The sequence below is a fragment of the Myotis nattereri genome, assembly GCF_964212035.1.
Source record: "Myotis nattereri genome assembly, chromosome: 12".
NCBI classification, from domain to species: domain Eukaryota; kingdom Metazoa; phylum Chordata; class Mammalia; order Chiroptera; family Vespertilionidae; genus Myotis; species Myotis nattereri.
The window spans coordinates 29101405-29173493 of NC_138087.1; the positions used below are offsets into that span (position 1 = coordinate 29101405).

At 40.9% G+C, this 72089-nt stretch overlaps 1 protein-coding gene across 1 annotated transcript; it reads left to right on the plus strand.

The window, feature by feature from the left end:
- Nucleotides 1-20240: 20240 nt before the first annotated feature.
- Nucleotides 20241-23908, plus strand: LOC308528456 (spermatogenesis-associated protein 31D1-like; the record flags this gene model as incomplete). The annotated part of the gene is given in 2 exon segments (XM_081104039.1): nt 20241-23835; nt 23838-23908. Coding segments are annotated over 2 exon segments (3666 nt in total).
- Between the last annotated feature and the right edge of the window lie 48181 nt (nt 23909-72089).

Genomic DNA, 72089 nt, shown 5'->3' on the forward strand with positions numbered 1-72089 from the left:
TAAGTAATAGCTCCCCACTCTTGTATCCCATGAGATCTGTGGCAGTAACATTTGCAGCTTCTTGCACAAATGGAAATACATTGCCAGCAGCGCTTGCAAATGATCTGGTGACTAAGTGACATAGTCAAGCATGAATGTTACTTTGTACTTAGAATCCTTTTTCCAGTCATCCAATTTCAATTTCTAGGTTTTCCCTATGTTCTCCTTTATACAATGAGCAGGAACTCTTGAATTTAGAGGTAAATTGTACAATTGACTGCCTCTTAAGATGAACTTCGTCATACAGTTGTGGAAACTGATTCAAAGTGATTTCCTCAAATGCATTATGTTGGCTAGACATTGAACTCATGTTAATAATAGAGATATTCTTATTCACATTACGTTAGTCTTTTAGGATTCTCTAATGCTTTCCACTACTATAGACGACCCATGACATTTATTCTGGGTTTCTGACATAAATTTGGAAACTAGTACTGATATCTTTGATGCCTCATAAAAATAATAGGAAAACTTCTAATATCATTGTTAATTTATCTGATCAACAAACAAATGTTCAAATGTCATATCTACCAACTTTCAAGTATAAATATAATGATATTAAACCTCTTAGAGCTTACCCAAATGCTATATTCTGTCACAGTTTAATTTCCATTCATTCCTATTCATTAAAGTGGCATTTCATTTAAGTTCCAAACACATTGTTCTTTATTATATGACTTGCCAGTGTCAGCAGTAATTTATAAAAAAATTCTTATGCTTGGATAAAGAACTACACTTCTATATTACATAAAAACTGTAATGCTTAATGACAAGTGTGTTAAATTTTCTATCTTGCTCTATAAAAATGAATGAAACACTATATTTTTCAAAGGAGTATTCTTATTTTTCTTCTAATAAAGAAAAGCAGGGGACACAAAAAGTATTGCTGCTAAGTTAAAATAAGTAAATGACCAGAAATTGGGGAGCTTTTCTTTTGAAGATGCTTCTTTAAAAGAGAGATCAAAAAAAGCCTGAGTACCAAAGATATTAAAAATGAAGCCGTGGGTATATTGAATTCTATCACATAGATACTTTTTTAAGTTGTTAGAGAAAAAAATACATTTAGCTCTTACATTGCATTTTTAAATTGGCAATGTGTTTCAAAAATTAACCAATTTGATTACATCCCTTTGAGGTGGGTGAGTGTGACTAAACACTGTAGGTCAGAAATGCATTAGCTCTAGTGATAATAGTTATTGCCATAGCAACATGGCCACCACAGGCCCAATACCAAAATCCTTACTCATGCAAAATGTTCAGTGGTTTTAATGAGCATTCTCTGTGAATCCAGATCCAAATTGTGCCCCATGTGCTCACTTCTTTGGGAAATGTTTCAACTAAGTATTGCTTTATTCTTGTTAACTCTGTAGAGTACAGCACATGTGAGTCACCCATAATAGCATGGGGTAATTTAGGCTGATATTGCAATTACATTTAGACTCCGCCATCTGGGTCAAGCAATGAATTACAAATAAACCTGGTCCCTTGTGAGGAGTGGCTTTGTCTAACAAAAAATAAAGGCGTGAAAGTCAATCTTGAGCTTGCGCTTTTGGTGGCTACTATTCAGTGAGTGCCCCACTGGTTTATTTGCAATATTAGAAAGTACTATTCTGTAATGGCTGAATGAGTGCTTTAAATTTCAGTTAGACCTTCCATACTTGGACATAGGTGTGGGAGTATATTCAAGTTATCTTCCTAAGTAAATTCAAGTGCAGAATTAGTTAACTTAGAATTTTTTCAATATCTTCATAAGAAATGCAACACTGACTATCAGAATAACAATATATGATAAGACACATATGAAATTTCACATGGTTTTATTATTGTACACTAGGGACCCAGTGCACAAATTCGTGCACCTTGAAAGGAACTGTGGGCCTCAAGGTTGTGGTGGGCACAGGGGCAGGTCTCGGCCCATCCTCCATGCCCCAGATGGCCCCTCCTGAGGTAGCCCCCAGTACCCTGTCTTCTGGCAGCCCCACTCCCCTGCACTGATGGCGCTGGCCCCGCTAGCACCCATGGAGTGATTGAGGCTGGTGCCAGCAGTGGGTGAGAACGGGGCCAGCGCCATCAGCAGGTGTGAGCAGCGGATGCTGCCCCAATCACCCCTCAGGAGCAGGGAGAGGTGGAGAAGCCCTCAGGGATGATCGGCTGTGGGTGTGTGCGGGACTATCACAGGAAGCGGGTGCGAGAGAAAGCTGCAGGCCCCGATCGTCCCTCAGGAGCAGAGGGAGATGGAGAAGCCCTGAAGGGCAATCGGGGCTGGAAGCAGGTGTGAGTGGCGGCTCCCACACCAACAGTGGGTGCAAGCAGGGCCGGCGCTGGCAGTGGGTGTGAGTGCCTGGCAGGACCATGGTACACAGGAGCAAAGAATTTTCAGTAACCACCAGAGTCTTGCCCTGATGACAGCAACCAGCGCCCCGCCTTGGTCTGGTGCCCCTGCTCACCTGCTCCACCATCCCACCACAGCCGATGCCCACCATGTTACACACGTGCCCCCGGTGGTCATTGCACGTCATAAGTGACCGGTTGTTTGGTTGTTCTGCCATTCAGTCTATTTGCATATTAGGGTTTTATATGTATATAATATATATATATATATATATATATATATATATATAGATTTAGTTTATTTCTATACCAAAGTGTGAAGTAGACAGCTCAGCTATTATTTTTACCAGCAGTCGTGAAAGTATCACTAAAATGCAATGCCTGGGAAGTAAAACATGTAAACCGCGTGCACACATGCACACAAACACATACACACACACACACACACACACACACACTAGAAAAAATTATATACTCAGGAATTAAAATAAATTTGGCCTCAAACTCTCTCTCTGCCATCTACAAACTGCGTGCAAGTCACTGAAACTCTTTCAACATAATCTTCTTTACCTGCATAATAGAAATGGTAACAGCTATTTTTAACATCTGTGTATTTTGTAGGGAAGCTATTTAAAGATATATTAATTCATTTTTTAAAATATATTTTCATTGATTTCAGAGAGGGAGAGAGTGATAGATACATCAATGATGAGAGAGAATCATCGATCGGCTGCCTCCTGCAGGTCCCCTACTGGGGATCGAGCCCCCAACCTGGGCATGTGCCCTTGACCAGAATCAAACCTGGGACCCTTTAGTCCTCAGACCAATGCTCTATCCACGGAGCCAAACCAGCTAGGGCTATTAATTCATTTTAATTAAAATTAAGTATATAGGTTAGATTATTGGGGATAACATCTCAGAGCATATTCAACTTTCAAATCAGGAACAGGATATGGAATGAAAAAGCAAACAAACATTTTAATCAATACAAAAGATAAGACAGATTTTTAAAAGTATGACAAAAGCGTGGCAAAAAGAATGATAGGAAAGAGGATGATAGAAATAATCCAAATATGTCAATATAAAATATATATAAGTACTTGAATTTGGTTGTTTCTCTTGTTAATCTCACATGTGGATTTAATTATTAGACCAGCCAAAGAACCGTGCAGGTTAGAGAAGTTTCCTCCTCCCGCCAGAGGTTACGGTGAATTTCCTTACTCCTGTTCATATCCCCTTTGCACTGTGTGTTCACATTGTTCAAATAGTTATAAAAGCAAGGTGTCAAGTATTTTATACACATTCATCCAATTATGTGCATGCCAGGGAATATAGCTGAAATAACTTCTGCATTGTTTTGTTTCTTTTACTTTTGTGTTATTTTTTATCTTTTTCAATGCACGTGAACATGCAATACTTCATTTGGTATATTTACAGTATAACTCCTTTCGTAGTGGGTGTTTATGGTATTCCACAAAGTAATCAAAATATCTCTGCCTACGTCAATTTTCTATTGCTGCCACAAAAGTTGCCACAAACTTAGAGGATTAAAACAATACCCATTTATTAGCTTATCGTTTACATGGGTTAAGAGTCTCAGCACAATAAGACTCAGCTTGTTTGTTTGCTCTGGTTTTCACAAGAATAAAACCAAACTGTTGGCTGGGCTGCGTTCCTTTCTTTAAGATTTGGGAGAAAAAGTGCTTCTGAGAGCTTTCAGGTTTTTGACAGAACTCAGGTCTCGGAAGGTGAAGGACAGAGATCCTCGTTTTCTGTCTGGCTGTTAGCCAGGGGGCGACCTTAACTCAGAGAACCCACCCCAGGCCCTGGATATGGCCCTTCCTTTCTCAAACCAGCAATGACACCTGGAGCCGTCTCATGTGTGGACTCTCCTTGATGTCCCTGGTTTCTGCATTTCCCCAGACTCCTCTTCTGCTGCATTTTACTGATTTCCTCCATTTCCAGCTGCTTTTATAAAAATTGACAGACAATTTACAGTCAAAATGCTATTAGTTTCAGGTGTAGATCACAGTGATTTGATATTTATATATATAACCAAATGATCTCCACCGTAAGTCTACTTACCATCTGTCACCATACAAAGTTATTACAAAGTTATTGACTGTATTTCCTATGCTGTACATTGCATCCTCAGGATTCATTTAGTTTACAACTGGAAGTTTGTACCTCTTAATATCCTTCAGTTATTTTTGCCTGCCCCCCAAAACCTCCCCTCTCTGGCAACCACTACTTTGTTTTCCTTTGCTTCCTTTATCTATGAGTCTATTTCTATTGTGTTTTTGTTGTTTTGTTTTAATACTCCATACAGAAGCGAAATCACATGGCATTTGTATCTCTCTCTCTCTCATTCATTTCACTTAGCGTAATATCCTCTAGGTCTATCCATGCTGTCACAAATGGCAAGATTTCCTCCTTTTTATGGCTGAGTAATGTTCCCTTATGTATATGTACCATCTCTTATTTATTCGATCATCCATCAAAGGGCATTGAGGCTGTTTCCATGTATTGGCTACAGTATATAATGCTGTCATGAACACAAAATTGCACTTATCTCTTCCAAATAGTGTTTTCATTTTCTTTGGATAAATACCCTGATTTGGAATTGCTGGATTCTATGGATGTTCTACTTTTAATATTTTGAGGAAACTCCATATTGTTATCCCCAGTGGCTGCCCGGTGTTATATTCCAACCAACAGCGTACAAGTATTCCCTTTTCTCCACATCCTTGCTATGTTTGTCTTTTTGATAAATAGCCATAAAGGGTTTATGTTATTAGACTGGGCTCCTTATCTAATCCAGGACATTCTTCCTGTTCTAAGGTCATTTACCCAAATTGCATCTGCCACGTCTCTGCCATGTAAAATATCATATTCACAACTTCCTGGCAGTTTATTACTTATCTACTCTTAAGTACTTAAATTCACGAACCACGTTAAGCTACTTAATTGCACCAAGATTTCTGAAGGACATTGAAACACCTAGGTTTTCTTTTCCTCCCTGAGATAAAATTCCTATAAAATGGTGGCCATTATACTATACTAGGGACCCGGTGCATGAAATTCATGCACTGGGGGGTGGGGGAGTGTCCCTCAGCCCAGCCTGCCCCCTCTCACATACTGGTAGCCCTCAGGCGTTGACCCCCATCACCCTCTAATCGCAGGATCGGCCCCTTGCCCAGGACTGACGCCTCTGACAGAGGCATCAGGCCTGGGCAGGGGACACCCAGACCCCTCCGATTTCTGGCTCTGCCCCTTGCCCAGGCCTGATGCCTCGGCTAGAGGCGTAGACCCCAATCACCCACCGATCGCCTGATCGGCCCCTTGCCCAGGCCTGACGCCTCCGCCAGAGGTGTTAGGCTTGGACAGGGGACCCCCAACTCCCCCCGATCACTGGCTCTGACCCCCGCCCAGGCCTGAGGCCTCTGGCCCAGGAATCATGCCTGGGCAGGGGACCCCCATCTCCCTCTGATCGCTTGCTCCACCCCCCGCCCAAGCCTGACGCCTCTGACCCAGGCTTCAGGCCTGGGCAAGGGGACCATCATATCCCCCCAATCCCCGGCCCCGCCCCCCCACCCAGGCCTGATGCCTCGGCCAGAGGAGTTGACCCTCATCACCCTCCGATCACCAATCACCGGATCGGCCCCTTGACCAGGCCTGAGGCCTCCGGCAGAGGTGTCAGTCCTAGGCAGGGGACCCCCAGCTCCCCGCGGTTGCAGGCTCCGCCCCTGCCCAGGCCTAACACCTCTGGCTGAGGCGTCCGGCTGGGGCAGCGGGGACCCGCAGCTGCAGCGGCCCCACAATCGTGGGCTCCGCTTTAGGCCCAGGCAAGGGACCCCTAGCTCCTGGGACTGCCAGCTTCGACCGTGCCCAGCTCCCATCGCTGGCTCCACCCCTACTTCCTGCTATCACTGGCCAGGGCGGCAAAAGTGCCTGATTCTTCGATCATGGCTTGGGGGCAGGGCAAAGGCGGCCCCAGGGCCGCCTTTGCCCTGCCCCCCAGCTCTTAGCTCCCCCCTGGGTTTCCGATCACTGTCAGTGGCAGGGGGCTTCTCCCTGCTTTCCCTTTCGCCTCCCTGCATTGTGCCTACATATGCAAATTAGCCGCCATCTTGTTGGCAGTTAACTGCCAATCTTAGTTGGCAGTTAATTTGCATATAGCCCTGATTAGCCAATGAAAAGGGTATCGCCGTACGCCAATTACCATTTTTCTCTTTTATTAGTGTAGATACTTGCTTTTAGATAGCAAAATACCATTGACAAATCAAAATGTGTATGCAATTGTATTTATTTCATAGTTTCATTATGAAACATGTTTCATGAGTTGATACTTGGTATAGTTTCCCGGAGAAGGAATGGGTGAAATATGTGTTCCTGCTCCTGCTGTTACTGCCTTTCACTGTTTTCTGATTAATGAGAAATTCCAAACTCAAGAAAATTCTAAATCCATACGTCACCTTGTCCCAAGGCCTACAGATTTTGATATTTAGCTATACTACCACAAGGCATTTATTTAAAGTAAGCCATTTCCCAATTTGCCCATGTTCAAATTCTTAGCACTTGGTTACTTCACAGGTAATCCTGAGGAAAAAAAAACATTCTGCAGCCCTGTTTTTAAATTATGTAATTCATATAACATACAACTAATCAAAACTGCAAAATACTTCATTAAAAGGTATGCATTTTCATATCGATAATAACACACCCCAGTGAAGATAACAATTAGATATTTATTCTATTGTTTATCTATATACAGTATGTAAAAGGCTAAGCAACCGTCCGACCATCCAACCAGTAGCTATGACAAGCAATGACCCCCAGAGGGCAGGTGTTCTGACCAGTAGCTATGACGAGCACTGACCACTAGGGGGCAGACGCTCAATGCAGGAGCTGCTGAGCGGCAGTGACTTGGCAGCGGCAGTTCTCAGATGATGCACCCCGTAACCATAGAGGAGAGAGACCGCATCTGGGGTGCATCACCCGAGAACCACCAACTCGCAATCTGGGACCCCTCAGCAAATGTCGAAGAACCAGTTTTAGCAGAATCCCCTCAGGCTAGGCCGAGGGACCATCACCTGCCCTAGGGACCCTGTTCACTCCGCAGATGCCTTTTGAGCATGGCGCTGCCCCAGGTGCAGCTGGCAGGGGAGGAACACAGGAGGTTGACTCCAAGGTGTGTCCGGCCCATCTCATCCTGTCCTGCCCAGCCAGCTACCTTCTAATTAATTTCCTCTAAATGTGCACAAAGCCGTGCACCAGGGCACTAGTCTATATATAAAAGCCTAAGTGACTGTTAGGACTGGACAACCAGATGACCAGATGACCAGCTGGTAGCTATAATGTGCACTGACCACCAGGGAGCAGACACTCAATGCAGGAGCTGCCCCCTGGTGGTCAGTGTGTGCCCACAGCCAACCTCCTGCAGCTAGCCAACCTCCCACAGTCCCTTCCCCCAGCCAGCTGGCCCCAATCAGGACTGGACAAGATGGCTCCAATTGGCTCTGATCGCCAGCCAGGCCAAGGGACCCCACCCATGCATGAATTCATGCACTGGGCCTTTAGTATAAAATAAACAGAGTTAACCATGAAAATTGTGCATTTTTTGTTTTGTTTTACTTGTTTTTTGTTGCTGTGTAAGAAGATACAGAAGATTTAGTAGAAAACTCCTTATGGAAGTAATTTGAGACAGTTCAATTGGAATAGCGCATATATTATGACTAATGAAAGATTAAGTTAGCTGATGAAAGGAAAGCTAGGATGCACAGAAAGTCTGGTTAGCAAAAAGACCATTAACAAGGGACAATTTTTGAGAGAATGTAGAATTTACCCCAGATTAAATATATATGTATATTTGTTTTCCTCATCTAAATTCTTAGAATATTAGTAAATATCTGAGCTCTAAGAAAAATTCTGAAGGTGCTTAACCTTTTATCACCATGAAATGTTTAAAGAGGGTTTCCAGTGTGGAATTTGCAATACTCTTTAGCCTAATCAATTTTCCCACTGGCTTCAAGTAGAGTTTGTCACACTATAGTCTGTTTCAATCACTGGCCAATAAGAAGACTCATATTTAGGCTCAGATAAGAGAAAATAAAATAATGATTCCTGAGATGCTTTGACTTTTTGCTGTAATTCCATATTTTTATTTCAGAATTTTGAGAACCAAAAACACAACATTTCAACTTGTCTGATCGTCTATCAGACTAATAAATAATTATAAGTATTATATTACTTTTGTATGATGTGTTAATATCTATACTTTGAGAAATGCATATAGTTTCCCCAAAAAGAGTATTACTTCTGTTATATCATTGGAGCCTAATGCATTGGAGAAAAAATAAGTGAAGGTATATAGATAATCAGTGCTTCCTTGAACCAGCCTAGGCTATTTCATTATATGCTCCAGTTTTTATTGTCCTCTAATCCCAATTTGTAATCAATTGGAATTTGCAAGACAGAAAGTAAAACTTAATTTTCCTGACTGACAGGAGTGCCTGATGCCTTTTGGGGGGAAAATTAAAAAACAAAACAAAACAACAACAACAAAAAAATAATGCTGTGTTTTGCATCCTTTTGATCTCAATATCTGTTAGCATTTGGAACTAATTCTTACTATCACTTCCTTTGTTATGCTGTCAGCCCTATGGTTGCAGTGTATAGATCAAGGTAGATGTCTGAGAGGAAGGGGGAAGTCAAGATTACATTCTGGTAAACAGCAGTTATGGGCAATCTACAAAAATGGGAAAGAGAAGATAGCTCCTTGCAATTCCAATCTCTGCTGCTCAACCAAGCAGACCCAAGGTAAGAGCTGGCTGTGAATGCAGCCTGTGGCCATGAGAGGGAATCATCCTTTTGAAAAAACAAATAGGAAATAATGGAAATGCTTTGAGGGGATAGCAGGAGAAATAATAATACAAGTATCCATTGCTATATATATAAAAAAGAATTATTGTAGAATAGCTTTTAAAGAGACCAGAGTTAGCCATAATGTTTTTGAAACTGACTTTATTTTTGTTAAATTAAAATTTAATAATAAAATAAATATGCCCAAAATACAAAAATATAAATTACCATTTCTACATAATTTTATAGGATATGAATGAGATGTTGTATAAAATAATAAAAGCGCTAATGAATGAATATTATTTCCTCTCTTTCTCTCTCTGCACCAATTCTAGCAAATCCTTTGTTATGCATTTTTTTTATTTTCTAATATTATTCATTACCTTTTCTATGTTAGTTTTTCTAACCCTAATAGGCAAATTTCCAATAGACCTTGGCAGTTTTTCACTTTCACTTAAGGGGGATAAATGCGCTAGCATGCACACTGATGGAAATTAATTTCATCTAAATGCTCTTAGGCTAGCTATCTGGAAATGTAAATAATCCTTCTGTAAATTTTGTTGCCAAAAGTTTCTCATTGCTAGCGGGAGCCCTGACCAGATTGTGAAAAAGCAGCAAAGTCCTAATGAAAATTTTAAAAAAAGTAATCTGCTTTCATTATCAAATTCTCCATGCGTATCAGGTGCATCATTGTATTAACAGGGAAATCTCTCCACTTTCCACAAAGGTTTACTCTGTAGATTTGCACTAATGTCAAGTGACAGAAAGATGATCACTTTTGATGAGTAAGATTAAGCCCCAGAATGAGGCCTATGAATGATGATGAGTACTGCTTCCCGCAGGGAATTCACAATGGCCAAGTTAAACTTGAGGGATCTTTGAAGTCCCTTGCCAAAAAACAAACAAGACCTACAGATTTTTAATATGTAAGCTTTTATGACTAACTTCATATGATCTATATTGACTTCTAGTCTATATCATGTTTAGCACTTATTTTTTAATTTTTATGTCTATTTTGTTGTCATATAGATGACATAAATAAAACACACCAGTTTCCTTGTGCATTTTGGTGGTTTTTGCCAAGTACATACAACATTCATGTAGCCACCACCTTAATTATTCTATAGAACATGTTCATAAGCCCAGAAGTTTCCATTGTGCCAGAATCCAACTCCCACCACACAGGCACTTACTAGTCAGGGTTCTGCCACTCTTGATTTATTTTCCCTTTGTCTGATACATAGGTGCATATGGAAGCATACCGCACAACCTCTTTTATGTCTGGCTTCTTACCCTCAATACAATAAAGGAGAACTAGGGACAAGGGTCTACACAGATGCAAATTTGGATTTGGTTCACTTTACCCAGGTGGCACTGCTGGACCCATGGGAACTAGAAACAAATGGTGTCTAGAGAATTTTTTGTAAGGCACTCCATAGTATGGGCCTACTGAGGCATGGAGTTGCTTGCCCAGGATAAGGATAGTATTGGTAACGCAAATCCCTATTAAAATACAAAACATTATTACCCAAAGAAATTTCACTTTAGGCCTTCACAAGGGTCCCTTACTGTACCCAAGAGAAGCAATTGTTGTTACAATTTTTGTTTCACAAAGGCTTAATTTTGTTTGCTCTCTACTTAATATAAATGGAATCATATGATACCTGCTCTTTTGTATAGGTCTTCTTACATGGAGCGTAATATTTCAGAAATTAATCCCAGATGTTGCATGCATGAGTGTATGAAAAAATCACATTGTTCATACATTCTTCTTTCAATGGGAACCTGGTATAGTTACAGTTTCTAGAAATAATAAATAAAAATGTTGTGAGTATTCTTGTATGAGACTTTTTATAAACCTATGTGTTTATTTTGCTTGAATAAATGCTGAGGAGAGGAATTTCTGGGTAACATAGCTCATATTTGGTTTTATAAGAAATAGACTAAACTCTCACCAAAGTTCTTGAACCAGTTTATAACCTCAACAATAGACAGTGAGAATTCCAGTTGTTCCACACCCTCATCAACATTGGGTGTTGTCATTCCTTTTGAATTTTATTCTCCCTGAAACTTCTTAGAAAATTCTATTTGGTTCATTTTTCACAGGGTTTTCCTTTTGGTCCTTTTAATGTTATTTTACATTTTTTATTTAAATTTTCATTATATCCAGGCTTTCTTTAAGCCTTGAACATATTTTGTAGTATGTTTTTATTGATTTCAGAAAGACAGGAGAGCGAGGGAGAAGGAGATAGAAACATCAATGATGATGTCTTTTTTTTTTTTTTTCTAATATTAAATTGATCTGCTGCCTCCTGAAGGCCCCCTACTGGGGGTCAAGCCCAAAACCCAGGCATGTGCCCTGACCAGGAATCAAACTGTGACTTCCTGGTCTAGGGGTTGATGCTCAACCATTGAGCCATACTGACCATGCCCTTGAATATATTTTAATAGCTGTTTTAAATCCTTTTGTGCAGTGCTACCAATTCTGCCATTCTGTCTCTGTTTCTTTTGATTAATATTTCTCCTGGTCATGAAATATAATTAGTGTTTACATGTCTACTTACATTTGATTGGAAGATGGGTAAAGGAAATGTATATTTTTTGGTATCTAGATTGTGTTACCCTCCTTTACAGAGTGATGGGACTTCCTTGAGCAGGCAGATAAATTACTTGCAGATCATCTTGATCTTTTTGGATCTATTATTATTTTTGTTTTATTCAGTTTTTTAAGCCCTGGCTAGATAGAGTTACCTTTATGAAATAAAAATAAAATAAAACAACAGCTATCTAATTAATTGGATTCAATATAGTTCTGAGAAAGAGTTTTATGGCAATTATAAAATTACTAGAGGCCTGATGCATGAAATTTGTGCAAGAGTAGGCCTTCCTTCCCCCGGCTGCCGGCACCGGCTTCCCTCTGGCACCCAGGACCTGGGCTTCCCTCCGGCCGCCAGCACCTGGGACCTGTGCTCCCCTCTGGCCGCCAGCAGGCACCCAGGACCTGGGCTTCCCTCACAGCCCTGGCTTTGTCAGGAAGGACATTCAGTCTAATTAGTGTATTATGCTTTTATTATTATAGATTACCTTTCACATGCTCTGTTTTTGGTTTTGTTTTATAGAATATTTCTTTTTAAAAAATTAACTATGAAGTTCAAACATTTAGAGAATGAAAACATTCTAAACCGGCAGTCGGACCTCCCTCTCGCAATCCAGGACCACTGGCTCTTAACCGCTCACCTGCCTGACTGCCCGATCATCCCTAACCACTCTGCCTGCCTGACTGATCTCCCCTAACCACCTCTGACTACCTGCCTGATCGTCCCTAACTGCTCTCCCCTGCAGACCTGATTGTCCCGAACTGCTCTCCCCTGCTGGCCTGATAGCCCCTAACCACTCTGCCTGCCTGATTGCCCCTAACTGCTTCTGCCCCTACCACTGTGGCTTTGTCCAGAAGGACATCTGGAAGGATGTCTGGAAGACGTCCGGTCTATCTGGTCTAATTAGTATATTACCCTTTTATTAGTATAGATTTTATTCTCTGAAACTATGAGCAAGAAAGAAAAGACCACTGTACATACCTGTACAAGGGTGGGCTAAAGCAGATTTTTAATAGTTTGTATGGACAAAGACATGCTCAGAGGAAACAACCAACCCTCAATTTACCACACAGTCATTTGATGACTGTTATGTCTGATACAACTGAAGAAAGTAGTCTACTTTCATTTTTTATTATATACATTTCTCATGACAACAAACCTTTGCAAAAGTTAATAAAGTTCATGATGTTTAAGTTTTAAATGAAAATTAATCTAGACTCCATTAACTACTAACTTAGGTAATTTTTTAAAAAATTGTTTTGCTTTTTTTTTGTTTGAACTTCATAGTTAAATGTTTGAACTTCAAAGTTAAAAAAAATTTCTGCCAACTCATTTTACAACATATAGTGTTCTTAAAAAAATATTTGTATTTCTTTTTTTAAATTTTTTTAAAACTCTTTATCAGTTAAGGTATTACAAATGTGTCCTAACAATGAAGTAATTGCTCTAAAGAATATACATTGTAGCCATATTTATTGAATTAAAATTTAGTAACAATTATTATTTTTATTGAGGTCAGGTGTTGTCTAACTTTATGAATCAATATCAGCATTATGAAGAGCACATTATATTATGGAACAAAATGTGGAAATGGTATTAGTATCTTTAGGATATGCCACATAGGAAGTTGCTTGCCTATGTGACCGATTTCCAAATAGAAAAGGCAAGCTAAAGATACAAATAGTGCCATTTCAGTACCTCTTTGAAACATAGAGAGACAACTAGAAAAATTAGTTTTTGGGTTGCTTTATTTCTCTGTATATGTAACTGTATCAGTGCACAAACACATGCAAGTATTTTATGCATAAGGTTGACAAAATATTTGTGATATGTTTTTCAGGTTTGGGCAAGATTCTGATTGAATACAAAAAGAGTGTGACTAGAGGATATATACCACTCATTATTTTATTGAAAGAAGTGAATCTTATTAGGGTAGATTTTCCACTGTAAATATAGAACAGGGGGTATGCTCATAATTATTTGCAAAATATGTGACCTTAATGATGTGAAAATCAGCCACAATTTTTAAGTACAAAGAATTATTAATATAAAAAGTATACAACTTACTTTAGCATAAAATAAATTATAGGTGCTTTAGAGAGTTATCATTGAAACGAGTATAACAACCTTGTAACAAAGGATGTAACAAAATTATAGAAATTCCTATTATTTAAAAATCACTTTCTTACCAATCATTCCTTTTTAAAAAAATACTTTTATTGATTTCAGAGAGGAAGGGAGAGGGAGAGAAAGAAGAAACATCAATGATGAGATAAATCATTGATTGGCTGCCTCCTACACGTCACCCCCCACCCCCACGCCCAACTGGGGATCAAGCCTGAAACCCAGGCCTGTGCCCTTGACCAGAATCGAACCTGGGACCCTTCAGTCCGCAGGCTGATGCTCTATCCACTGAGCCAAACCAGCTAGGGCACCAATCATTCTTTAATATAAAATCATTATGACTTTAACATTTTATTCAACTATCTATACTTTAGCAAAAATAAAATCATATGGTTTATCATTATACTTTAGATACATTCATATATACATACATACATATAATTTTGGTGTGGAAATATATATATATATATATATATATATATATATATATATATATATATATATCTTTTGGTGAAGTAGTCTGTAGAATGTATCTCATTTGGGATGTGGCTGTTTTTCTTATGATTGGACTGGATCTATGAGATTTTTGGAGGAAGATCACAGAAGAAAGTAAGCTGCTGTACTCATGACATAATATCAAATATATATAATCAACATGGCTTCGTTAATGTTAGCCTCAATCACCTGGCTGAGCTGGTGACTGTCAGGTGTCTTTATCTCCACTTGCAGATGAGAACTACTCATGAAAGATAAGTTTTTGCTCAGATAAGACAACACTCCCATCTTCCCAAAACTTTGCAGGATGCTTTCGTTCTTCTATGACAGTGGTTCTCAACCTTCTGGCCCTTTAAATACAATTCCTCATGTTGTGACCCAACCATAAAATTATTTTCGTTGCTACTTCATAACTGTAATGTTGCTACTGTTATGAATCGTAATGTAAATATCTGATATGCAGGATGGTCTTAGGAGATCCCAGTGAAAGGGTCATTCCACCGCCAAAGGGGTTACGACCCACAAGTTGAGAACCACTGTTCTAAGAGGTATTTTTTCTGAGGAAAAGAAACTACTTAATATCATGTGTGGAATCAAGAATGAGTGTTCATTGTATGCAGGCTAAGCAAGGTAGCCCAGGATATCACACACGAAGCAAACATCTCAAAATCTGTGCTTTTTGAAATATATATTTTATCATTGACAGTATCACAGATGCCTCCTTTATCCCCCTCCACCCAACACCTACCCCGCTCCCCGGGTCTTCACCACCCAACCGTTTCCACTGAAACCTCCACCTCTGGCGTGAGAAATGTCTCAGTATTTCAAGACAAATCTGTGCTGTCACAGCATTGCTGCTGGGACACTGTAGGAGGTGAAGGGACATAGCTGCGTGGCCAGTAGAAGGCACCCATTTGTGAGCCCTGCACCCCAGGACAATGGCAATGCTGCCAAGATACTCCTCCCTAGCAGACAGCACTCTTGGCTGCACCACAGTGGGAAGCACCTTCTTAGGGAAGCAAATGTGTGTTCTCTGTCCTGTTTGTAGTTTTAACTGTTATATTGCTTCTCATGAAAATAAGTGACAGTTTCCCAGTATGTCACTGAGCATCACAAATGAACAAGTAGGGAGAGCACTGGGGATTAGCAAGTTTATTTTGTCTATTTTCATTTGGATATAACTTTTAATTCATAAAGCTATTCACCATTATAACAACTTTAAGTAATCCATTACATTGTCCTGGGCACCGCCGTCACTGAAATATTTTTTAATGTAATTTTATTAATGTGAAACATTAAATTGCATTGGTAGCACTTTGATCATTCACTCCACTCAACACACTTTTCTAACTGAGATGTCCTTCAACAAGTGCACCTTGTCAAGGTTATCTGTTTTTTGCCCTACTCCTATATGTTTGATGTTAAAATACAGTAACGTTTGTTAAAAGAAACTGCAATGAGGCTATTAAACCTCCAGGTTTACCTTGCAATGCATCTACTCCTAAAAAGTTGCACTTACATGTTATATTTGGTGACTTTTTTTGTACTTTATATTCTTTTAGAAAATAAGAACCAACACTAAACTCTTTTTTATACATACATTAAGATTCCCCATGCCAAGTTAGCTTGACCTGAAGTAGACCTATAAGGATTGTTTTTAAAATTAGGTAAACACAGAACAGACACATTTTTGTTTATGAGTTCATTCAGCAAATATGGCTTGAGTGCCTGTTCTGTGCCTAGCACTGCTGAAAGGAGCTGGGAATTCAGTAGTAAACAAGCCCGAGTCCCTTCCCTTGTGGAGATTATAATCCAGGGGGGACAGTCAGACTAAACAAGGAAATAACTGCATAATATAACTTCAGGTGGCAAAATGCTCTGAAGGAAAATAATACAGGAAAGAGGAATAGAGAATGCTGCTAGAGAGTGTGTTTTGGACTTATCAGTTTTCTATTGCTGATAGCAAATCACCCCACACTAGTGGCTTACAGTGACACACGAACATCATCTCACATTATCCAAGGTGAGGTATCAGCACCTAGGGTTCACTGGGTTCTTTGCTGAAGCCTCACAAGGTTGTATTCAAAGAATCAGCCAGGGCTGGGTTCATCGAAGACTCATATCTGTTGGCAGATTTCAGTTCCTGCAACTTTAGAACTGGTGGAGGCAGAAGGAAAATGACTGTAACTGCTTCTTCCTCTTCTAAGGGCTACTCTGATTAGGTCAGACCCACACAGGGTAATCTCCATTCAGCGTCAAGTATTAGTAACATGATCATGGGAACTGGATCCCATTGAATCATAGATTCCACCTGCTTAAGGACAGTACACCTGGGGGAGGAGATCATGGGGGCCACTTTGGAATGTTCCAGATGAGCGACAGGATAGTCAGGGAAAGGCTTTACATGTTGGTCACTTTTGAGCAAAGACTTAGGAAAAAAAACAGAATGAGCTCTACAGAGGTGACTGGTAACAAGATTCAAAGTACATATGGGACTGGCTTTCTTGACTCACATTATATTTCTGTTGGCCAATCCTATGATACACAGAACAAATGCTTTACACCAAAGCTGAAAATAAGCACTCTGTGCATTCCTATCTTACCAATGAGAAAGCTGAGGTTCCAAGGTTTACTAACACCCTCAAGTTCACACAGTGGAATGTGGTAAGATCAGGGTGTGAATCAAGGCGAGGAAAGAAGCTACACATAAGGTCACAGGAATACAACCTGTGCTGTCACTCAGGGGACACTGAGGAGCACTCAGCGCTGAGTTTAATGCTCCACTGTCACCATTTTGTGATTCTTAAGAATTTTACCTTAAAACTCAGGTTTGTAAGTAAAGTTTATGGAGACAATGGAGCATGCGCATGAGGGGATGTGGGCAATATGAGTACCTGCTTTTCCCTTCACAAACAGCATTTGGGAAGCCCCACGGCACAGGATTTCCATGGACCCATGATGGCGGGAGTTCAGTGAGACTCAACACGAGTACAAGTAAGCTTGCTCTGTCTCCCACTAAGTAAGGGGGGTGCTGACAGCCCTGAGAGGCTACATCCTTTTCATTTGAACCAGTTGCCTTTTGGGGACCCTGAAAACAGCTGTCCGCATGCGGCTCCGCCCAGGGATAGTAATAGGGACGGAGTGAGAGAGCACCGAGGATGGTCCCTGGGAAACTGAAAACTTATGAGAGTCCTGAACGAATGACTTATAGCCAATGGTCCTCCTCAAATAGCAGCACGTTATTCTAGTCAAGATTCTGGAAAACACTCCTCCTTGTAGACAGTATAACCAAGTGCAGTCTGATACGTGGACCCGGACTGCTGTGTGGGGATGTACCTCAGCTGAGAACTTGTCATGGGTTGTATGGGGATCACACTCTGTCACACACCAACTCGGCCACCTCCATGTCTGCTTGAAATGTCCTGCGGAGAGCTTTATTACAGAATTTAGGGGTTGGATATATGTAACATATGTGAGATGTATTCCTGGGGGGTGGGGGAGGGATGATATTTTAGACTTTATTATTCAATTATAACTTACTAAAAAATAAATTTCTATTTCACATTCACAAAACTATGGAAGTCGAAAAGACCTTCAAGTTCTTTACCCACATTTATGTAAGTTGGATTTGAGGACATATATGATCCTCATTGTAAACGTCTGGGCACAAGCAAAATTTCCAGGGAGTATTTCAGACTTGTAAGGTTGTGGACCTGGTGAGACCAAAGTCAAAGTGACCAACGTGAAAGGAGATACAGCTAATATCTGGGTTACAGATGAAACACGCAGAGCATTCATTACGGTAAATAAATATGTGATATGTTAAAAGGCAAAATGGTAAACAGGCTAGGAGAGTAGGGCAGAAGGACCTAGAGGCCCAAAAGAGATGGAGGGAATCTGCTCAGCTGGTTGGGAGAAGGGGCTGTGGACACACCCTCTTGAAGGTGTACCGGACCCCACTCTCAGAAGCCCCTTGTGACTCCACAATGCTCTGTGATGCAGGCCTGGCTATAAAGGCAAGAGTCTGCACTCTCAGAGCTCAGTTACTTCAAGCAGCATTGTGATTTGGAAAATGGGACTCAGCCTGCTTCTGAAAAGCCTACAAGAGTTTTATCTAAGCTTCTGCCCAGAATGTTTATATAGTGAACTCAACATAATTTCCATCTTGCTGTTGAGCTTATTCCTCCTTTTCATTTACTTCGTGGGAATTCCATCCATCCCAACCTTCTGGAAAAAAGAACATACACAGAAGGTAAGGAAAGCTGAGCAAACCCCAACAGAGTTCTTTATTGTTATTTCAATTCCCACATTTCTAAATGAGATTGGTTGAGACAGAGAGACACTGAACATGGGACATCTGAGGAGAGAACAGAACCACACTCTTCTAGGGGAAGAGACCAGGAAGGGCTAGGGTTTCAGGAAGGACTCAGATTTCCATATGAAGCTCACAGGCCATCTGGGTGTGGTGGCAGGTTTCTGGCTCCAAACATGGTTATTCCCTAGTTCTGGGTGCAGCTATTTAGAGACTTTTGAGTCTCTGTAGGACATCAGAGTTAACCAGCACTTCGTCCTGAGTCATGCAGCCCTGGTAGGCATCCTGTGGCCAAGCCTTTGTGTTGGGCTGATCAGTGCTGAGCCTCTGAGAGCCTCTGAGCACCATGACAGGTTTACTGGGTCCTATCGGAGGGAACAGAGAAGCAACCATAGGTCTCAGATTATATGCCCTCTTTGAGCAGAGGACCACTGAGAAAACCAAGTGTGGGCCTCAAAGACAAAATCCTCCTTGGAGTTTTTCAAAGAAGGAAAAATTTAAAACTTTAAAAATTGGTAAAAGGAGCACAAAGTTCTATTAATTAAAATGAGTTTGGTTGGTCAGAGAGACATTATTTTTACATTAAAAATGTCTGAGTTTCCTAGAGCGAGGAGGAGAGAAATGAGGCCTAATCACCCATTCATTCCTTTTTGTTCTCAGCATCGGGTCAGAGCCAAGAGGAGAAGGAAAGGTGGGACACAGAAAGGTAAGGTTCTGCCTATTCCACCTGAGCTCCCCAAGGGTGACCCTTCTCTCTCCTTCCCCTGAGGTACCAGTTCCACGGTCTATGTCAGTTGGTAGATACAGCCCCTCTCATGGCACAGAGCCCTCAGAGGAGAGGCTCATGGAAAGACTGGACCTGAGATATTGCTCAGATTCCCTGCTCTGCTGTCCCTGGGTAAGAAGCAGTGAGGGACCTGGGCCATGTGTGTTGCGCAGTAAATGTCGAGAGTCAGAAGGTCTATCTCCTGACTTTGAGAAAGTACTCTGGCTTCAGGATGATCAAAATCTTCTTTGTTTTGACCATTGGCCCCTCTGCTTCACAGAGTTGATTTGAGCATCAAATTAGATAATGTGTATAAAATTACTTTATCAATTAAGCACCGCACACATAGGAACCTTATTACTATATCATTGCCCTTTTGACTTCACTTAATAATTCTTGGGGCTTTCAGAGTCTAATATTCCAATGGTCTCCCAACAAAGGACCCTTGTGTATTGCCTATGTGTCTACCTTCATTACATGTAACTCTCTCTCCTGGTTTCCCAGATTCGAGAAATTACCACAGCCAAGTGGAGGAGGAAAGGGAGCTGATTTCTTTCCTAAAAAGGTGAATAGTCGTCTCCCCTTTTTCCTGAGCTCTCTTGTGCCTGACCTTTGCTATTCTAGGGATTCAGTGGAGCCTTCCCTAGTGATTGGAGGGGTTGCCATAGGAACGGAAATGTGAGTGAATGCCTTGAGATGAGTGCATTGTGAAGTCATGGATGTGGACCAATGTGTCGGGGCAGCAGGCTTCAGGTGGCCCCGCCCTGATCAGGCCAGTAGGTCCTCCTTTACTTATTGTGGTCCTGGCCACATCATTTTATCTCCTGTTTCCTACAGCCCCCTGGGACGGAGTCATAATTCCATTCACTTTCGCCAACTTTTATGTCCAGACCCTTCCTGTGACACATGTAATAATGCAACTGCTGAAATCAATCGGCTTTTCTCAAAGGCTATGGAAGGTTCTACTACATCTGTGTCCCCTGTGGCTTCCACAGCTCCTGTGACAGCACTTGTGACAGAGCCTTCATTCAATCAGTCATCTGCTTTCCCAGGAGTCCCTCCAGGAGAACTCAGATCATCTCTGACTGAGCCTTCCCCATCACCACCCTCTGTTCTCCCCTCTAACTCAATGACCACCTTGAGTAATTTTCTGTCATGCTCACCATCGTGTCAAACTCTGCCTACAGAGCCTTCCTCTCACTCAGAATCCGAATTTCCAGGACACCATTCCCCATCCCAAACCAAACACTTGTTCTCTTCACAATATGATTTCCATCAAAAGTTTCCTGGCATCCATTCTAAAAAGATCTCTTCTGTGGGAAACTCTGCAACCAAACTTATAGATCCTAGACAACTCTTCTTTCTCAGTCCTGAGGAGCATGACTCCGTAGAACAGTACTCATATCCTAAGACCTGGGAGGACAATTTAAAGCAAGAAGTTATCCAGTTTTTCTGGGGTCTTCCATCTCTGCACAGCGAGTCTTTGCTCTCTGCTGTTCATGTCCCAGGTGACTATACAACCTTCAATAGCATCTCAAATGCCTTTACAGGCCAAGAATCCCCAAGACTTCCTTATATCCTACCCCCATCCTTGCCTAAGGTCCAACCTCAACTCCTGTCTCAAACTGTGCCCCTATGCCATTACTTACCTCTCACTCAGCTCCAACCCCATGTCCACCATCAATCCCCACTCCCAATCCTACCATCTGGTCTCATACACCAGACTAAGGTCTGTGGAGTGTATTGCCTTACACCCCAGAATGAATCAGAATGCCTCACCTCATCTGATATTGAACAACTGGAATGGAATGTGTTAAAGAAGAAACAGGAAGGTTTGTGGGGTTTACCCTCTCTGGTTCAAAGTTCTTGGGAAGCCTGCTGTCCTTCAGCTCCCACCTCTCCTTACTGCGGGCCCTCTAAGGCCAATATTTCCATCTCCATCGATCATTTCGAGTTTCCTCTCAGCGTTGAGTTTAGAGAGAAATTTGAACATCATCTTAGAAAGCGGCTCATCCAACACCGGTGGGGCCTTCCCCGCAGGATCCATGACTCTCTGTCACTCATGAAGCCTAGGTGCAATTGCTCAGATTCACCTCAGCCAAAGTGCTGCTATGGCCTCTCATGGATCTCTATGTATAAGGCCCAAGATAGTGAAATTCTAAATAGAGTGACCCCGTCTGCAAGCTTCTATAAGAAGGGCTCAGAAATGTTTGAGCTGTCTGAGGATGAGAAAGACAGCTTAGATAGCTTTCCAAAAGGCCCGGTGAGTGACTCTGACAGTGATTCAGATAAGGATGTGGGACGTGGCTTTGATATGAGGAGAGTGATAAGGCAGAATGTAAGTCAGAAGCAACTGGCTAATTTCCTGAAAGTACACCTGAGCAAAAAATTTGGGGAAATCAGTGAGGGTCACCTCCCTGGGACTGTGCAGAATTCACAGCACTCTATGCAGCAGACACTTCCTATAGAATCCAACAGGGAAATTAAACAGAGAAGTCTGTCACCATCAGTGGGTGGGGACTACTGCCTGGACACATCCCAGGAGCCTGCCTGCCTTCAGGCGGGTGCACGGGAGATGCTGGAAGACCACGATACCAACTTGCCTATGAAGGCACTGGGAGGCCTATCTGCCAACGTCCTTGAATCCACAGAGGACTTCAAATCAAAAGGTCCTACCTCCCATTGTTTGATTAATCCTCACTCTTCCTCCTCAACCAAAGTGATTTCTGAGGTGAGCACTAAATCTGGGGCCTTCACGCCTCTGGGGAAAAGCTCTGAATCACTTCACAGTGACCAAGTGGGAACAGAAAATTCAGCCCCCGGCCTCAATCTTTGTCTCCGTGCCACCTCACCTGTGGGCAAGGAGGGACGGGGGATCCAACGGGGACGTTCAGAGGACATTCAGACGATTTTGAAAGCCAAACCACCTCCTCTGCCTGTCACCAACACCATCCGTGGCAAAACAAGTCAGAGATGTTCTCTGACAGGCAACATTCAACCTTCAAAGCTGCCTGCAAGGCAAGCAAATAGAGAACCTGGACCAGAGACTAAGAGTGTGAATTCTAATGATGGAACTGAAATGCAACTGGCTACAAATAGGGATGAAGCAGAACCTGCTTCCATGCCCGCCGTGCCCAGGGAGATAGTCAGGGCTGAGGAGCTTGATGCTTGTCAGTCTGTAACAACCAGCAAGCCAGGGATATCCCAAAAGATAGAGCGAGACACCACTGTGACCACTGAAAAGCCACCATCTAAAATATCAGATCCAGCTCCTACCTTATCAGAACTTAGAAAGCAACTAATTGCTGAGATGAACTTGAAGTTGGAGAGCAGGAAGCATAGCCAGGCCCAAGGCCAACCCCTGGACATGTCCAGTGACTCAGAGAGCTTGACCAACAAAGCCCCCCTGACTCCTGATAAGTGTGTGTCCAGTGTGGACACGGAGGTTCACCAGGTGCTGCATGTCCAATCGGAGGACAGCGGAGTCAGTCTGGAGAAGCAGCAGGAACCATGGCTTCCTAAGCAGGCATTGAGGTCCTGCCAGGATCAGAATTCCCCACCAGCTGTAAAGAAAGATATCGTGTGCCCTCCCCCAGAGCCTACAAGCCGCAAATATGAGGAGTTTGCTGCAGGAGATGCACGACTGAGAATTTCCCAACCTGAAGGGAAGAGATTTCCTTCTCAGGACACCACTTTAGAGGACATGCTTGGGAGCAAGTCTTTCCACAGCCTAACACAGACGGCTCCTCCTGATAGCCTTTTGCTAAATAAAATGAAGAGCCTTTTTCAAAGGCTTTGTCCTTCAATCCAATGGAAAATGCAAGAAACCACCCAGGAAAGGGGAAGGCACATACCATCTGCACAGAGTAGAGGCCCACTTCAAAGCAGAGCTCCCTTTACTGGAACTACCCAAGTTTACAGAGTCATGTCAGACATTGGGAAGTTCCCAGAAGAGAAACGGGGGCATCGGCCTGGAGTAGTTACCACCTGCCCCCAAGAGCCCCTTCCCTCTGCAGTGCAGTTTGGGAAACCTGTGCAGAAGGGAGCAGTGCAGGCCAGGGAAAAGCCAGTCCAGGGGCGTCCTTTCCACCTCAGGGCTGCTTCCTATGACGTGACAAATAAGAAGTCTGACTTCCAAGCAGCTATCTCTGATTACCAGAGATCTACAAGTATTAGACATAATGGGAACAAGGACAGATCCCCCTCAAATGCTATAGCAATAAAGGGCCATCGAGTATGTCAGAAGCACCCCCAATCTGTATCCCTCAGGGGGACTGTGCCCCATCCAAGCCCCACCTCCAAGTCTCAAGCTGACAAGGGGCCTCCTGCTGTTCTCACCACTGCTGGAGGCACTGCTTTCAAAAATCAGCCTCCACGATTTAGACACACAATGCTTCTCTATAATTTCCAGGGGGAAACATTTCCCACCCCAAAATAATACCTTCCTTGTGGGGAATACTGACTTGCCTAATAAATGTTTCTGTAATAATAGTGATGTCTTCTCTGTGTCCTGAGTGGGGGGCATGGGTTTAGGGGTTCCCAGGGCTTGTGCTTAAGGAAAGAAAGGAGTAAGTTCAGCTCCTACTGATTGCTTCCTTTGGCTTCCAAAAGTGACCGTTCCCTGGAGCTCTTGTTTAGAACTAGATACCATGTGCCCTCCCCCTAAGCCCACTTCCTCCCTGATGAGGTTTGAGGAGATGGGCTCTGTCTCCTTCCTCATAGCTTAGCCTTAAGGAACATGGATAGCAGCCCACACCTTGCCCTTCAGGGAATGCTGTATGTCCTTGAAGGCAGCAGGGAAGACAGGCCTTCCACATCTGAAGAAGATCAAGGACGGGTATATTTTTCAGAAAGTGTTAGTGAAGAAGAGACAGTGGCTTAATCATCATTTAGAAGTCAGTGATCAGAGGATCCCACAGGTGGGTGAACCCTGAATAGGAGTGTTTGGGGGGTATTGTTTTTCCCCTGACAAATGTACACACACACCCGCCATTTCTACAGTGGTCTAGAGGGAAGGCAAATCCACTTGTACAGACTGAAACACAAAAATGGAATGAGCATCCTCATGAGCACTTCAGGTAGCTTTTCCAGTAAACCTTGTGAATCCTGAGTATAAATAGAAAAAACAAAACAAAACAAAAACCAAACAGAGCCCCCTTTCACTACCACACTAGCATCTTTTTGTCTAGAGTTATGCCATTGGACATGCAATGTCTGAAGCTAGAGACCACAGAAAAAATGCAGAACAAAAAGGAACTAAAGGTGGAATGGGGCCCAAGGCAGGGGACGTGAAGAGGTGAGCAGGCAGCGGAGGGTTGTAACATCCATGTGGACAAGCGGCCAATAACACAGCCTCCCAGTTCCTACACCATCTCATCTTGGGGTCCTTTCCTGCCGCTCCAGTGCAGTCACTGCCACACTGCAGACCTTATGACCAGGAACATCTCTGCCTCAGGAATAATATAGTCTTTCCTTTGACCCTTTGGCCTCATCCCCTATCCTTCCAGCATAGATGCCCATTGTTAATTTTCAATTCCAGGTCATTCATTTATCCACTCACTCCCTGTCAATCCACAAAGCTCTTGGCTTCCTCCCTTACTAAGGTAGACTTGATGGTCCATCTAGTGACTAACATTTCAAAAGCTCCACGGCAATGGGCCCCCATTCCAGTTCCCTTTAATCCTTCCTACAAATTTCAACTCTGTGTTTTTCTAGAAAGGGCTTCCTAGAAGTAACTGACCACTACTAGATCAGATCTCACAATGGGTTCTACTGGTTCCATGGAACTATCTGGAACTCATTCATTCCACAAATAATGCTCCCATGCTTACTAACATGTGAACAAAACAAATGGAGCTCAGTTCCCTGTTTCCTTTGTCTAATCTCTCTACAAAGCCCCTCAAATCCATGGCAAATCTCACTTTCCTCAAACTGAGGGCATCACCACTTGCTCAACAGATGTGCTGGACCACTGTTCAGAGAGGAGCAAGAAGCCATGAGATGGGGACTTTTCAACAAAATGTTAAAAACAACAGCACTGTGTTTTCAAATATTTAGAAGAATTTTTCCTGTTATGTATGCAAATGACTTAAATGCAGATCAGACACATTTATCTCTTTCTTTCCAAAAATGCCATTACAAGTAAAATATTAGATGAAAAGATGCTCAATATCACTAGCCATCAGAAAAAAATGCAAATCACAAGCACTGTGAGATAACAACAGACACACACAAAAAAGGGCTAGAAGCAGTCTCGCTGAGAATGTTGAGAAGGTGGAACCCTCACACATAGCTGGCGGGAATGAAAAATGGCGCAGCCACTTTGACAAAGAGTCTGGCCCATCCTCAAAATGTCAGAGAGTTTCCATATGACCCAGCAACTGCACCTCTAAGTACACACTCATGAGACATGAAAACACATGTCCACACCAAACTTGTAAACAAACGCTCACAGCAGTAGCATCCAGTATTCATAATACTCAAAAGGTGGAGACAACCCACATGTCCATCAGCTGAGGAATGGTAAATAAAAGGTGGTATATCCATGCAATGTCATACCTTTTGGCAATAAAAACTATGAATACATGCTATAACATGGATGAACCCTGAAAGCATTATGTTAATAAAGCCAGTCACAAAGGATCACATGTGATTCCATTCATATGAAATGTTCAACACAGACAAAACTAGAGGAATATAAAATACATTGGTGGTTGCTTAGGGCTGGGGGTGGGGGAAGAAAGGGGAGGAGAGATGACAACTAAAGATTGTAAGTTTTCTTTTTGAAGTCATGAAAATGTTTTAAAATTGACTGTGGGGATGTACATATCTGAAAACCCTAAAATCATAAAATTATACACTTTAAATGGGTGAATTGTATGGAATGTGAACTATATTTAAACAAAGGATTGAAAGAAAGTAAGTACTAGAGACGGACATATAGGGGAAAGGATAAGACAAAAGATGTCAACACATTTCCGGACTCAGAGAGGGAATGCAGGCAAGAAATGTAAGGAAATGACACGGCTTCATTTCAGCAGTTTAAAATCTAAAAAAAGGAGCTGTAGGGGTTGTAACTATTCAAGGATTAGCTGGCATGGGGAGAGGAAGTAAATACATGTACCACATCAACAAAACTACATTATTTAAAAAACTATAGAGATGCCAATAGGAACTTCAGTAAAAAGTTAGTAGATTTTGGAAAACAATCATTAATGTTTAATAGAAGGAAACATCAGTGTGAGTAAAACAAACAAAAAACCACACAGACACAGCCCAAAATGTACTGCTAAATATAATCACAATCGTGCTCAGAAATTATGCTAAAGAGAAGCCCACTCCCTAATCAAAATGTGTTTGGTCCTGGGTTGTGGACTGTGTTGTTACAATTGCTATGTAAACTAAAGAATTTAAAATGTTGTGGAAAGAGAAGGAAGTTGGCAGAAGAAAGAGGGATCAGCAGGGCTAGACACTGTATTGGTGAAGGGAACTGGATGTGGTGGTTCTCAACCTGTGGGTCCCAACCATGGGAAAACACATATAGCATACCAGATATTTACATTATAATTCATGACAGTAGCAAAATTACAGTTATGAAGTAGCAACGAAAATAATTTTATGGTTGGGGGTCACCACAACATAAGGAACTGTATGAAAGGGTTGCTGCATTAGAAAAGTTGAGGACCACTGATAGAGGCTAGCTAGGCTATTAGGGGCTTATAGCCTTAAAGGGATCTTGCCAGTAAAAAGATTACTAAAGAATTTAGAGATGTTTGCCATTGGTGCATGGGTGTGCCATGGCCTCACCGCCCTCTCTGTCATGCTTTCTGTTAATTGGCACAGGCTGATCTGCTCCCCCATGCTTTTTTAAAATTTCACTTTTCAAACTGAGGCCATCTCCACTTGCAGATGAGAACTGCTGGGACTCTCATGACGAAAAAATTGTTGCTAAGACAACACTTCCCATCCTCCTAGTAACTTTGCAGGGCATTTTGTTCTTCTATTAGTTTTTTTTCTTTTTTCTTCTGAGGAAAAGTATCTGTGACCATGAATTGGAAGAATTAACATCAACATCATTAAAATGTCTATACTACCCAAAGAAGTCTATAGAATCAACACAATCCCTTTTAAAATATCAATGGCATATTTCACAAATCTAGAAAAAATATTCAAAAAATTTTATGGCACCAAAAAAGACCCAAATAGCCTCAGCAATCTTTAAAAAGAAGAAGAAAGTTGGAGGGAGCACAATACTGGATATTAGACTATACCACAAAGCCATTATAGTCAAAACAGCCTGGTACTGGCATAGAAACAGACATATAGATCAATGGAACAGAACAGGGGGCCCAAAACTTCTCAAAACCACAATCACTGCAACTGTGTTTGGTGATGGATTATTGCAGATCAATTAATTTTGTACACTGTTGGACAGAATAGTTAAGAACATAAAGAAATGAGAAAATATTACCTTTAAAGACCTTTACATGGTTAAAATTTATCCCATCTATAAATAAAGAACTCCAGAAAACACATTTTGGTAGAGTATTACCAACTCCCACTCTGCATATATCATGTGTTTTTTCCCCTTCTTCTACCCCAGCAGATATGTTAGCTGAACACATGATCTCTTAGCTAAAGACCCCAGTCTGAGGTTCCGAACCTCCTTTCCATTTAAATATTACACATGGTGTAAGGTCTTGAAAACAAGATGAGAGCGCGATGTAAGTTAATATAAAGGTCCTTAAAAGAAATAGACATAGGCATACATTCTCTTTTTTTTAAATTTATTATTGTTTAAAGTATTACAAAGAGTATTATATATGTCTCCTTTTCTTTTTCCCCCGCCCTTGACAATCCCCTGGCCTCCCCTACCTTCCAGTGTCTTGTGTCCATTGGTTATGCTTATATGCATGCATACTAGTCCTTAGGTTGATCTCTTCCCACTCCCTTCCCCCCCACCCTCCCCGGCCTTCCTCCTGTAGTATGACAGTCTGTTCGAGGCAGCTCTGCTTCTGTATCTATTTTTGTTCATAAGTTTATAATGGTCTTTATTATCCAGAAATGAGTGAGATCATGTGGTATTTTTCCTTCATTGACTGGCTTATTTCACTGAGCATAATGCTCTCCAGTTCCATCCATGCTGTTGCAAATGGTAAGAGTTCCTTCCTTTTTAGAGCAGCATAGTATTCCATCGTGTAGATGTACCACCATTTTCTAATCCATTCATCTACAGATGGGCACTTAGGCTGTTTCCAGATCTTAGCTATGGTGAATTGTGCTGCTATGAACACAGGGGTGCATATATCCTTTCTGATTGGTGTTTCTGGTTTCTTGGGATATATTCCTAGAAGTGGGATCACAGGGTCAAATGGGAGTTCCATTTTCAGTTTTTTGAGGAAACTCCATACTGTCTTCCATAGTGGCTGCACCAGTCTGCATTCCCACCAGCAGTGCACAAGTGTTCCTTTTTCTCCACATCCTCTCCAACACTTGTCATTTGTTGATTTGTTGATGATAGCCATTCTGACAGGTGTGAGATGGTACCTCATTGTTGTTTTGATTTGCATCTCTCAGATGATTAGCGACTTTGAGCATGTTTTCATATGTCTCTTGGCTTTCTCAATGTCCTCTTTTAAAAGGTGTCTTTTTAGGTCCTTTGCCCATTTTTTGATTGGATTGTTTATCTTCCTTTTGCTGAGTTGTATGAGTTCCCTATAAATGTTGGAGGTTAAACCCTTATCAGTGCTAGCATTGGCAAATATGTTCTCCTATGTAGTGGGCTTTCTTGTTGTTTTGTTGATGGTTTCTTTTGCTGTGCAGAAGCTTTTTATTTTGATATAGTCCCATTTGTTTATTTTCCCTTTAGTTTCCAATGCCCTAGGATCTGTATAAGTGAAGAAATTGCTTCGGCATATGTCTGAGATTTTGTTGCCTTTGGATTCCTCTAGAATTTTTATGGTTTCCCATCGTATATTTAAGTCCTTTATCCATTTTGAGTTTATTTTTGTGTATGGTGTAAGTTGGTGGTCTAGTTTCATTTTCTTGCATGTATCTGTCCAATTTTCCCAACACCATTTATTGAAGAGACTATCTTGATTCCATTGTATGTTCTTGCCTCCTTTGTCAAATATTAATTGAGCGTATTGGTTGGGGCTGATTTCTGGGCTCTCTATTCTATTCCATTGATCTATATGTCTGTTCTTCTGCCAGCACCAGGCAGTTTTGAGAACAGTGGCTTTGTAATACAGCTTGATATCTGGTATTGAGATCCCACCTACTTTGTTCTTTCTCAGGATCGCTGCAGCTATTCGGGGTCGTTTTTTATTCCAGATGAATTTTTGGAGAATTCGTTCTAGGTCTGTGAAATATGCCATTGGTATTTTAATGGGAAGTGCGTTGAATTTATAGATTGCTTTGGGAAGTATGGACATTTTAATGATGTTGATTCTACCAATCCAAGAACATGGTATGTTCTTCCATCTGTTTATGTCTTCCTCTATCTCTTTTTTCAACGTCCTGTAGTTTTCTGAGTAGAGGTCTTTTACCTCTTTAGTTAAGTTTATTCCTAGGTAGCTTAATTTTTTGGTGTGATGGTAAATGGGATTGCTTTTTTAGTCTCTCTTTCTGCACATTCACTATTGGTGTATAGAAATGGTTGAAAACCACTGCTTTAGAGTAAAAGAGTTCTTTAGGTGTCCCCCTGACCTTTGATTCCTCACTCTACCTGTCAGAGCAAACAAAGCATTTTATAGCAAGACAGTAGTAAGCAATTTTTAAATGAATGCAATAAAATAAATTATTATTAGGTTGAGAAAATTCAGACACTGTCTGCATAAGTAAAATTGGCTTTAAAACAAAATTTGAAAATCAGATACATACCGAGGGACATTCAAAATGATACAAGACAGTTTTTCATTAACAGATGAAAAACTATATAAGCAAATATAGATATATTGTTATCAAACTAAAATTAAAGCAAAAAAGTCTAAACCAGGGTAAAAGTGTTGTTTTATATTGATAAAGTCAGAATTAATAGTATAGTGGTACTGAAACTTTAAGCAAGGGGAAATAAATAGAAATACAAGAGAAAGTAAAATTTTAAAATAACATCAGCTCATGGTAAGTCATAAAGGTAAATATATATAGAATATCAGGATACTTAAATAATGTAGTATATCCAATTGTTTACTTGGAGAGAACATTTACGGACATATTGATGCATCATCCACAAAAATGATTATTTAAGATTCCATAAAGTATATTTAAAAACTTATCCTCAAATAGTTTATCCATATTCTCATATCACAAGCAATAAAGATCTAAGTAAGGGGATTTTTTTGGTTGTTGTTGTTAATCCTCACCCAAGGATAATTTTTCTATTGATTTTAGAGAGCGCGGATGGGCGGGAGGAAAGGAGAGAGGAAAGACCAGAATGTAAACTGAGGCGAGAAAGAAAGCTGCAGAGCAGGTCGAGGACGACAACCTGTGCTGTCACTCAGGGGACACTCAGGAGCACTCAGTGCTGGGTTTAATGCTCCATTGTCACCATTTTGTGATTCTTAATAATTTTACCTTAAAACTCAGCTTTGTAGGTAAAGTTTATGGAGACAATGGAGCATGCGCATGAGGGGATGTGGGCAATATGAGTGCCTGCTTTTCCCTTCACAAACAGCATTGGGGAAGCCCCACGGCACAGGATTTCCATGGACCCATGATGGCGGGAGTTCAGTGAGACTCAACACGAGTACAAGTAAGCTTGCTCTGTCTCCCACTAAGTAAGGGGGGTGCTGACAGCCCTGAGAGGCTACATCCTTTTCATTTGAACCAGTTGCCTTTTGGGGACCCTGAAAACAGCTGTCCGCATGCGGCTCCGCCCAGGGATAGTAATAGGGACGGAGTGAGAGAGCGCCGAGGATGGTCCCTGGGAAACTGAAAACTTATGAGAGTCCTAAACGAATGACTTATAGCCAATGATCCTCCTCAAATAGCAGCACGTTATTCTAGTCAAGATTCTGGAAAACACTCCTCCTTGTAGACAGTATAACCAAGTGCAGTCTGATACGTGGACCCGGACTGCTGTGTGGGGATGTACCTCAACGGAGAACTTGTCATGGGTTGTATGGGGATCACACTCTGACACACACCAACTCGGCCACCTCCATGTCTGCTTGAAATGACCTGCGGAGAGCTTTATTACAGAACTTAGGGGTTGGATATATGTAACATATGTGAAATGTATACCTGGGGGGTGGGGGAGGCATGATATTTTAGGCTTTATTATTCAATTATAACTTACTAAAAAAAAAATTTCTATTTCACATTCACAAAACTATGGAAGTCGAAAAGACCTTCAAGTTCTTTACCCACATTTATGTAAGTTGGATTTGAGGACATATATGATCCTCATTGTAAACGTCTGGGCACAAGCAAAATTTCCAGGGAGTATTTCAGACTTGTAAGGTTGTGGACCTGGTGAGACCAAAGTCAAAGTGACCAACGTGAAAGGAGATCCAGCTAATATCTGGGTTACAGATGAAACACGCAGAGCATTCATTACGGTAAATAAATATGTGATATGTTAAAAGGCAAAATGGTAAACAGGCTAGGAGAGTAGGGCAGAAGGACCTAGAGGCCCAGAAGAGATGGAGGGAATATGCTGGGCTGGTTGGGGGGCGGGGCTATGGTCAGACCCTCTTGAAGGTGGACCCACCCTACTCTCAGAAACCCTCTGTGACTCTACAGTGCTCTGTGATGCAGGCCTGGCTATAAAGCCAAGAGTCGGAGCTCTCAGAGCTCAGTTGCTTTAAGCAGCGTTGTTGTTCGGAAAATGGGACTCAGTCTATTTCTGAATAGCCTTCTAGAGTTTTATCTGAGCTTCGGCTCAGAACGTTTATATGGCAACCTCAACATCATTTCCATCTTGGTGTTGAGCTTGTTGCTCTTCTTCTTCATTTTCTTCGTGGGAATTCCATCCATCCCAACGTTCTGGAAAAATGAACATACCCCAAAGGTAAGGAACCCTCAGTAAGTGAGCCCCCAAAGAGTTCTTCATTGTTGTTGCCATTTCGATTCCCGCATTTCTAAATGGGTTTGGATGAGTCAGAGAGACATTGAAGATGGCACATCTGAGGAGAGAACAGAACATCGCTTCTCTAGGGGAAGGTACCAGGGAGGGCTAGGGGTTCAGGGAGGACTCAGGCTTCCAACTGAATCTCACAGACCATCGGGATGTGGTGACAGGTTTCTGGCTCCAAACACAGGGATTCCCCATCCTGGATCCAGTTATTTAGAGATGTGGGACTCTCTGTAGGACATCAGAGTTAACCAGCACTTCATCCTGAGTCATGCTGCCCTGGCAGCCATCACTTAACCAAGCCTTTTTGTTGGGCTGCTAAGCAGGGAGGGCTGAGCCTCTGAGAGCCGCTGAGTGAGCAGAGGCTGCAGCCTGAGCACCATCAGGTGACTGGGTCCTATCTGAGGGGACAGAGATGGACTGTAGGCCTCAGATTATATGCCGACCTTGAGCAGAGGACCTCTGAGTATACCAAGTGTGGACCCCATAAACAAAGTCCTTCTTTGAGTTTTGAAAAAAGGAAAAATTAAAAACATTTTAAAGCTTTAAAAATGGTAAAAGGAACACAAAGTTCTATTAGTTAAAATGTATTTGGTTGGCTCAGAGAGACATTATCCTTAGATAGTAAATGTCTGAGTGTCCTAGGGGGAGGAGGAGAGAAATGAGGCCTAATCACCCACTCATTCCTTTTTGTTCTCAGCATCGGGTCAGAGCCAAGAGGAGGAGGAAAGGTGGGACACAGAGAGGTAAGGTTCTGCCTATTCCACCTGAGCTCCCCAAGGGTGATCCTTCTCTCTCCTTCCCCTGAGGTACCAGTTCCACGGTCTCTGTCACTTGGTAGATACAGCCCCTCTCATGAAACAGAGCCCTCAGAGGAGAGGCTCATGGAAAGACTGGACCTGAGATACTGCTCAGATTCCCTGCTCTGCTGCCCCTGGGTAAGAAGCAGTGAGGGATCTGGGCCATGGGTGCTGCCCAGTAGATGTCGAGAGTCAGTAGTTCTGTCTCCTGACTTTGAGAAAGTACTCTGACTTCAGGATGATCCGATTCCTCTTTATTGTGACCATTGGCCCCTCTGCTTCAGAGTGGTTTTGAACAACAAATGCAATCCTATCTAATAATAGAGAAACATAGTAATTAACCATAACTTCACTACACTTCCCATTGGCTAGTCAGGGAGATATGCAAATTAATTGCCAACCAAGATGGTGGCCGGCCACCAGGCAGCTGAAGCGAACAGGAGGCTTGCTTGCTCCAGTGGCAGAGGAAGCCAAGGTTCCCCTCCTGCCGCTGCCGGCCTCTGAACTGCTCTCTAAGAAACAATGTTACAATTATAGAAGCTAAACAAACTCCAGAAACCTGCTTTCAGCCAGCAAGGCCTTGGAGCTGGAGCTGAAACAGTGTTTCAATTATAGAACCCAAACAAACCCAGAGACCTGCTTTCAGCAGCTGAGGTCTCAGAGCTGGAGCCGAGCCTCAGAGCTAAAGCCGGCTCTCACCTCCAGTGACAGTCATAGAAGGTAAATAAGTCCCAGAATTTAAAAAAAAGAAAAGAAAAAAAGGAGAGGTTGGGAGCTTCAGTCACCCACTAGCCTGAAAACAGCCCTCAGCCGCTCACCCAGACTGGCCAGCACCCCAGTGGAGACCCGAACCCTGAAGGGGTTTGTGACCAGCTGAAAACAGCCATCATCGCCTCATCCAGGCTGGCCAGGCACCCAAGTGGGACCCCCACCCTGATCCAGGACACCCTTCAAGGCAAACCAGCCGGCCCCCACCCGTGCACCAGGACTCTATCCTATTTAGTAAAAGGGTAATATGCCTCCCAGCACCGGGATCAGCGGAGCCACGTGGCCTCCTGGCCCCTGAAGCAGCGTGACAGGGGGCAGCGCCCAAACCCCCTGATCACCCTGTGGCACTGTGTGTGTCAGGGTGCGGGGCCACAACCTCCCTATCCTCCCTGCTGTGTGTGTGACAGGGGGCGGCACCCCAACCTCCTGATCCAACCTGCTCTGTGACAGCGGGCGGCGCCCCAACCCCCTGATCTGCCCTGCTCTGTATGTGACAGGGGGCAGTGCCCCAACTCCCCTATCGACCCTACACTGTGCATGACAGGGGAGAGCTCCCCAACCCCCGATCCGCCCTGCTCTGTGCGTGACAGGGTATGGAGCCCAAACCCCCGTGATGGGCCCTGCTCTGTGCGTGATAGGGGGCAGCGCCCCAACCCCCTGATCAGCCCTGCTCTGTGCGTGACGGGGCGGCGCTCCAACCCCCCAATCGACCCTACCCTGAGCGTGACTGAGGCGTGGCATCGCAACCTCCCGATCCACCCTGCTCTGTGCATGACGGGGTGGTACCCCAACTCCCCAAAGGGCCCGGCTCTGAGCCCTACTAGGGGCTGCACATAGGGATTGGGCCTGCCCTTTGTCACCCGGGAGCGGGCCTAAGCCATTAGGTCGTTATCTCCCGAGGGGTCCCAGACTGTGAGCGGGCATAATTGGGGCTGACTGACACCAACCCAGACACACTCGACAGTGCACAATTTTTGTGCACCGGGCCTCTAGTAATACATATAAAAGTACTTTATCAATTAAGCAACACACACATGGGGGAGGCGGACCTTATTAATATTATCATTGACCATTTGATTTCATTTATTAATTCTTGAGGGTTTCACAGTCTATAATCCCAATGGTCTCCCATAAAGGGACCCCTGTGTAATGCCTATGTGTCTACCTTTCTTACATGTAACTCACTCTCCTGGTTCCCAGGTTCGAGATATCACAGCGAGGACGACGAAAGGGAGCTGATTTATTTCATGAAAAGGTGACTAGTCTTTCCCCATTTTCCCTGGTCTCTCTATAACATGTTCTGTGCCGTTCCAGAGATTCATTGGAGCCTTCCCTAGTCATGGTAGAGGTTGCCAAAGGAGGGGGAATGTGAGTGAATGCTTGGGATGAGTGCAACTGAGTGCATTATGAAGTCATAGATGTGGAGTAATAAGGGGCAGCAGGCTTCAGGTGGCCCCACCCTCTCCAGGACCTCCTTTCCTTGTTCTGGTCCTGGCTGCATCTTTTTACCTCCTGTCTCCTGCAGCACCCTGGGACCGAATTATGACATCACCCGCTTTCGTCAACTTTTATGTCCAGACTCCTCCTGTGAGGTGTGTAACAATGCAGCTACTGAAATCAATTGGCTTTACTTAAAGGCTTTGAAAGCTTCTACTCCATCTGTGTCTCCTGTGGCTTCCACAGCTCCTGTGACAGCTTCTGTGACTGAGACATCATTCAATCAGTCCTCTGCTTTCTCAGGAGTCCCTCCAGGAGAACTCATACCAACTCCACTGCCTAAACCTGCCCAACCATCTCCCTCCATTCTCCCCTCTAACTCAATGACAACCTTGGGTAATTTTCTGTCACCCTCACCACCGGGTCAAACTCTGCCTCCAGAGGCAGTGCACCAGTCCTCACCTCAACCCAAAGACTTGTGCTCTTCGACCATGACACAATATGATTTATATCAAGGGTTTCTTGCCCAACGTTCAACAAAGATCTCTTTTGGGGCAGACCCTGAAGCCAAACTTATAGATCCTAGTCATCTCTTACTTCTCAGCCCTGATGAGCATGACTCAGCACAGGGGTACATATATCCAGAGACCTGGGAAGACAACTTAAACCAAAAACCTGCCCAGCTATTCTGGGGTCTCCCAACTCTGCACAGTGAGTCCTTGTCCTCTGCTGTCCATGCCTCAGGTGAATATTCAATCATCTTCAATAGCATCTCAAATTCCTTCACAGACCAAGAATGCCCAGGACTTTCTGATTTACAATCTCCATCCTTGGCAGAGGTCCAACCTCAACCCTTGCCTCAAACCCTGCCTCAGTCCCAGCATTTACATCTCACTCAGATCCAAACCCAGGCCCACTTTCAATCCCCACTCCCAATCCTACCATCCAGTTCCATTACCCAGAATAAGGTCTGTGAAATAAATGTCCACATACCCAATAATGAATCAGAATGTCACACCTCGTCGGAAACTGAACGCCTAGAATGCAGTGTGTTGCTGAAAGAACAGGAAAGTTTGTGGGGTTTAACCTCTGTGGTTCAAAGTTCTAAGGCCCATGTTGCAATCTCCATCAATCCTGTAGAGTTTCCTCTTAGCAGTGAATTTCGAGATAAATTTGAGCATCACCTTAGAAAGAGGCTCATCCAACACCACCAGGGCCAGCCCTGCATGATCAATGGGTCTCTGTCACTAATGAGGCCTCTGAGCAATTGCTCAGGCATACTTGAGTCAAAGAGCACTTCTGGCCTCTCATGGATCTCTGTGGAGAAGGACCAGAGTAGTGAAAATCCAAACGTTGGATTGAGCCAACCAGGAAGCTTCTATGAGAGGAGCTCAGAAATGTTTCAGATAGAGGAGAATGAGGGGAAGGAGGAGGGACACAGCCAAGAGAATGATCCAAAAGTTCATCTGCTGAGTGATTCAAAGACCTCCTCACATAAACCCGTTGATATCCCAGGCACACTCGTAGAGGAAATCCAAAAAATTTTGAAAGCCAAACTGCCTCTTACAAACACCATTAGTGGCAAAAAAAGTCAGATACATTCTCTGATAGCCAACATACAACCCCCGAAGCTGCCTGCAAGGCGAGCAGGGACCCCACAGGAGACAAAAAATAACAGTGTGAATTCCAATGACAGAGCAGAAATACGACTGGGCGCAAATAGAGAGAAATCAGAACCTGCTTCCAGGCCCAGCATGTCTAGGGAGATAGTCAGGGCTGAGAGGCTCAAAGCTCTTCAAACCAAAACTAGTGGCTTCTTGACAACCAGCAAGCCAGGAATCTCCCAAAGGATCAACAGAGAAACTACTGTGACCATTGAAAATCCACCATCTAAATTATCAGTTCAAGCTAACTTATCAGAAATTCAAGCGCAAGTGATGGCTGGGTTAATGATAATGTTGGGAAATAAGTTTAGTCAAGCCCAAGGCCAACACTGGGACTTGTCCAGTGACTCAGACAGCTTGACTAACAAAGCCCCCCTGACTCCTGATAAGTGTGTGTCCAGTGTGGACACGGAGGTTCACCAGGTGCTGCATGTCCAATCGGAGGACAGCGGAGTCAGTCTGGAGAAGCAGCAGGAACCATGGCTTCCTAAGCAGGCATTGAGGTCCTGCCAGGATCAGAATTCCCCACCAGCTGTAAAGAAAGGTATCGTGTGCCCTCCCCCAGAGCCTACAGGCCCCAAATATGAGGAGTTTGGTTCAGGAGATGCACAACTGAGACTTTCCCAACCTGGAGGAAAGAGATTTCCTTCTCAGGACACCACTTTAGAGGACATGCTTGGGAGCAAGTCTTTCCACAGCCGAACACAGATGGCTCCTCCTGATAGCCTTTTGCTAAATCAAACGAAGAGCCTTTTTCAAAGGCTTTGTCCTTCAATCAAATGTAAAATGCAAGAAACCACCCAGGAAAGGGGAAGGCCCATACCATCTGCACAGAGTAGAGGCCCACTTCAAAGCAGAGCTCCCTTTACTGGAACTACCCAAGTTTATAGAGTCATGTCAGACATTGGGAAGTTCCCAGAAGAGAAAGTGGGGCGCCGGCCTGCAGTAGTTACCACCTGCCCCCGAGAGCCCCTTCCCCCCGCAGCGCAGTCGGGGAAGCCCGTGCTGAAGGGAGCAGTGCAGGCCCAGGCAGAGCCAGCGCAGAGGCGTCATTTCCTCCGCAGGGCTCCCTCCTACGACGTGACAAATGCCGTGTCCGGCCGCCACACAGCTATCTTGGCTGGCCAGGGCTGTACCAATGCTAGACATACCAGAAATGAGGACAGACCCCCCCAAAACGTTGTGGCATCAAAGGGTCAGCAAATATGCCAGAAGCACCCTCAATCTGTGCCCCTCAGGAGGACTCTGCCCCATCCCAGCCCCACCTGCAAGCCTCAAGCTGCAAAGGGGCCTCCTGCTGTTCTCACCACTGCTGGAGGCACTGCTTTCAAAAATCAGCCTCCATGATTTAGACACACAATGCTTCTCTATAATTTCCAGGGGGAAACATTTCCCACCCCAAAATAATACCTTCCTTGTGGGGAATACTAACTTGCCTAATAAATGTTTCTGTAATAATAGTGATGTCTTCTCTGTGTCCTGAGTTGGGGGCAAGGGTTTCCCAGGGCTTGTGCTTAAGGAAAGAAAGGAGTAAGTTCAGCTCCTACTGATTGCTTCCTTTGGCTTCCAAAAGTGACCGATCCCTGGAGCTCTTGTTGAGAACTAGATACCATGTGCCCTCCCCCTAAGCCCACTTCCTCCCTGATGAGGTTTGAGGAGATGGGCTCTGTCTCCTTCCTCATAGCTTAGCCTTAAGGAACATGGATAGCAGCCCACACCTTGCCCTTCAGGGAATGCTGGATGTCCTGGAAGGCAGCAGGGAAGACAGGCCATCCACATCTGAAGAAGAACAAGGATGGGTATATTTTTCAGAAAATATCAGTGAAGAAGTGACAGTGGCTTAATCATGATTTAGAATAAGTAATCAGAGGATCCCACAGGTGGGTGAACTCTGAATGGGAGTGTTTGGGGGATATTGCTGCAGTGGATCTTGGGCTGTTTTGGATATGGTCTCAGAACAGCACAGACACCATTTAAAAATCTTTCATTTGGGTCACATTAATGTTTTGGGGAAGCCTACTTTAAACTTGACACTGAAGTATGCCTTCAGGAAAGTCAGCTTGTGGAAGTGGTTTTCATCTCTGAGCTCTGGGTACTTCTTCAGGCTGAGGGATTTTTTTTTTTCTAATGAAAAGCATCACTCAGTTTATCAGTGATAGAAATGTTATTCAGGCAGCTACCTACCTCTCCGTCCATATAAAGGTGAAAGTAAGGAGAAGATGCCTTAGAGTGAGTGAGAAAGTAAGAACAAATAAAGAGGGGAAAGAATAACCTTGTTGGTGGAACAAAGGTTTATGCCTCCTCAGCCCCACAATGCATGCTGTCTTGCTCCCAGCTTCCTCTAAGTGACCTAAGCTCCACCTGCCAAGGCTGGTCAGAGCGCTGCAGGGCACACTGATGCCTCCCACCAAAAAGTCATGGGGCTGTTCCTTGAGTACTACAGCAATGTTTGCACGGATGTCATCAGGCATGGCATCCCTGTGTTTGGGAAAGGTGATCTCATTGCCTGCCTTCCATCCATATTTGATGGAAATATATAGGATCTTGCCCTTAGTGTGTACAGTTCACCTATCAGGATGGAGATGCCACCTTTGATATGGTTTTGGTGGAGCTATAATGAATCTCCCCAGAACACCTACAGCTCATGAACCAGAGGTGAGTTCTAGACTATGCACAAGTGTTAGTTATTTGAGGGCTTAAAATAGACTTCCATGGAATGCTTTTTTTTTGGGGGGGGTGCAAATCTACGCATATCCACTCATTATAGTGGTCTGGAGGGAAAGCAAACCCACTTGTACAGACTGAAACACAAAAATGGAATGAGCAACCTCATGAGCACTTCAGGTAGCTCTTCAACTAAGCCTTGTGAATCCTGAGTGTAAGGAGAAAAAACAATACAACAATCAACCAAGAGCCAGTGTCCACCAAAGCCCTCTCTAACTACCACACTAGAGACTTTTTGCTCAGAGTTAAGTCATTGGCCTTACAATATCTGAAGCTAGGTATCACACAAAAATGCAGATATTTATGTAAGTCCTAGTAGGGACAAAAAGGTGGAATGGAGCCCAGGGCAGGGAACTTGAAGAGGTGAACAGGCAGTGGAGGGTTCTAACATCTATATGGATAAGCAGCCAATAACCCAGCCTTACAATTCCTATATCACCTCATCTTAGGGTCTTTTACATCTACACCAGGGCAGTTACTAACACAGAGCTTATTACAGGAGCATCTCTGCCATCAGGAATAATATAGTCTGGCCTTTTACCCTTTGGCCTCATCCCCTATCCTTCCAGCATAGATGCCCATTGTTAATTTTTCAAATCCATGTCCTTCATTTTTCCACTCACTCCCTGTCATTCCATGAAGCTCTTGGCTCCCTCCCTTCCTAAGGTAGACTAGATGGCCTATCTAGAGACTAACATTAAAAAGCCCCACTACAATGGGCCCCTTCTAGTTCCCTTTAATCCTTCTTGTCTGGAGAAATTTCAACTCTGTGTTTTTCCAGAAATGATTTCCTATAACTAACTAATTACTACTAGAGTAAATCTCACAATTGATTCTAATAGTACCCCAGAAGTGCCTGGAATTCATTCATTCATTCCACAAATAATGATCCTGTGCTTACTAACATGTGAATAAAACAAGTGGCTCTTAGTTCTGTTTCCTTAGTCTCTTCTCTCTACAAATCCTCTCAAATCAATTTCTAATCTCAATTTTCTCAAATGGAGGCCATCCCCACTTGCTCAACGGATATGTTAGAACCCATGAGATGGAAACTTTTTAACGAAACACTTAAAAGAAAACACACTTTCATATTCTTCCTTTCTCTTTTCCTTCATATTTTCTATGGAAAGAGATTTCCTTCCCAACCTCAAAGGAATGACACTCCCTGAAATCACCTTATTCTGAGAGAGCTAAATTCCCATCTTGATCCACTGATGCACCCTTGCCAAGTATCATTTTGCTCCCTCCCTCTCCTATCAGGTACCCAACATCTTTTATTTTTTAAAGCTTAACACGGAAATGCTTACACATGCATAAGAGCAGGTAGAACATTATATCTTTCCATGTACCCTCACTCAACTTTCACAACTATCATTTGGTACGTGTAATACATCCCATTTTTACAATCAAGTGGAAAAGCCCATTGAAACATCTTGTCATCTATTTCTCAGACACATGCTATGTGCCCATGTCCAAGCTCCCCTTTTTCTTTGATATTCATCACGTGTTGGGACACACGTATGCACCACAGATGTAAACAGCACGCAGCTTTAGAGGCTTTGGCAATCAGTTCTGATCTGCCTTGTAGTCAACCCTGAGGAGTCATTTGAGTGAATTCTTCTCTCAACTCCATACAGAGTAAATCCAGTGCACAGTATTGCTGTTCCTGAATCACACAGTAACTATAGTAACATGCTAAATGTATAGAAGTAGAAAACTACAGAATTGGCATTGCTATATGTGTTTTCAAATATTTAGAAGAAAAATTTTCCTGTCACCCATAATAATGTCTTAAACACAGTAGATCAGACTCACTTGCTTATCTTTTTCTTCCCAAAATGCCATTAAAAATAAAATATTAGGTGAAAAGATGTTCAACATTATTAGTCATTAGAAATAGCTGAAATAAAAATAAAAAAAACACTATGAGATAGCAACAGATACAGAATGGCTAGAATCTGTGTCTCATAAGTCCTAGCCATTTTGGCTCAGTGGATAGACCCTTGACCTGCAGACTGAGGGGTCCCAGGTTTGATTCTGTCCAAGTGCACATGCCCAGAATACAGGCTTAATCCCCAGTATGGGGCGTGCAGGAGGCATCTGATCAATGATTCTCCATCATCATTGATGTTTCTATTTCTCCTTCTCCCTTTCTCTCAGAAATTAATAAAAATATATTAAAACAAAACAAAAAAAGTCAGATAAGTCTCGCTGAGAATTCAGAGAAAGCGGAACCCTCATACATAGCTTGTGGGGATGAAAAATGGTGCAGCCACTTGGAAAAATGGTCTGGCCCATCCTCAAAATGTCAAAAAGAGAGTTACCATATGAGCCAGCAACTCCACCTTTAAGTACACACTCATGAGAAGTGAAAACACATGTCCACACCAAACTTGTAAACAAACGCTCATCGCAGTAGCATTTGTTTACATGTCCATCAGCAAGTTTATTCTACTTTCAGGCAGTTAACTTATAGGAGACAATGTAGAACCTAGAATTCATTCTTTTTTTATTTAATTATTTTTATTGATTTCAGAGAGGAGTGGAGAGAGAGAGAAAAAAAAAATCATTGATCGGCTACCTCCTGCACACCCCAAACTGGGTCCACAACCTGAGCATGTGCCCTGGCCAGGAATTGAATGATGACCTCCTGGTTCATAGGTCAATGCTCAACCACTGCACCAGTCTAGTTGGGCTAGAAATCATTCTTGACACACCTAGTGATCCATGATGCATGTTCAATGATGCATGATTAAAGCTCAAGGCTTATGGGATATTGTCATTCACAGACCACCTATAAGTTCTGCTCCTGGAATTATCAGAAATAAGATTTTAAGCATTTGGATCAGTCAAAAGATTTGTTAAGAGGCTGCAGGTAATAAAAAAGGGGGGGAACTTGCTATGGTCTTAGTTACACCCTCAATCTCTGACTTAAGTCCATCAGTGTTTAATAGAGTCCTAATTATTAGCATGGATCAACAAGAATACATCTTTAAAATTTTACAGAATCTCTTTCAAAAGGGGAAGAGAATTATAGCAAGTTAATTAAAAATAAATAATTTTTATACTTCTATTTAAAGTTGCCTATGGACATCAAAGATGTTAAAAAAGAGGGGAAAAATGTCCTTATTTTTACATTGTCTGTTTGCATATGGAAGCATTTTTAAATCTCTTTAAATTTATTGTATTTATTTAATTTATTGTAAAGAGAGAGAGGAAGCGAGAGAGTTGTTGTTCCATTTATTATACATCCATTGGTTGCTTCTTGTATGTGCTGTGACCTGAAACCTTGGTGTACCGGGAAGACCTAACCTACTAAGCTACTCTGCCAGGGCTTTCTGTCCGCTTTTTGTTTGTTTGCTTGTTTGTTTTTAGGATTAATTGTTCCTTTTCAAATAGGGTACATTCATGTTTGCATCCTAGCATTTTCGGTTTAGCATCAGTGAGTACGTATTTAATATTATGTTACTTTATCTTTATAAATACAAATAATTGTGCTATGTCAAATAGGATTGTAAGGAGGGTGACAGACTCCAGACAGACAGACATTCTATAATAACAACAGATAGAGACCGTGAGTATTCGGCTACATAGAGCAGGAGCTGAGACAGCATAGCCCCAGCAAGTGCAGTGTGTCCCAGGTTTGCCCAGGGCACCCCATGGAATGGTAACTGTTTAGGATGCTGGTTAGAGTGGGGTCTCTGCCAGGCATGAGGTGCTCCGTCTGCAGCTCTTATGGGGGCTGATTCTTGGGTCCCAACCCTTCCTGACTGGCGGGGAGACTGTGCAGCACTCACGGCCTTTTCCCACATGGCCAGTGTCTCCCACCACACATCCCTGACACCCACATGAGTACGCAGTGTGGGACAAGCTGATCTTGAGGAATATATCTGAGGAAAGTCCTCCTGCAGCTCCAAGCCTGGGTGTCTGACACCACTCCTGCAATGACACTGCAATGAGTGGGTATGCCACTGTATAACTAACAATCCTTCTATTATTTGCTATTCAGGCTATTTCCAAATTTTCCTTCTATAGGTGGTAGTATAAGAAACAACTTGTGCTAGAGCCTTCATCTGTATTTTGAAAACATCTTTAGTTTAAAATAGGGAGCAGGTTCTTGAATCTTAATTGATCACAGATAAACAACATTAATGAATCACTGGTTTGGGGCCAAAATTCCTGAGATTGAGACTTGACATGATCTATTATCTCAGTGTGTTCACATCTGGTTTCACTTTTTTTTTTAAAATATATTTTATTGATTTTTTACAGAGAGGAAGGGAGAGAGATAGTTAGAAACATCGATAAGAGAGAAACATCGATCAGCTGCCTCCTGCACATCCCCCACTGGGGAAGTGCCTGCAACCCAGGTACATGACCTTGACCGGAATTGAACCCGGGACCCTTCAGTCCACAGGTCGACACTCTATCCACTGAGCCAAACTGGCTTTGGCTGGTTTCACATTTTTAACCGATTGTAGTCAGGCACTCTGACTACAGAGGGGCAGGTGATGCGGGTGAAGACATGGGCCCAAGTATTCCTTAGTTGGAACAACTTTTCTTTTTTCCTTTTTAAATATATTTTATTGATTTTTTACAGAGAGAAAGGGAGAGAGATAGAGAATTAGAAACATCGATGAGAGAGAAACATAGATCAGCTGCCTCCTGCACACCCCCCACTGGGGATGTGCCCGCAACCCAGATACATGCCCTTGACCGGAATCGAACCTGGGACCTTTCAGTCCGCAGGCTGACGCTCTATCCACTGAGCCAAACCGGTTTCGGCAGGAACAGCTTTTCGAAGATAAATTATTTTTCTTAGTCAGTGTTTGCTGATTATGACTCTGACTAAATACCTTATGTATCATCACTTACATGATTGGATTAAATTTGGGGGTAAGACATTTTTCTTACACGGGTCTTAATAGAGAATACTTGATTTTATTAGGCTGGCTGAACCCTGGGAAATCTGCCCTGTACATTAGTGAAACTTGAATATTACTTAGCTAGCCATCTTTTGGATGACAGCTTATGATGTGCATAAATGTTCACATTTACCCATTCTGCTCTAATACTGCATAATCCTTACACATTTTCTAATACTGTTTTTGAAGTAGACTATTGTATTTTAAAATAAACTGTCTCCTCCCACTACAGTATTTAAAATAAATAGCACTTAATACGATTGCCAGTTATAAATATTTATTTTTTCTTTATAAGATTACTTAAACCATAGAAATTAGTTACTCTTTACTTTATGATATTTGTCTACTATTAGCCTTTACTGGAATTTATGCCTAGATAATGCCTCATGTCTGAACAACTCTGTCTGGGAAGACATCGTTTCAGTTAATTGGCGTCCAATCTTATCTTCATCTTTTCATGGAATTTAAAATCTTTCTTCACATTTCAGATACAATTACCTTATATTTATGCATACATATACTATTACTGCTAAAAACATATATCAAATGTGCTGTGTTTAGATAATTGAAACCAAATTTGAAATGAACACCCCTGTGATTATGTTTATAACTACTGTTCATATTTTTACTTTCTTTTCTTTTCAGTTCTTAAAATAAATATACTTGTAATAAAATGATAAGTTCATAATTATGAGTTTGTACTCAATTTTCCATTTTGTTATATGCTATTGATTAGAAATTGATACTGATTGTATATTGAAGACTGTGGGTACCCATATTTATTTGTGGAATAATCTCATGCACTGGACATAAATATATTGTAGAAATAAAAAAGAAAATAAGAATAACTTGGAGTTGTATTGTTGTTAAATCCAAAGGTAATGTCATTTGAATCATATCTAATGGTTTCTTAGTACTTGATGCTATCACCCTGACTTCTGTAAACAAATACAAGTTAAAATTAATTAATTCTTAGTTCTGATTACAGATGATTCATTTCTCCTGGCTTTGTGTTTAGTGACAAGAGTTGAACATATGCTAAATAATTCTGGATGTCAAGAAAGTCAAAATTCATATTTTCCACTTGTTCAATTATTTCTGCAACTAAATTCAATCCATCTGTTCCTCAGACTCAGAGATAAGCTACAGTGTTCATAATGGAGTTTAAATATATATATCCTGGCAATAAAAGATTGGCCTGAGCAGACTTTAACAGGAAATTAATATAAATTTAATGATCACTTTTGTCTAATTACTATTGTGCTTTCAGAACCTGAGTTTATCTCAAGGGTAATGTTTTCCTCTCATTATCATATTTTATTCCTCAACTACCACCCTTTTAATCTCAGCATACCCAATTTTTATCATGCCATCTAAAGAAGTACACTTCATGTCACTTTTCTGCCTTAAGGAGAATATATATTATTATTAAAACACAACTGTTTTCACCTATTATTCCCTAGTACTTAATAAAGTTGTATATTACCACACACGGTTGACCAGCATTATTCTGTAATTTGAAGTAGGAGACCAACTATGGAATGAAAAGATAGGGGGAGAAATTCACTGTTGGCTAACATAGAATTTTCCACCCTCAGCCATTAGCTATGTAATATACTGGCTTTGAAAGCAATGGATGTAGAGAAGTGAGAGAAATCAGCTGGCTTTCATTCAGTGAGATGGAAGAGCCTGTCAGAGACACCAACAACCAATCAGCTGCCGACATTGATTGATGCGTTGCCTGCATTCAAATCTATCACAGTGACCAAGAATGTCTACCGTTTACCCAGCGGACAGATAAACTGGAGCTAATATATGGCTTCTTAGCAAATAGATCATTAATTCTGCTTAATATGTGGGGCTAAAGCTTAAATCTTCTTCTAAATAGCAACAGAAAGAGAGAGAGAAAGAGAAAGAGAGAGAGAGAGAGAGAGAGAGAGAGAGAGAGAGAGAGAGAGAGATGCTTGACTAGGCAATAATGATATATTTTACAAGTAACAAATTTGCTGTGTTAGGTTTTATTTCAGCTTGCACTTTGCAACTGCCACTTGCTATTAACTCTATTGAGGTATATAGTAACATATTAATTAAAATGGATGAAGATAAGAATTGATGGACTGAGGGAGGCAGAGGATTGCTTTTTCTTACATTCCATCCTGAAGTGAAAATTATTTCTCCATCTGACTTTATGTTTTTATTTTCTTTGTTATGAGATGATTTGTTTAATGTAGTTATTGAGTTAATTGCATTTTATTATTATTTGGTTTCTCATTACTTGCAGGGCATGCAACAGATTAGAATGTTAATGGCTTATGAATCCACTGTTTTTCACCAATCAGCATAAAAGAAAGGTGGTTTGAAACATGTATTGTCAAGCAATAATTTGAGGTAACATTAATAGACATACCATGGTCTTTATTGAAGTAAATTAGATCTGACTAACTAGGTCAGGAAGAAGAAGATTTACTTTCAAAAGTGACATCAGACAGTTTAGAGTATTTTGTCAATCCTCCATTACCCTCGAGACTTTTTCGGTATCAGAGTTAATAAAATAATTTAATCCAAAGATTATTTAGAAATATCTACATAAAGAATGTTTTTAGGTGGTAAAAAGAAAAGTCGAGTGAACTTATATTATGACAATCATAATGCATTTTCTGAAGTTACTTTTGGTTACTCATTTGCAATTTAAAAAGGTATTATATAATTTATAATATTAAAATTCATGTGTATTTTTATAAATAATTTAAGCAGCTTCTAATATATACTTTACTATACTAAACACAGATAAACTAAACTTTGTGAAATACTTAAGTAACATATAAAATGGTAAGGAGTGTTATGTCTTTCATAAATGTATAAGAATGCAAATTGAAATTTTTTGTTTGTTTTTTTTTTAATATATTTTATTGATTTTTTACAGAGAGAAAGGGCCAGGGATAGAGAGCTAGAAACATTGATGAGAGAGAGAGACATCGGTAAGCTGCCCCCTGCACATTCCCCACTGGGGACGTGCCCACAACCAAGGTACATGCCCCTGACCGGAATCGAACCTGGGACCCCTGAGTCTGCAGGCCAACGCTCCATTCACTGAGCCAAACCAGTTAGGGCACAAATTGAAGTTTTTTAGGCAATGCCCATTTTACTCAATTATTAAATTTCGCTAATGCTACACTCTTTACATTTTATCCAAGCTATAAAAAAATGGGTAAACTAAAGACCTTTGAGCATTCATGATATAAAAGCATCCTGTTTCTTACCTAAATAGTTATTATATAGTCAAAATTATTCTGTGAAAATACATCGGGATGAGATAGCTAATGTTAAGAAAAATAATTAACCACACCTTCCAATGGTGAATATCTGAGCTTTATTAAAAGCCAACAATGAAGAAAATTTTGTTCATTAATCCTATCTTTATATTTTTATTATGCTATACCAAATTATGTAGCATTGATCATTATAATAATGAACATATGTGTTTGAATATTAATAAGCATCAGAGTTTCCATTTAAAAAGATAAATGACAGAACTACGTGTAGGGGAGGGTGCAAACTTACCTGACCAATCTTATATAATAAAAGCATAATATGCAAATAGACCGAATGGCAGAACGAAAGGTCACTATGATGCTCACTGACTACCCGGGGGTAGAACCTCAATGCAGGAGCTGCCCCCTAGTGGTCAGTGTGCTCCCACAGGGGAAGCCCCGCTCAACCAAAAGCCAGGTTCACAGCTGGTGAGTGCAGCGGTGGTGGCAGGAGCCTCACCCTCCTCCGCTACAGGTGCCCAGTAAGGAGTGAGGGGCCTGGACTGTCTGCCTGCCAGCTTAGGCCCGATCCCTGGGAGACCCCCCCACCTCCACCCCCCAGTGCACGAATCTCGTGCACAGGCCTCTAGTAATCAAAATGAAGTAGGAGAATTTAAACTTAAGATAGCATATATGCCTTATACAGGACACTGAAATATGAAAGACTTGGTTAAACCGATAAAAGACTCTATTATAACTCTATTATTGCAACAAAAAACCTTTTAAGCAATCTGTAAAGGGAATAATAAAAAGGTGGCATTTTTTAAAATCGTCACCTGAGGATATTTTTCCATTGTTTTTAGACAGAGTGAAAGAGAGGTGGGTTTGAGAGAGAGGAGAGAGAGTAACATCAATGGGAGAGAGACACATCAGTTGGCTGCCTCCTGCCATTTTATATGACTCTTTTGCTATTGGACACTTGATATCTGAAACTTAATATTTATATAATGTAATATAAGTATTTGAACTTGCCATCCAAATTTGCATTACTTGAACTCAATAAAAGAGATATGGATAGCAAGGGAATACTTGTGTATAGAAATATTAAAACTTGTCTTTGGATGGTGGCAATATGGACTGTTTTTTCCTTCTTCCTATATTCTATATTCATCAAAATTTATAATGAGTATTTATTTTGTTCATTGGTGGAGAAAATGAATTTGAGAGAAAGAGAGAGAATTTCATAATAAACTAGATTTCTTGGCAACATAATTCAATATGCTTCCAGTCCCTCTGTGCCCTGTGACATCTGTTCTCCCATCTTTGGACACTATCTAAACCTGTTATGTTTGTACTTTACCTGTGGCTACACCAGGTGAAACTCCCCATGGTTTTGTATAAGGATCAGCATACAGTGTGGGGCAAAAGTATATTTATAGTTGTTCATATGGAAATAATACATTAATAAATATGTTCTGGGTTTTATGTACTCACAACAGTAAACCTGCTTTTGCCTGAGCCTGTACTGGGCTGAAAGGCACATGTGGTCTGTACAATAGAGCTTAGAGACCATTATGCTAAAAGGCATAGATTCTGACAGGAGTTCTGAAAGTCCTACTGTACTACACACGGGCGTGATAGGCCCTAAAGTCACAGGAGGGTCCTGTACAGCTTCTAGGCCATTGATTCTGCTAAAGAGCTAAAAGCAGCACAAATGACGGAATGCTGAGATGCTCCATTTAGAAAATATACAAATGCAACAAACTTTTCCTGTTGGTAAGAATGAATGTCAAATACATTTTCTCATACCTGCCCTTTATGAGAAGTAGTAGCCCAAAGCAAAACAAAACAAACATTAGTTCAAATAAGAAACACTTTCTAGTTAAAATTGGCAAGCCAGCATTAGGGATAGAAATGATGAGTAATAAACTGTATTCAAATATGAGCTACTCCATCTTTGGAGCATAGAGGAAAATCAATTCTGTAATTGAACAATGAAAAACAACCACAAAAATAAATTATGTACTGAATTTAGTAGCTACATAAATTAATACATATGGGTGAAGGACAGATAGGATGCAAAATTAATTTGAAACCAAAGGTAAAATTTACTACCCAAGGAAGTAGTTCATTTGATTGGGCGCATTTCCTAGAGGAAGGTAGCTGTAGCATCTGCTCTAAGCTCCCCTGTCATCAAAACAAGGGGGAAAAGATACATCATATCCCTGAGAAAACAAATCAGGAACTCAAGAGAAGCCTACTTCATGGTCTCCAATGTACTTGGGGATTATCCCTGAAGTGAGTCACTAATGACAGGTGGTGATGCGAACCTATGCCTCTGGGAACATGAAGTTTCACCAGGAGCTGGGGCATATAGGCCAGCATTTGTTCCACACACAGTTTTGTAATATTATCCTACACTTGATCCCTAATAGTGGCATTTATTACTCTCTACAGGAGATGCAAGGCATATGAAAACTTAGATGGCTCTGTACTGCTTTTCTTGGTCATTGAAATAATTCTACATTTTATTTGTGTTTTGGTTAGCATATGTCAAAATATTTTATATTCATCTAGAAAAATGATTAAGAACAGAGGATTTTTGAGCCACACCACCTGGATTTGAATAGCTTTGATAATTAATACTTGCATGGCAATAACAATATTGTTTTATTTCATGCAAGCCAATGCATGAATGAATTTCATGCGCTGGGCCTCTAGTTGAAAAATAATTATAATCTGTGAATCCTCACAATATCTCTAAAACATTACAGACAAGAGTCATATTTTTCATGTTCCCAAATAAGGAAACAAGAGCTCATGGTTATGTGTTGCTCAAAGTGACGCTCAAGTTAAGATCAGGAATGTTTGAGAGTCATGGCAGGCCTACCCCTAGCATGGATTTGCTAACTCACATGGAGCCTTTCTAACACAATGTGGTGCTGGTTCTAGGCAAGAACCCACAAGAGCGGATTTCCCTATCTTCCCAAGAGGCAGCAGTGTAAGCTGCCCCCCGTGCTCTGGCTACCATGGACTGCCACATGCTGCTCGCTGCCACACAGTGCATCTCCTGCCACTCCCTCATCTCTGCTCCAGTAGTTCTTTTCCGGCCCATTTTCTCCCCCCTCTGCACAGTCTCCAGGACCTCTTATTAAGTGCGTCCCTGATAAAAGACCCAATCCCCAGGCAGGGGGCTTCTTTGGTGCAATGGGAAACAAATCCTTCATTAGAAGTTGCATCTCAGGAGTCTGAGCCAGTGTGATTCCTGAGCACTCACTACTTCCACTTTTCTAGGGAAAATCAAAAACTGTAAAATGGGTACTTCTCAACTTCATCTAGCCAATTAATCCAGGTTCAGCTTTTCTTTCATTTTCCCTTCATGTTTGTGAAACCACCAGATCTTCCTCTCTTCTCATATTCACCTCCCATTTTCTGGCATAGTGCTCAGAGTAGGAGATGCATTTATTATATTTTGCATGAATACATGCATTTTGAACTAGCATGGTGAAATACATAATGAAAACCCACTGGTCTCAGAACGGAATAAGACTGAAAGAGGAAGGGATGGGGTGATGAATGTGGTACTGAATCAGTCTGACTCTAAAGAGCCTTAGCAAAGGCTGTTAACCTTTATGCCTCCCTATTAAAATTATCTTTGCCAAACGATTATTTTAGAAGCCTAGTGGCAGGTGTATTGCTTCTAGCTCACTGATCCTGCAGGGAAACCCACTACTCCACAGTGGGCTCTGCAACCTGTACCATAGATTAAATTGCTTGGTTAGAGGGGAAATCAATTGCTATTTTTACAAAAACTTCACAAAATGCTTGCAATCTACAATCTAATCAAAATCTAAAAGCCCCTTGTAGATTAGTTTTATTGGCTCACTTTATGTTGCAGACCTGATGACATTTCACACAGAACCTGTACTAAGTAATTTCTTCCAACCACAGCACTGATTTTTCTGGTAGTTACCAGAAAGGAATGAGTCCTTGGGCACTTGCTCATCTTTGGGGCATTATTTTTTTTTCTTTTATATTTTAATTTAGCCAAAAGAATTTTTCCTACATACAACATTTTTTTCTGTTTCTATTCCATTGATTCCAATATATTCACATTAGTGAATATGAACAGCAAGTCACCTATGGGCAAGGATAATTGCCCTGCCATTCAGCAATCACTTAAAAGGGAGCCATGTATTCATTCAATAAACATATATTGAAAACCTACTTTGTATTAGACAAATGGATTGTAAGAGTTGAAGAGAATGAACAAAAATTCTTCTACACTGTCAAAAAGAGATTCAATACAGTAGCTGTTTTTCCTTTAAATGCATTATCCTATCTAATAAAAGAGAAACATGGTAATTGGCGTACGACCGATACCCTTCCCATTGGCTAATCAGGGCAATATGCAAATTAACTGTCAGCCAAGATGGCGGCCAGCAGCCAGGCAGCTTGAAACTAACATGAGGCTTGCTTGCTTCAGTGACGGAGGAAACGAACGTGCCCCACCTGCCTTGCAGTCCTCTGAGCCTGCAGTTTGAAACATTTTAACAAATATAAAAGCTAAAAAAAAACCCAGAAAACAGCTTTCAGCGAGCTGGGATCTCAGAGCTGGAGTCAGAGCTGGAGCTATGCATTGTTTCGAATCGAAACAAACCAGATACCTACTTTCAGCAGCAGAGGCCTAAGAGCTGGAGCCTCAGAGCTAAAGCTGGCCCAGAATTAAAAAAGAAAAAAGAAAAAAAGGAGCAGTTGGGAGCTTCCGTAACCCGCCAGCCTGAAAACAGCCCTCAGCCCCTCACCCAGGCTGGCCAAGCACCCCAGTGGGGACCCCCACCCTGAATGGTGTGTGATCAGCTGCAAACAGCCATCATCCCCTTACCCAGGCTGGCCAGGCACCCCATTGGAGACCCCCACCCTGATCCAGGACACCCTTCAGGGCAAACCAGCCAGCCCCACCCATGCACCAAGCCTCTACCCTATAGAATAAAAGGGTAATATGCCTCCCAGCACCAGGATCGGTGGAGCCGAGAGGCCTCCGGGCACTGGGATCAGCGTGACAGGGGGCAGCGCCCAAACCCCCTGATCACCCTGCAGCTCTGTGTGTGACAGGGGGCGGGGCCACAACCTCCCTATCCACCCTGCTCTGTTTGTGACGGGAAGGCGCCCCAACCTCCTCATCAGCCCTGCTCTGTGCCTGATATGGGGGAGCTCCCGAACCGCTGATCGCCCTGCGGCTCTGTGTGTGACAGGGTGCGGCACCCCAACCCCCTGATCGGCCCTGCTCTGTGTGTGACAGGGTGCGGCGCCCCAACCACCCCCCCCCCCCGACGGGCCCTGCTCTGTGTGTGACAGGGTAGAGCCATAACCTCCCCATTGGCCCTGCCCTGAGTGTGACAGTGACTGCGCCCCAACCCCCTGATTGGCCCTGCTCTGTGGGTGATAGAGGGCGGCGCCACAACCCCCCACCCCCATGGGCCCTGCTCTGTGTGTGATGGGGTAGAGCCATAACCTCCCCATAGGCCCTGCCCTGAGTGTGACAGTGGCGGCGTCCCAACCCCCTGATCGGCCCTGCTCTGTGTGTGACAGGGGCCGGTGCCCCAACTCCCCTATCCGCCCTACTCTGTGAGTGACAGGGGGGAGCTCCCCAACCCCCCTGATGGGCCCTGCTCTGTGCGTGACAGGGGGGAGCTCCCCAAACCCCTGATCGACCCTGCTCTGTGCGTGACAGGGTAAGGAGCCCCAACCCCCCTGATGGGCCCTGTTCTGTGTGTGACAGGGGGCAGCACCCCAACCCCTGGATTGGCCCTGCTCTGTGCGTGACAGGGGGTGGCACCGCAACCTCCCCATCGACCCTGCCTTGAGTGTGACAGGGGGCGGTGCCCCAACCCCCCAACTGGCCCTACCCTGAACGTGACTGGCGGTGGCATCGCAACCTCCCGATCCGCCCTGGTCTGTGCATGACAGCGGGCGGCGCCCCAACACCCCAATGGGCCCTGCTCTGAGCCCTACCAGGGGCTGCACCTAGGGATTGGGCCTGCCCTCTGCCACCGGGGAGCAGGCCTAAGCCAGCAGGGCATTATCTCACGAGGGGTCTCAGACTGCGAGAGGGCACAGGTCAGGCTGAGGGACCCCCCTCCCCCCCGAGTGCACAAATTTTTGTGCACCGGGCCTCTAGTAATATATAATACACATTTATATATAACATAATATATATATATATATATATATATATATATATATATATATAACATAATATATATATAACATTATATATATATATATATATATATATATATATTCACTTGTTAATGAATTATTTAATACTTAATTCCAGCTCAAAAATAGGAACTGCTTCTCATCCTCCCACACACTCATGGTAGCGCACATACCATGGCAGCCAAATTGTGTACACTCTCTCCATAGCGCTCAATGACTTTTTAACCTAAGAAAATGGGTTGTATTCCTACTACATGAAATATTAGAAGTGGGATTGTTATCCTTTTGTGTTGGTAGAAACATGTTTTGTTTCAAGCTTCAAGCCTTTTTTAAATGCCCTCCTTTTAAGTCTTGACAACATTCAGAGTGTTGGCATGTCCATTACTGACCTGGGCCAGATTTAATTTAGATACTTTTAAGGTTGAGAGAATAGGAGCTCTCTGCTTCTGCATTTCAATGTCAGCACTTCATACCCAACTGATTGAATTATAAATGACTGAAGAAAGTACAAGCATGGCAAACGTCTATTTCAATAAATATCTTCCTATTAAATGCCTTCTTTCCATGACAGAAACAAACTTTAAACGAAGCTCTATGTACTTCTTGTAATAATAAATACTAACAAGTCTTGATGTGGTTAATCTAACAATTGTCACAAAATCACAAAATTATGATAGTGGTGAAGAAAAAAATAAAAGCTGACGTGTGGGTAGGAGGATGATAGAGACAAATGGTTCTTGTCCAATGACCACAAATGTATAGTAATTGTTCTACTCAGTTCCCTGCTGAGTTAGAGCACTGAGAGAGTTTAGGTCCTATTTAGAATCCAGGACTCCTTTGTTGTTTCTTAATTATTTAATACTTATGGTCCTCTAGCAGGAAAACTTTGCCTTTTTTCCCTGAACAGACTCTTCTGGTTCTTGTAATATAAGAGCAAATGTTGCATCAAAATCCACTGTGGAAAGCAACATGAAGTTACCTCAAAATATTAAAACAGGAACTGCCTCATGACCCAGCCACTCCACCTCTCGGAATGTATCCAAAGAAACCTGAAACACTAATTCAAAGGAACGTATGCACCCCTGTGTTCACGCAGCGTTATTTATAATAGCGAAATTTGGAAGTAGCCCAGTGCCTATCAATAGATGAGTGAGTGGATGAAAAAGCTGTGGTACATTTACACAATGGAATATTACTTGGTCATAAAAAAGGAGGAAATCTTACCCTTTGAAACAGCGTGGATAGACCGGGAAAGCATTATGCTAAGTGAAATAAGCCAGTCAGAGAAAGACACGTAGGATGTGATTGCACTCATATGTGGAACTGAATGAACAAAATGAACTAACAAGCAAAACAGAGACAGGCTGACATCCTTCTGGGGGTGTGGGTATGGGGGTGGGAGTTGGTGGTGGAGGGATTGAGCAGAACAGAGGAAAAGTTCATGGACAGAGACAACAGTGGGGTGATTGCTTGAGGGGTGGAGTATGGGTGTGGTGGAGGAGGATATAAGGGGGATAAATGATGTTTGATGGAGACTTGACTTGGGGTGGTGAACACACAACACAGTGTAGAATGATTTATTGTATAATCTTGTTAACCAGTGTCACCCTAACAAAGTCAACAGACAGGAGAAAAAATTGAATTTGAAGACCATCCTAAATATTGCCTCAGTTTTCACTAACTTAGAAATTCATAACAATAAGCAAATTTTGTTTTGGTAATATCCCTTCTTATAGCTTTACCTCACACATTTCCTCTGATACACACAGTCACTCAGCCTGTTGACAATGATGTTCCTGTTAATAGTTCAAAATGAATAACATTAATGATGATTGCCATTAATTAATAGACTAACCATACTATACCACCTTTTCTGTCCATCTCTGGAATAATCTTGGGAGATCTACATTGTTATGTCCATTTTTAGGGTAAGATATTAAGAATCAGAGAAATTAAATAACAGTCTTTAAGTAGAATGAGTTTATAATGCTTCCCATTGGTATTTTTATTGTGATTTCTTGAATAGAATGCCAACCAAATATATTGTGTCTAGAAGAAAAATAATTTAACCTCTATGGAACTTAACAGAAATGTTAGGGGATTTTTTTTTTTTGGTTGCTGTTTGTGTGTTGTTTCTAAATTCAAATCCAGAGATAATTTTTTATTTGCCCTTTGTTTCAGAGCATTCTTCATAAATAACAATGTGGAAAGAGTAGATCAGACTCTTGTAATATGATACATTGTTTTCTTATTACTATACCATAGGCTCTCCAATTGCAATATCAGTCAGATTCTTATAATCTTTCAAAGTGCCAACTAATATACTTATACTACATAAAGCTTTAGTGACACATAGAAGTCTGGAGGGCAATCCTGAATTCTATAATTCTTATAAATCAAAATCATTCATGATTTTCTGGATATTGTATTATCTTCTCTTTAATGCCTAATGACATCAGTATAACCAGTCATAGTAAACCTATTTTATTGAATGAGTAAATAAATGAAAGTATACCCCATCTACAGATACATATAAATAATAATCACACTTTAAGAATCCAATTCCAAACACATGTACAGATCTCCCTGATTATTTTATAATAGGGCAGGGTATTCTCTCTGTTAAAAAACATAAGCCAAGTTTCCATGCATTTAGTATAAAATTTAATCATCTGCTTTACCGATTATACCCCAGATTTTAGTAAACTATTGTCATTCAATACTCAATTTATATTTGAATTGCATGTTATATATAAATAGACGTATTTAAGATGATAAAACACAAAGCATAATCATAGAGAAAAGAACACCAGGGTTAACTGTAAGTAGCCTTGTCTGTCATGTGTCTTGACAATTAATACGTCTGTGACTTTAGGAAGTGACTCAGTCTTTGTCACTTAGTTTCCATAATTTAAATTAGGGTAGACAAGTAAGATCTATAAACAGAATTATTCTATAACTTTAATATATTTATACATATAAAGATTCTGGAATAGTACTGGACACATAACAGATGCTGAAAAAATCTCATCTATTTAATCTCATCACAAATACAGAATTTCGCAAAAATACAAATATAATTAAGGAAGGACATCGCTTATACCATGTTACGTCCCACAATTTCATGTCTGATTTTGGTCCTTCACATTTACTTCATGCAACCATTGAAAATTAAGATCCTTAAACTAGACATACTTAATAAATGAGTAAGGGTTTTTATAGTAAAACTAAAGGCCCAGTGCATGAAATTCATGCACTCAGGGAAGTCCCTCAGCCTGGCCTGTGCCCTCTGGCAGTCTGGGAGTCCCCAGAACGATGCCCTGTTAAGGGGGACCCTGCCCACCATGCCAAGGCTCTGCAGTTGATGGCAGCCAGCACAGAGGGAGCTCTACCCACCCTGCCCAGGCTCTGTGATCCATGCTGCGCAGAGGGAGGCCATACCCATCCTGCCAGGGCTCTGCGATGGGTCCTCCCAGCCATGGCGGCTTGCCTCAGCCCTCACAGCCACGGCTTTGTCCAGAAGGACATCTGGTCTATCCGGTTTATTAGCATATTACCCTTTTATTAGTATAGATCATGTGTATCAAAAATATGACAATTATACGCATATACATATACATATATTTTATGAATACTATATATAATTATATGTAGTTATACACATACATATTTCAGAATATATATTATATAGTAAGAAACATTGAAGTCTGAACTTTACAAGTTTAGAAATAGTTTCTCATGAAATCATTAGGATAAAAACATCCTTATTTGTCATTTATTTACTAATTTAACTCCATGCTACTTTGTTCTTTTATAATAATAAATTTCTTTTGGTGGGTTAGCTATTAATTATTTTTCTATAATTTTATAATTTCTATTTACTGTTGTTAGTTTGATATTACATTAAGCCATAGATAACATTTTAATTTTGTGTCCAAATTTATCTGATAATAGAGGCATTTCATCATAGAAAAAAAACTGAGATCAACTACTAAACTTAGAATCATTACAGAATTTGTTTGAGATGGCAATTATTTTATCTCTATAGGTTAACCCACTGTTTCCACCATTTAAACTAAATACTAAGCACAGTACAGTAACTGAGTGTTTAATTCTAAAAAGAATATTAGTCATTGCTCATTTCTACAGTTCTTTGAATATAAAATAAAAATGTTATCAGTCTGACTGTTCCAACTTTACTCTGTCTGGAAGAGCTAGCTTTATAACTCAATCAATTTATTCAATAATTGCTACAACAGTTTGATACAATCACTTTTAGGTCATTATTTATCACTTATAATTCTTTCATCACTGTGCTAGGTGAGGCAAAAATAAAGATAAAAATATGTAGGCTGTTAGACAAGCTACCTGCACACTGGATTTTTATCAGATTTGGGAGCTCACTATTGAATCCTGTCCCCAAATAGAACACCCTTTCCACTGGTTTTACAGAGTTATCCCTCTGATGTATTGTCAGTTAGTAAGGCCTGACTTTCTGCCTGGGTCTTTGAGAATTACGGACTTATAACCAGGGCTAGAATTTGATTAAGACAAATGAGGCACTTGTCTCAAGTGTAGAGGTCCCCTGAAACTCAGAATTCAAGGTAAATAACAGTTTAAATAAATACCATTTAAAACAATTCAAACAGAATGTGAAAAATCCACAGTAGATAAAATAAAAATTTCCAATAGACTGGACACAACAGTGACACACAGTCATGCTGTGAAGCCCAAGGCAAAAAACAAAAACTGTGAACTCCTATAAATGTTTAATCTAGTGTTAATTTTCCCCAGGACAAATAAATATAAGAAAAAGTTGGTTTTGAAAATATTATTAATGAGTTTGTTTCTAATCAGTTCAGGTAAAATTATAACCCTATATAATAAGACCCTAATATGCAAATTGACCGATCAGTGGAACAACTGGCAGAAAGACCAGCCGCTATGACGTGCACTGACCACCAGGGGCAGACACTCAATGCAGGAGCTGTCCCCTGGTGGTCAGTGCACTCCCATAGGGGGAGTGACGCTCGGCCAGAAGTCGGCCTCACAGCTGGCAGCGCTGGCAGGAGCCTCTCTAGCCTCCGCTGTAGGCGGGCAGTAAGGAGCGAGGCGTCCCGGACTGCGAGAGCCCTGGACTGCAAGAGGGATGTCTGACTGCTGGCAGGCAGACACCCCCTGAGGAGTCCCAGACTGCGAGAGGGCGCAGGCTGGGCTGAGGGACAACCCCCTCCTCCCCAATGCATGAATTCCATGCACCAGGACGCTAATAAAATTAAATTATGTTTTGGTATAACTAAAACATTTTTAAACAGTAATATTGTGTTTTAATATTTTTAACTATTTTTAAATTACTTTCATGTAATTAAAGGTGCTGTTATATGCCTGTCCTCAAGTGAGTAGAATTCATATTAAGCTGATTTTTTTCATATATTTTCTGAGGTATAAACAATCACTGTGTTTTCACTGAAATAAGACAGGAGGGATTCTTTTCTGCAATGCACTTTTCCCTGCCATTTTCCATGAACTTCTGCGATTTTTACAGGCTTTCTCTCTCTCAACTTCTTGCTAAGAAAGCCTGCTACTTCTTTCTGTGTAAAGTCCATTCTGTTACTCTGATTTAAAAGCAACTTAAATCAGACATTATTCAGTGAATGCTTGTTTAGCATGGCAATATTTTAGTATTAAAGCTGATACTGTGGGAGATATAGAATATACATTATACATTCAGTAAAAAAATATAATTATGTACTCAGTATGACCACAGCAATAGAGAGGAAAGGTTTCCTTGGAATTAAATGTTGGGAAAATTATCATTTTATTTCAATAGTTGTGGAATGCCTCCTGTAAGTGGCAGAATTCATGAAGTGTATCAGTGATTTGAGGATGATAACTCATGAATGGAATGAATGAATATAGACTACAATTATATGTTTTGGAAAAAAGGAACTAGTCAGAGGAAATTAGGATGTAAGGAAAAATATATTACACTGTCTTACTTAACCTGATCAAAGAAATGTATATAGCACAGTGCAAAGATATTGGTCTGTAAGGAATATACTACTAAGTCAGATAAATAGTTCATAGATAGTTCAGAGTCATGATCATCAATCATTATCAGTATCATCATCGTATCAAAATTGGTACAATTTTTGAGTGCTTCCTGTGGGTCAGGAGAGTACTAAACCTTCAAGAATATACAATGTGCTCAGAGTTAGCACCTTTTCCATTTTTCAGTTTGGAAAAAAATAAACTTGAAAATATTAATAACTTTGCCCAAAGTCATATAACTATTTAGGATGGTGTTGAGGTTGGAAACTTGGATGTTTATCTACTAAGTCAACTCACTCTAACACAGAACAGGGAGGTATCAAAAGGAATCCACTAACACACATGGGATTGAACTATAAGACATTTAGTGATTCTTACCAACTCTATGAACTGATCATAGAAACCATATCATTGTCCTGTGCCACATTAAGAGAATATCGATTTCATTTTAGGTGAGAAAACATCATCTCTTAAAGGTCTGCAACTCTCAGGTCATACAACTAAATGTCATACATCTCAGATTATATTTTAAGAGATATTTCCTTTATGGAGGCCACAGAAATGTGCTTTATTCTCTCATATTTCTTTGATTTCATGGTTATCGTAATCCTGATTTCAATGGGTAAGAGTGTGTTAATCTATTTCAAAACAAAACTCCAGACCTTTATTTTTCTCTTCTATAAAATAATACTGGTTAGTTTTAGTGATAATGTTTCAGACCATCTAACATAATGCACATCATATGCACAAGTAGTAAACAATAGCTATTAGTAGCAATGAGAGTATCACCTAGGTCAAATTTGTAGTGAACTAAAATTTAATAGTGTGATTAGAAACTAAAAATTTCATTAATATTTATATCAAAATAAAGTTAGTTCAATAGTTTAGCTAATTAATAATCAGTAACCTGAAAACAAAAGTATAAGCTTCCTGTGTGGTTATCACTATTTTTTTTATAGGTAACTTATTGTGTTTACCTTGCTTTTCATACCATTCACTTGCTATCAGCTGTGTTAAAACCAGACTAGTAGTTATTTAAAACCAGACCAGAAGAGTAATATTCACACGGATCTTCCGAGAACGAAGGGATATAACTCCTATTTCAGAAACTGTAACTGGTTGTCGGTCAGCACACAGGCTTCAGAGTTCCCAAACGCTGGTATAAATTCCAGCTGTGGACAACAACTGCGAGTGTAACTTTGAGCAATTTATTTACTTTTCCTCAGCCTCCTTTCTTCTTTTTAGAAGTGAGGAAATTCTAGCATCTATGTAATAGGCTTGTTGTGGGATACAGTATACATGCCATAAATATTAGGTATTGTCATCATCATCATCATCATCACTGTCACTTCATCATCACAACCATTGTCCTCATAAGTATTATTATCAATAATGCAAGCCTGGACTTGTGACTATTTCAGATTACTATATAAATCAATAATAATTAGCCAGATATGATTTTTAAATGATGTCTTTTTGAAAAATATCTGACAATTTCAGGAACAATGCCACCTACTTCAATAAAAATATACTGACTGTATAATTTATTTCATTGTGCTACCTGGGAAATAAAGCAGTTCAGTAAGTCCTAAGACAGTGGAAAAGTTCCACTTTCCCCTTTCCAACAGAAGGTAATAATAAATAATGGACACATTAATTTACCTGTATGCAGACATTGCATTACATAAAGTTTCTACTAGCTTAATTAACTTTATATTTTACTAAACCTGCAAAATATGCACCTTTCCCAAGTCCCCAAACAAATATTGCAGATCATGAATTTTTTATTTCTTTACCTTTATCCCGGCCTCTTAAAAATTGTAAATTAAAGTTAGTGGATTTTTTAGGACCATGAAGTTTTAAAATCCATATTGATTACTTCCTTACCCGTATGTTAGCATAGATTGTATTCAGATTTCAGAAGTTGATGATTCTGAATGTACCTAAATACTGTCATATAATCATCATAAAATTGATAAAAAATCATGATTTTAGGGCCCATCTTAAGCCCTTGCATGCAAACATATACTTAAGCAGCTTTAAGTGAGTGTCAACTATGTGCCAGAGTGATGTGCTAGATGCTGAAGCAGTATATTTTTATGCTTTACACTCAACATTAGAATTTTCAATTGGTATTAAAATTAGGGTTTAGTTCCTCAATAAGTAAATAAATAAATATTTTAACTTAATATGCAACTTTTTTATATTGCTTAGTTTAACAGTTTGACAAGTTTTGAATGATTCCTTTTTCCTCTGTTTTGAACACCAGTTCATTTCAGTCTATACATATTTGAATATATAAGCACAGCACAGCATACTCCTGCAAACTCAAAGCGTAACAGTCGCTTCCAACAGTAAGAGAGTCACATCTGGCAACTATGCTCTATTTCATTAAAAAGAAATAAAGCAGGAAAACAAAATAAAATGTCTGGAGGGTATAACCATTTTTGTGTTTATTTTGAGCTTTAAATATTTATTTTAAAAATCAATAAATGGTTTCTTGAGCTCACCCCTCAGGATTCCAAGTGGATCCTTTTATTATTAAGCTAGAGGCCCGGTGCATGGATTCTTGCACCAGTGGGGTTCCTCAGCCTGGCCTGCGCCCTTTTGCAATTCAGGACCCCTCAGGGGATGTCGGACTGCCGGTTTCAGCCTGATCCCTGAGGGAAGTAGTGTGTGAAGTAAGTGGCAGATGACCAGGGAGGAGCCTGAGCCATGGCCAGGCGCCGCACCACCCTTGCTCATCCCAGCCCCACTGTGCCTGCATCTGCTCAGTAGCGCTGCTGTGGAAGCAGGAGAGGCTCATGCCGCTGCAGCAGCGCTCACCAGCTGTGAACCCAGCATTGGGTGCCTGTCAGTTAGCTGAGCAGTGCTCCCACTGTGGGAGTGCACTGACCACCGGGGAAAAGCTCCTGCATTGAGTGTCTGCCCCTGGGTGGTCAGTGCATGTCATAGCGACCGGTCGACCAGTCGTTCAGTCATTTGGTCATTCAGTCACTTAGGCTTTTATATGTATATAGATAGATATCTGATCCAGCTCCTTGGTTTACTTCTGTGTTCTTCTTTCTGTCTTATTTTTAGCCCCTGGGACTCAGTCTATATCCTTTCCTCTTTATTACTGTCACCTTAAACTCTATACATTGGCATGCCTCTTTGCCAGGACCTGCTGCTATAGAGGAACCTTCCTATCTTCTTTTCTGGATGCTCCTTTCTGCCCATGAAACAAAGGTAACTACAATGTCATTTTTCTATACTATTCCCAGGGCAATATGATTATATCTATCTGCCTTTGCAAACTGAAATCACATGGAACACCTAAATCCATAGGTATTCAATATCTGCTAAGAGATTCAATATCACATCTCTTTCGATCAGATTCTACTCTAAGTATTTTAATAAGCAAGCATATAGACAAATGTAAAACAACAGCATATAACAAAATGTAGAGCCTATACATTTCACAAAGGTCTTGCATCTGATTTCCAGTCCCAACTTGAAATAGCCCTGGTGCATAACATTACATTGGTCAGGTTTCTGCTTTGCTCCAAGTTGCCCCATTGTGCCATCATGGAAAGCTGCTTACGTATTTCTTTTCCTGAGACTCTACTGTGGCATCCAGCATTACTGGAGTTAGAGTCTTTATCCTTAATATTAAACTAAGAATTAAGAGACCTTATTTTTAACTCTTAAAACACAAATAGTTAATGCCATTGCTTTTCCTAAATAATGGGTCCAGTAATTCCTTCTCTTGGTGGCTATCTTAAAATCCAAAACCACCTTTGAAAATAAAGGTATCCTTAATTTCTATAATAGCTCAAAAAAAGTTGCCTTTAATGCCTTTAAAATGAAGGAAGAGAGGGAAACAAGTATACATTTATTCTTTTTCTTCAAATCTTTATTGTTGAAAGTATTATATAGGTTCTTCTTTTGGCTCTATTAACCTCTTCCAGGCAGCTCCCATCTTCTTCCCACCCCCAGGCCTTCACCACCTATATCCACAGGTTATGCATAATATGTGCATACAAGTTCATTGGTTGATCTCTTCCCATCCACACTCGCCTGCCTTCCCTCTGAGGTTATACAGTCTGTTCATGCTTCTATGACTCTTGGTCTATTTTTGATTATCAGTTTATTTGGTTCATTAGATTCCACATATGAGTGAGATCATGTGATACTTGTTAATAAAACATTCTATAACATAAAAAAACAGAGCCTTTAGTGTAAAGAATTTTAATTTTAAAGGCAATAAACATAGATATAAGATTTTAAAAAATGAAACTACTTCTAAACAAAAAATTCAATTATAGAATTAATAGTTTCAAGTATATCCTTTGCTGAATTAATGAATAGCTTAGTGTTTCAGTGACTAGCTTCTGGTATTGAAAAGATATACTTGTAAATGATATCTCATCAACTATGACACCAAAGTAAGGCGATTACATCTCTCTTGTCTTCAGTCCTCTAATCCATAAAATTGATATTGCTTAACTCACAATATTTAGTTCCAGTTGCCATGTTTTATTAATTTTAAATCATACAGTCTGTTTCCTATTTTAACATTCTGAACTCAAGGTGCTTTTTACAATCAAAATAGGAAAATATACTCCATTAATGATTTATTTGGCAAAAATAGAACATCCTATAATTTATAAAATGTGATATTTGAGATAATATGTAAAATGGGAGGCTCTATGCATGGGAATTAAGAGCTACACTTTTGAGTAACACCGTTTATAATCAAATCCCACTTCTGCCTCTCAGTAGATACATGACTTTGCAAACACTTATTTAAGCATGTTGCCCTATTTTTCTGACTTTTAAAATGATTAATGATATAAACAATAAATACCTTACTTCATTGTTGCCAGCAGAAATTATGTGATGTTAAAACTACCTGAAATATATAGCTTCACAAAAATTTAGCTAGATTCAGTAAAGTAATTTATTTTATTTATTTATTTTTAAGTTAAATTTATTGAGGACACATTGGTTAATAAGATTACATAGTTTTCAAGTATAAAATGCTGTGGTACATCATCTGCATATTGCATTGTATGCTCATCACTCAAAGTCAAATCTTCTTCCATCTCCATATATTTGGCCCCTTTATCCTTTACTACTCCCCACCTCCCTTCCCTCTAGTAACCACAATACTGTTATGAGTTTTTCTTTGTTTGTTCTTCCGTTGCTTTCAGTTTTACATGCCACGTATGAGTGAAATCATACGGTTATTAATTTTTTCTGTCTGATTTATTTCACTTAGCATAGTAAAGTGATTTAAATCTCTTTTGAATTTCAGGCATCTGATTTTTTTCCCCCGGAAACAAATTAGATCGTGTTCCACAGCCCCTGAGATTAAACTAATTTACTCCATGAAGTTTTGTCTTTCTGACACACAGGCCAGTGATACAATCAGAGCAAATTATTCATTTTAAACTACTGTTCCTCCAGTCCTGTCAACAAGTCAATTTCAGAATTTTCTTTCTGTTCTAAATTACGAAATGCATTTCATAAATACATGCATTTCTAATACACGTGTCAGAATATATTTCTGGTAGAAATTATAAAACAGGAAAACGGGTAGAATAAATTTCAGAAAAATCTGCTTCTGAGTGGCTTTCTATCCATGTGGTAGAATGGGTTTCTGAACATCTCCTCCATCTCAGTAAATAAGTTGCCCTTCTAGACATTTACACCAAAGGGAGAGCCTGGCCTTGGCCCTCTAGAAAGGGCTGCTTTTCTTTTTCCATACCTGAGCCATCTTGGCCAGCTGCTGCCTGTTCTCCAATTTGGAGTTTGTCGTCTGGCTCCTATATTAGGACTGGTCTTGATCTGAAAGAAACCACATAAAGTCTATGCAACTAAAGTGTGTGTGGGTGTGGGTGTGTGTGGGGGGGTGGTGGGGGGAGCAGTGCTGGACATTCCTAAGATCCCTAAATCTGTACATTCATCTGTTTTGGTTTCCTAGGGCTGCTGCATCAAAGTTCCACACACCGGGTGGATTAAAACAATAGATATTTATTGTCTCAGTTCTGGAAACTAGAAACCTGAAATTAAGATATTGGTCTGGAAAGGTCCTTCCTTCCCTTTTCAGCTTCTGGCAGCCATGGGTGATTTGGGGCCTGTAGTTGCATCACTGTCTTCATGTGGCATCTCCCCGTGTGTCTCTGTGTATTCACATGGACATCTTCTTATAAGGCCACCAGTCATACTAGATTAAGGTGCTACCCTGTTCCAGTATGATATCATTTTAATTTAACCAAATTATCTAATGACAAAGATCCTGTTTCTAAATAAGGACACAATCTGAAAGAAATATGGGTCTTGGGACTTCAACATGGTTTTTTGTGTTTTGTTTTGTGTGTGTGTGGGGGGGGGGGGGGCTAGAAAATGTAACCATATCCTGATGGGATAACTGAATACCCTCAAAGAACTTTCAAATGCAAATTTAAAAAGCCCGCTTTACTCATTTTCTTTATATTATACCATACATCATTCCTGACCCTGACCTTCTTCTCAACCCAGCATTACATGTGTGATATATTTTAATGTCTTATGCCAGTGTGAGAGTAAGAGTGCATACCAAGACAGAAGAAGAGGCTGGCTAGTTTGACTGCAGAAGAGACTAGTGAAAATCAAAGCCAAATTACATGATGAAGTCAATTATCCTTGAAGCTCAAAAGAAATTAATAAGCTTGTTGTAAGAAATGAGGTTGGCTTCATACTCCCTGGAGAAAGACGTTTACATGGGCTAAACAGAATTAAATAAATGTGTGCAGACAAGGAGCAAGGCAGAAACAGACGTAAAGAAACAGCTGCTAAAGGATCTACATCACCAGGGAAGGCTGTCTTTGCCTGAACCTGAATTTGGTGTGTGCTACGAAAAGCTAGTGGTGTGTGATATCCATCAATCCCTTGGACAAATCAGGCAGATTTCACTCTAAACTCGAATGTTACATCTGGTAACGTAACACTGAACCAATGTTTAATACCTACATCCGACTGTGTGTTTGTTGCCAGGCAGAACATAGATTATCATGCTGTTCAACACTGCTTGAAATTGCTATGTACCTCCTTAAAGCTTTGCAGTACATTTGTTTTCTCTGGTTATTATTCCTTTCCATCAGAGCTATATGTATTTTAGACTAGCAAATTCAACCTTCCTAGAAAACTTACTTTATCACATTACAAAGATTACACCAATGAGAGCAGATTTATCGAGCAAAGCAAAAAGACGAATCAACAAAAATGAAAAAACTGGTACCTATGAACTTCACCATACACTGACATATTTGTCATTATTCTATTATAGAAAGAAAATAGCATTTTATTTACAAATCTTACTTTCATGCAATATGCACTAAATAAAGACATTGTCTGAACACAGAAAAAGCGAAATTATTTATTAAAAAGCCAATGGTTAAGTTGTGGCTACTAATTTTTGGTATCAATAAAAGAATATGAAAGAGTTCATATTACAAACCATGATCATTATCATGATTTAACACTACATGCTAAAACTTTACAGGGTACCCAAGGGATCTCTTCAAAACTTCTATATAGATTTTGGAATATGAAAGTTGAAAGTAAGTTCTGGAATATTTTCCAGGAGACAACGCTGATCCTGGTAGACTTAGAGAGCAGAACTAAGGCAAGTTGCTGGAAGTGGTCATGAAAAATAATAAAGTCAAATGGAAAATTTAAGATGAGGTGCTGGCAGGGTGACAGGTACACAAAACTGCAAGTTTAGCTGTGCTATTGCAAACTGTTTTACTTTAAAGGTTTATTAGTGGGTCCTGTAGCTTCCACTGCTCTTTAATGAGCTGAGGCAAGAACATTGTGTCATCATATTCTGAAGTTTCTGATATACTAGTATTTGTAATATATAGGCATTTTGCTTTTACAATATTAAAAATAATTATATTTATTTTATACTTTATTATAATGTGCCCTAAATTTTCTCCCTTTGCATCTGTAAAAGTTTAGTATCTGGTAAGCACTGTAACAGAGTTAAACAACAAAGAAGCTGTCTCGACCCAATATTGAGGCCCTGGCTGAAGACTAATTAGCTCCTCTTCTTGAGCATTTGGTTACATCCACACTCCAGTCACTTTTGTTATAGGGGCTCTCACATTCCAGGTCAGTGTGCAGTCACCGCCAGGGACAGGTACCAGACCAGAGGCAGCCCCTGTTCTCCTCCTCCAGAAATGACACAAATGACCCAACCCACAGGAAGTCTCCAAAACCTAGCCACCCCCGCCTGCCTGTCACACATAAACTGGCCCCTAAGCTCCAACTTGCTGTTCTCCTGTCCTTAGGTGCTGTCCCCTCTGCTGCCCTGCCTGGCAGTCTTCTCTCCTTCGGAGCTGTATCCGAAACTTCTGCCTTTCATCCATTCAAGTGCTGCTGTTGTATGCCCCCCATCAAAAGAATCCTTAAATCGTATAAAACAGACACACAATGCATGTTTTTGAAATTAATTTATAATAGCTTAAGCACCTATCTATGATTTTTTTTAAAAATCCTTGAGGCAGGAGGGTTCCAATTCCTGGATTCTGGCCAGTTTTGAAGTATCAGGTGTAACTACAGAGTATGTAGTGTCTCAAAGGGCGGCCTGGGAATACCAGTGCATGCTTTTCCGTGGACACTGAGTTGGCAAACCTTATGCCTCTTACCATATCCCCTCTGCAGCGTTCACTTCCCAAGATCAAAGGCGACAAAGACTGGCTAGGGCCTCGGGGCACCCATAATTTAACCACAGTTTTTCACTGTGTAGTCCAGCTTCTGCTTAATGTGGGCCCTGTGTGCATGAATTACATACCTTACTCTCCTGAAATCTACACACACTTTGAAAAAGTCTCTTCAAATTATTGTATTCAGTGTTTGCAAGTGGCAGATATCCTTTTCTTTTGGCTTCCTTTCTTTTAATGGGAAAGGTTTTTCAGGATATCAAGTTCACCCTGTTAATGGGACTCATGTCTGTCAGTAGACTCTTAATAACTGTATAGATTAAGAAGAGTGGGAGGGACCCAGCATTCACTGATCAAATTCTCTACCAGGAAGATTGTCGAATTGTCTGGTGCTCTGGTTACCTGTAAGGTAGGCGTTCTCACGGGAACTGGATACAGTTAGCAGTGCAGAGGAGTATGCTGAAAGGGGGTGCCATGGCACATTTTGAACTTTTTAGAGAGATACAAAAAAGAGGTTCTTGCTTGGCTTCTGTGTGTTTCTCTCTCGCATCATTTCTAAATGGCCTGCCTTTAGGATCATTAATAGACCAAAATGCCACATTTTTTATAACATGTCACTGCACATCAATCTCCTAAAGCATACAGAGGATGTACTGCATTTGATAACATCACTAAAAATCAACTTTTACTGGCAAGTCATTCACCTCTAATGTATCGTATACATCTTTTGACTGACAGTGTTGGTTTTGTTTTCTGCCTTAAATATAATTTAATTTTAGGTATACTGATCATTGCTATTTCACTCTGAAACCCTTGAAACAGACCCTCTTTCCTATATACAAAATAGAATGCAAGAAAGAAGAACACGTTTACACAAGCAGTTTTGCATTCTCTTCATCACAATCCTGGCAATAAAATATCCCATATGTAATATTGTCTTTGTAGAACACACATCAACTGCCTTGGTTACAGGACTCAATAAAGTGTGTTACTCCCTGCCAGTTGGCATCTGTTCCCATGAAAACCCATTTTCATGTGCTGTTGTCTACACACAATCATTTTTAATGCACCCTAAAGTCCACTTTTATTAAGAAACTTTGCTCCTGAAGTTGTTTCCTTGGTTCTATATGCACTGGAAGTAATAAAGAGAATTAGTAATGTAGACACAGAATGAAAAAACATAATCCACTGTATTTGTAAATTGCTCCCTATTTGGCTAAGGTAAATATTTATGAACGCTTCATTGGATTTAGCTGTGATGTCTAGGAAAAGAGATGTGTGGGAAAACATATTAGTAGCAAAGCATGGTTTCATATTTTTTTCACTTATTATTCAGTCATTCTACATTTAATCTTTCAGACACTTTTCCTGACCTCACGTGTGACAGTTCTATGATGCTTTAAAAATTGGAATACACTTACATGTATTGCTGAACTGATATTCTGAAACAGGTGCAGATCGTCAGGATGTCATGAGAGCAAACTGCTGCTGTACTGTAATGCGGTAAGCAAATATGAACGCAGCCTCCGCTCTTTCTCCTTCATAAGTATCATGGATGCTAAGTGTTCATTGGGTCATAATGTAAACCCTCTGCCAGGATTCATGTTCTAATTTGCTAAGTTATTTGTAAAATGAATAAAATTGGGAAGATAATTTCAATATTTAAATAAAATGATGTGCAGGTAACTTTAATTTTTTTTTTATTTCAGAGAAGAAGGGAGAGGGAGAGAAAGATAGAAACATCAATGAGGAGAGAGAATCATTGATTGGCTCCCTCCTTCATGCCCCCCACTGGGGATCAAGCCCCAAAACCAGCCATGTGCCCTGACCAAGCATCAACCACTGGCCCATACAGGCTGGGCTATGTGTGGGTAATATTTTTATTCAAATATTTTTTTTAATTTCACATACACGCACACACACACACACACACACACCCCAGATATGTGAACAAACATTACTTGTTGGATATTGTAAAAATGAAACTATATTTTTAATTCTAACTGACCCTACATTATTTCACTGGATATAGATGAAAATTCTCATAGTTCTCATGATTTTTATACTCACTGTTAGGTAATGTAAAAGTTCTATAATTCTTTAATGCAGCATTAAACAAATTTAGAAATGTCCAGATACATATAAAAATGAATGCTTCATTTTTCATTCAAATATAAAACTTGTCTCCCCTATCCTTTCAAAGACTTGTGGTCATAAAGCAAGACAGCCTGCAGCATGAAGAGAATGTCATTGGCTTTTTCTTCTATAACACCATCTCACTTCCTCCATCCCTATTGTGGATGGGAAGTAGTTGGATAAGAGCTCAATATGATCGAAATCTTTCTAACTTTGCTGGTTTTATAATATCTGGCTTGGCACATACTTGGAAATGGACTTATTCAATAAGTACTTTTGTTTATTCTTGCTTGGAATTATAGTCTCATTAACTAGGGATTTTTACCAGTAATATTTTAGTTCCTCCCTCTTGAATCTTTCTCCTTTTTCCTCATGCAGATAGATTCTGATCTGGAGGGTGCAGACTCACTTCTACAGCAGTGTTTTGGACTCTCTACAATGCTAACTCATACTCAGATATGTATAAGTCTACAAGAGAAGATCTGTTATATGTATATATATATAATTTTACAATAACCTGGGAATTCAGCACATTTACAAAACAGACTGTGTCCTCTAGATATTATGATAAATAGTATTGAGGAGCATACTTCTTTGGGATGAACATCGTAGCTGTATAATATTTAAAACTTTTCCTTCTGTTAGGGCAGAAAGTCAGATAACTGCATATACAGACTGCATTAATCCCTGGCACATTTTTTAAAAATATGCTTTTAAAAATCAATATGTTTTTATTGATTTCAGAGAGAGGGAAGAGGGAGAGAGAGAAACATCAACGATGAGAGAGAATCATTGATCGGCTGTCTCTTGCATGCCCCCTA